Source organism: Leucopleurus acutus (assembly GCF_964270905.1).
Source record: "Leucopleurus acutus genome assembly, chromosome: 15".
In the NCBI taxonomy this organism is placed as follows: Eukaryota; Metazoa; Chordata; class Mammalia; order Artiodactyla; family Delphinidae; genus Leucopleurus; species Leucopleurus acutus.
This window is the reverse complement of record NC_139157.1, coordinates 16,117,140-16,177,749: the sequence shown is the minus strand read 5'-3', so window position 1 is coordinate 16,177,749 and position 60,610 is coordinate 16,117,140. Positions and strand designations below refer to the sequence as shown.

The window sequence follows — 60,610 nt, the reverse complement described above, 5'->3', positions numbered from 1 at the left end:
GAAAAACCAAAATACGACTGTGTCAGGTGACTTCTCTTGGGTCACCAAGTAACAGCTACGAGGAGAGTCCACATTTGTTTTGTGACTTTGCGTTCTGGTATGACAGAAACATGAACATTTTCAAACTGAAAAAACTTGGCCTTTTCCCCTGGGGCAGGGGAGAGGGAGTGGGACCCTGACCTTGGCAGCTCCCCACAGAACCCTCAAGTTTCAACAGGGCTCCTCTTCTGAGCAGACTTCTGAAAGGCTATGTGTGGGACAGGAGCGCTGTTTTTACACAAAATTAACTGAAAGAATTCACCTACTTCAGAGGCTCCCCCCCCCCCCCTCCTTGAGACTTTAAAATAACTTCATTTCCTCATAAAATTTCCAAATAAGGGAGAACACGGGGGTGGGAGGCCGCTCTCCGCAGCCTCAGGTCACAACCCTCCCCCTTCAGCTGTGTCGGCCCTTGAGCTGCACCACTGCCAGCAGCTACTTTTTCCTTTCTATTTTTAAGACCTGAAAGTATGAACAATTTCATCTTAGTTTTCTTCCTCAATCTTGACTGGAAGTCACAAACAGCACAGATGATTAGTGACACTTTGAAAATCTTCCCAGGTCTCCTGAGCTCTGACAACGGTCAGTGTGGCATGCTGCTCTGTGCTCAGTGTCAAGGCTGTGGAGGTGGGTTCGGGACCTGACAGAACAGCAGGAAAGGAGGGGAGGGACACCTCACAAGTGGAACAACGGGGATCAGATCAGGTCTTCTAGAATCAGCCAATCCAGAGGGAGGGGCTCTGGGCCAAAAAGGCTGTAACCTCTGGCTGGAAGAGCCCCTAAGGAAAAAAATAAATGAGAAACAGAAGAATGAGAAAATGAGAGGGATAAGAGCTGTAGAGAAACAGCAGCTCACGTGGGCACTGTGTTTTCTAGTTACAAGTGCCTGCTGGTATGTCACCTTTGGAAAATCCCAAAGTCCCTGGGACATGGAAAGAGTTCCTCACGTTGCAGGTGACAAGACTGAGGGAAAGAGAAGTTTTGATGCTGTACCCAGGATCCCACAGCTAATGGATGGGAGAGACTAGGCTCCCAAGGGCGTCCCAATTCCTGCCAGAGGGTGCAGTCCAGGGCTGCTTGGTGGCCACAGAGCAGGGCCAGCCCTCATTCAACACACGACACTGACCCCCAAGTCCGTTCCTGGGTCGCCTTTGCCAGCTCCAGGGAAACCTACCACAGACACCCATCAGAAGTCACCCACCATGCTGAGGAGAAAGTTCTAAACAGGGTCCACGCTGAAGTTTTCTGGTTCAGCTCAGATCTAGAGGCCCTCAGGGAAGCTGTCAGAGTTTGAAGAATTCACAGAGAGGCAAAGACTTCAGCCCGTGAGATTTGTGGTTTGCGTCTGGTCTGTTTTTTTTAACGGAATTATAATTTTTTTAAATTGTGGCAAAGTGGTCATAATATAAAATTTACCGTTTTAACGATTTTTAAGAGTGCATTTCAGCGGCATTAAGCAACCATCACCACCATCCATCTCCAGAGCTTTTTCATCTTCCAAAATGGAAAGTTTCTCCCCATTAAACACTAAGTCCCCACCCCCTCCCTTAACCCCTGGCAAGCACGGTTCTACTTTGTGTCTTTATGAATTTGACCTCTCCGGGTACTTCATATAAGTGGAATCATACAGTATTTGTCCTTCTGTGACTGGCTTCTCTCATTTGTCATAATGTCCTCAAGGTTCATCCATGTTGTAGCAGGTGTCAGAATTTCCTTCCTTTCTAAGGCAGGAAATAATAATACTCCATTGTGCGTATATAGCACATTGTGTTTATCCATCCATCCATCCACTCAAGCAACCCAAGTGGCACCTCGGCTGCTGCCACGCTTTGGCTGTCGTTAATAGTGTAGCTGTGAGCCTGGGTGGACTGGCTTGGTCTTTGTTTTCCCCTCAAACTTGTCTCCTGCTCTTGTGTGCTGTCGTAGGTTACTTCAGGCATACACACAAGTATTTACAGTCCTGATCCCAGGGCAACTCTGAAGCAAAGTTTAAAACAAAACCCTCTACTAAATGCCACTCCCAGACGCAAGAGGGAGGGGATATGGGGATATAAGTATACGTATAGCTGATTCACTTTGTGATACAGCAGAAACTAACACAACATTGTAAAGCAATCATAGTCCAATAAAAATGTTAAAAAAAAAAAAATTCCACTCTAGGGCTTCCCTGGTGGCGCAGTGGTTGAGAGTCCGCCTGCCGATGCAGGGGACATGGTTCGTGCCCTGGTCCGGGAAGATCCCACATGCCGCGGAGCGGCTGGGCCTGTGAGCCATGGCCGCTGAGCCTGCGCCTCCGGAGCCTGTGCTCCGCAACAGGAGAGGCCACAACAGTGAGAGGTCTGCGTACCACAAAAAAAAAAAAAAAAATGCCACTCCCAACCTATTCATGTGCCAGGTGTTGGCACTCCCATCTTGGCAATGTCTGGCCCTGGAGAAGAGGTCATATCTTAGGGTTCATGGCCAAGCATTCTAATGGCTCCAGGGAACTGGCCAAAATTACATTCACTGCCATCAGGTGAAGACTTATTTCCATGTCCTCACAGGTCTTCTTGAAGCCCACAGGGTCATCTTCTAGAGGAGACGGCATTTGGGGCCACTGCCAAACGTTCCTGATCTGCCAGGAAACTAGACACCTGCCAAAAAGCATCTAGTCTAGGAGATACTTTCAGGAGCACGGAGACAGGTTTCAGATGTGCTTGAGAGCTCTAGTTCTTCTGAGTTCATAAAATTAAAACATCTTCAAAGACCACAGCAAGAGTTTTTACTTAAACGGAAGAGTTTCCTCTCATTAATCTTTCTCCCACAAAAGCCCTCTTTTTAAAAATAATAACAGAAAGCTTCTGAGAATTTTTTTATGTGCTAGACATGGTGCTCACACTTGACAAATTCTCATTCAGTCCTATGACAACCCTTCAAGGGAGGTACACAAAAGCCCTCTTGACATTAACTACAATTTTGCTAGAATGAGCAAGGTTTCACCCAAAGGAGGTTAAAGATGCTTACCTAGTTGGTTTCTGCTGAGCCCTCAAAGTAATTGAAGGAGATGATATTGCTAGGACGCCACGCATCCAAGAACTGCCCCCCCTTCCCCGTGTGCTCTGTCTCTCTCCTCCCACCCCTGGACCCAAGTCTGACAGCATTCTGTCACACTGAAGGATGGCCAGGGGACATGCACTCACCAGCAGGGCGTGTCGAGGGCCCTCACAGTGGATGCTATGCTCCCCTCAGCAGCGGTCACACGCTGTCCTCCCTGCTGGCCAGGCGTCCCCGAGGCCCGGGGAGCCACTTCAGGCCAAAACTCCACTTCCTTTCACCAGAGTCATGTTCAGCTGCAAAGGTAGTTTTGCTTTGCACTTAAAAAAAAAAAAAAAAAGGAAAGGAAAGGAAGAGAGCAATCAGATGAGGGAGGGAGATAAAGCCTGCGCCTCAGCATGAGTCACTGAATCAAAGTTCAACAACCACATGCAAAACACGCTCTGTGAGGGCAGGGCTGGCCGCAGACAAAAGCATGAGCTCTCTGGCCTCCGACAGTGGACACAGCTGCTCCCACTCAGGCCCCCAGAGGAGAAGAGCATCTGAACCTAGATGCTCCTTAGGAGGCTGGGTGCTCACAACTTCACAAACAAAACTACAGCATGGGGCTTCCCTGGTGGCGCAGTGGTTGAGAGTCCGCCTGTCGATGCAGGGGACACGGGTTCGTGCCCCGGTCCGGGAGGATCCCACGTGCCACGGAGCGGCTGGGCCCATGAGCCATGGCCGCTGAGCCTGCGCATCCGGAGCCTGTGCTCCGCAACGGGAGAGGCCACAGCAGTGAGAGGCCCGCGTACCACAAAACAAAAAAACAAACAAACAAAAAATACAGAATGCAGGAGCCAAGAGGGGGTAGGGCAGGGAGAGAACAGACATGGCTGTGGAGACTCGGTGCAAGGGGGTGTGGGCAACTGCCTGCCATCACAGGGGTCCCAGGCAGGTCACAAAATCCTTCCAGCTCGAGGATCAGGGCACTGGCCTCTGTTGGGGATTATATGACCGTGGGCTCCCCTCTCTGCAGCCCTGTATGGGGTGTGCAGCTGCTTCTCTCTCACTGTGGCAGGAGGAGCCTAACCCTGGACACCGTGACCCCAGCGTCCTGCAGCCCAGCTTGCTGCAGCCTCAACAGGTACAGGCAACAGACCTCGAGCTCTGTGGTTATCTCCTGCGTTGGAGGATGCCCATCAGGGGTCAGAATAAGAGGAAGGAACACAATCAAATCCCAGAGCAGCCCACCTGCCAGCAAGTGACAACACCCCTAAAGTGACTTGTCCAGAAATGCACAGTCAGCCAGATGGTCAAGCTGAGTTTAGATCCTGGGAGTTGGTGCCGAGGAAATAAAGTCACAAGTTACCAGACCTTTGCTGCTTTTCTTTATTTATTCCCCGTCTGTCTCCCACGGAAGATTGGACGCAGTCTGGAATATTAAAGCACCTATAGAATGGATCATCTAAATTAAAAAAAGTACAATCAGAGGAGGGGAGGGATAAATTAGGAGTTTGGGACTAACATCAACACACCACTATATATAAAATAGATAAGCAACAAGGACCTATTGTATAGCACAGGGAATATACTCAATATTTTGTAATAACCTGTAAGGGAAAAGAATCTGTATATATATATATATATATATATATATATATATATATATATATATATATGACTGAATCACCTCGTTGAACACCTGAAACTAACACAACATTGTAAATCAACTATACTCCAATTTTTTTAAATGATGAAAATTCATAAAATTAATAAAAAATAAAAGTACAACCAGAAATCATTCAAAGAAAAAAAGAACATGTACTAGAACCTGGATGAAAATAGTTACCTCATTTGAACACTAATCATAGCTTTGAAATTTGGGGCACAATGGATTTTCTAAAATAAACTGCCATGTGTCCAGCCCCTGCAGTATATTTGTTAACGTTCCATCAAAGTTTCCTAATCCCACAATAGCTCTACGCATAGGAATTATTATTCCCATTTTTGAGATGAGGTCATCAGGGTTGAGGAAGGGTAACTGAACTGCCCAAGTTCACTCAGTAAGTGGCTGAGTCAGGATTGAAACCCAGGGCCATCAGGCTTCAAAATACTCTTTTCTTTTCTTTTTTTTAATTTAGGCTGCGCCAGGTCTTAGTTGCGGAATCTTCATCGCGGCATGTTTAGTTGCCGCATGAGGGATCTTTAGTGGGGGCATGCGGACTTAGTTGCCACATGTATGTGGTATCTAGTTCCCAGACGAGGGATCGAACCCTGGCCCCCTGCATTGGGAGCGCAGATTCTTACCCACTGGACCACGAGGGAAATCCCCAAAATACACTCTTTACATGGTCACGTGTAGCCTCTCAGCTCCCACCCCCTAGTAAAGCACGCACAGTTTTCAAGAGAAGTAAATATTTTCCTGGTACTAAATTTTAGGAGCAATCAAAGTCCTTATGTTAAGTAACATATCAGACAATACCTTCAGCTCGAGTCCTGTACAAGAGGCGCGGGCCATCAAATGCCCCTTCTTCACTGGAAGCCTCCGTCAAAGCGGAATCGTCACACCTCAACTCAGGAGAGGGTTTCTGTGGGGAGATGACCTAACGTTGTCCAAGAGCCTTGTTCTCTGTCTAGCCAAATAAAGCTATCGAACTCAGAGCCACACACTGCAGAGGGGCTCCTTGGACCATCTCTCCCAAATACCGGATTCTGAGCCACAATATTTTTACGTACAGGATAGAAACCCGTCAAGGAAGGAATTCTCTGCGGAGATTGTCAAGTGCCACCATGCTATGAACTTAATAAAAGATGAACCTGGGCGGTGAACCTTATGAATCCTGATCTGTGTCAACCCCAGGCGAGTGGCACCTCTGCACAGGACAGGCACCACAGTGGCCAGCAGCTAACAGTTTCGCCAAAAAGATGCTTGAATCTGCTCAACTATCAGACAAGTAAGTATTTGGCAGACATCCTAGAGTTCTGTGTCTGAAATCTTGGAGATGTTATGTAGACCAGAAAAATTATTACTTAGCTGGCTTCCTGAGAAAAGAGCCACCATCTGGTGACTTTAAATAACATAATCTGATTTAAAGAAATCTCACCTTGATTCCTCTACAGCTGAAATGACTTAGCTGCCACCACTCTGAGAAGCCAAAAGATTTGCACCACTGTTTAGGTTATTTCTCCCCAGTTGTAACTTGCCAGAGGTTACAATTTTAGGTACTGTATCACTCACCCCAGACTAGACTCTGTCTACCGTAGACTGAAAAGAGGACAGCAGCTTCCCACTTGCAGAGGTAACTGGGTCAATGTCTACATGTCTCTAAAGCTATTAGACTTGGAGAACAGTGGCACACTTCCTTCTTCTGCTCTGTTTAAGATTGGCACTGAGTCTGACCTGAGGCTATTTTTTCTGCGCTCTGGCCCTCGTTGTAAGAGACAGAGGTCTGTACTTTCAGGAAGCAGCCTGGAGGTGTTGAGACAGCGTTCCTAAATGTGGGGTACAGACCCTCCCCAGAGAGGAACACATGAACGCGCGGGCAGACGGCATGGGCTCTTTCAGGACCCTGGGAGCCTGCGGATGGACCCAGGGCAGGACCCCTGGCTTGGCTACCTCCCGTCTATGTATAGCATCAGTGAGCACCAAGAACAGTCTTTTATTGTATGATCTGTTTTCTCTGTGAGCTGAAACAGGGTGCAGCTGTTTGTAGCTAGGGCGCGCAAAGGCTCAGCCCTGCTGGAGGTCACCCAGCTTCCTCCCCAGAGACTGCGCTGCTGGCAGCGCGTGGGAGTTCTTGTTTCTCTGTCACCCCACGAACATTTGAGCCTGTGAGACGTTTTGCTTCTTGCCAACCTGATGTGTGAGAAATGGTATGTCACGTCTCATGGTTATTTTAACTTTTATTTCCCCGACTACTAGTGAACTTGAGGATTTTTTCATATGTTCACGGAGAGTACAGTTTTCTTCTTTTTTCCCTCTATTGCCCATTTTCCTACCGCGTAGTCTTTTCCTTATTAATTGGTATTAACCTTCATATATTCTTCCTACTAATCCTTTATCTTTTGTATATGTATATCTTTTGCAGCCTTCAGCTCCCAGTCAAATGCTTGTCTTTTTAGCTTTGTTGATGATGTTTTGGGGCCTGCAGATGTTTCTCCTTTCATGTAGTCAAATCTACTGGCTTTTCCTTCATCATCTGTGCTTTTTGAATCTTGTTTAAGAAATCTTTCCCTATCCTGAGATTGTAAAGATATTTTCCTAGATTTTCTCTAAAGTTGTAAGTTTCTATTTTTCATAATCAGATCTTTTATTATGATCTGGATTTTTTTTTTTTTTTTTTTTTTACAAATTGTATGAGAAAAGGCCTAAGCTTATCAGGATAGGCAGTTTGGTGTCATGAACCTGAAGTCGGGCTGCCCTGTCACTTACTAGCTGTGTGACCTTGAGCAAATTATTTAACCTCCCTGTGCCTCCATTTCCTCATGTGTAAAATGGGGATAATAATTACACCTATCTCACAAGGATATCGTGATAATTAAATTAATTAATGCACATAGAGTGCTTAGAACAGTGCTTGGCATAGAGTAAGTGCTTAATAGTTAGATGTTATTATTATGAGCACAAATTTTAATGAAGATAGGATTACCAGAACTTATGATGGCCAAGTCTAGCACCCAGGGAACACTGCAAAACTGTCAGAGGGCTACAGAGACAAGTAGAACAACCCTCTGGGTCATCAACAGGGAAGTGCACGTCCACTAACCACACAGAAGCAAGTGGGGAAGCTGCTGTCATTGTTCTATCACTTAGCCAATAATCTAACCTCAGTTGTTATTGGCTTAGCCCAATAATCTCATTTAAAACAATTGTGCATTTAAAACAATTTTTGTTATTAAATAAAATCTATGTGTCACTTTCTTTGAGTTCTACCTGAGATGTTACCATAAACAAGTGCAGGGATCAAGGCAATAAAAACATTGCTTAAAAAAAAAAATTGCTAAATTCATTTCACTTTCATTTCACACCACGCACCGGGCTGAGAACATAAACACCAACAAAACAAAGTTTCTGCCCCCTGAGTGACATGATTGTCAACAAAGAATGACAGAGACACTGTAAATGTTAGTGTGAAGCAGCGTTAGACTAAAGCAACCTCGGCACCACTGATGTCATGGGCTGGATAATTCTTTGCGGTGGGTGCTGCCCTGTGCGGGGTAGGACGTTCATCTGGCCTCTACCCACTAGATTCCAGCGGCGCAACCTTCCATATGGTGACAACCAAAAACGGGCCCAGACATTGTCAAGTGTCCCCTGGGGGTAAAATCGCCCCTGATTCAGAAGTGCTGGGCAAGAGGTTCCATCAACGAGGAAGTACTGACTGCACGAGGGGCGGAGGAGGCCTCGTGGAGGAGAGGGTGGCTTGGGTGACTTTGAAGGATAGGCCAGAGTGTCCCGAGAGAAGGCTGGGTTCTCTGGGATATTCCAGATGGAGGGAAATCTAGGCAGAGGCTCAGAGGGACAGGAAGCATGCCCAGCTCCCTGGGGCTGAGGCTCGGGCCAAAGGGGAAACAACTCAGCTCAGGAAAAACTTACGCTTTTTTTTTTTTTTTTAGGAAGCATTTTCATTTTTTAAAATACAATTAACTGAATCATTAATATGTTCTTTCACACATGGGTTGTTTTGTCGTGATTTCCATTTCTGGGCCATCATGAAGCTACCAGGTTGGGAAAACAGAGGGTATCAGAGTACTCGAAGTTATCAAGGGAAGAGCCTGGGGCTTCCCTGGTGGCGCAGTGGTTGAGAGTCCGCCTGCCGATGCAGGGGACACGGGTTCGTGCCCCAGTCCGGGAAGATCCCACATGCCGCGGAGCGGCTGGGCCCGTGAGCCATGGCCGCTGAGCCTGCGCATCCGGAGCCTGTGCTCCGCAACGGGAGAGGTCACAACAGTGAGAGGCCCACGTACCGCAAAAAAAAAGAGAAGAGCCTGGCCTTTCAAAGGTCATCTAATCTTTGAAGCATCTCAGACCTTCTTACCAACCAGAAGTAAGAAAAGTACCGGTTTTCCAGGGCACTGTCCAACTGACTCTATTCTTTCTCCAACCTTGGCTACCGAATTTGTTGCCCTATTGTTTAGTGTCTGAGTCGCTGACTGAGGGCTCGAATGCCTTTGTGTTTGGTCCTGGAGACAGTCTCTACTTAGATCGTGAGATTGCATCTATGTAATTATAATAAGTTGGCATTTTGGAAAAGCTCCCTAAAGCTACTGCAACCACACCTACAGTTTCAGTTGACTCTGGGGACCCCACATTTTCTGGAGTCTGTAGTTGTCTCACAAAAAGCCTTGAGGGAAATATGAGATGGTCTAACACTCTAGCCATTGCAAGGAAGAGAGACCGTGAATCAAAAGGTGTGAGGTCTGTGGGAAACAGGTGGAGGAACCCAGGTTAAGGGCGTAGAATGAGTGACAATACATGTGTTCAGATAAAGCACTACTCTGGGTCTAATGACAGCAGATGTAAGTGGTCACATTTGAACACCTGCAACACATTCTACGTCTAGAAACTTGGGCTCTAAGGCTCAGCTCCATATTCTCTTAACAGCATCTTTTCTGGCCTCTGGCCAAAGTGCTACAGAGGCTTTTCTTGAACTTTGCAACACCTCACTCCTTGCAGTGGGTTGAATCGTGCCCCCCAAAAAGATATGTTCAAGTCCTCACCTCCAACATCTGTGAATGTGACTTTACTTGGACATAGGGTCTTTGCAGATGTAATCAAGCTAAGGTGCTGTTGCACCGGATGAGGGTGGCCACCACATCCAATGACTAGTGTCTTTATAAGAGAAAAGATCTGGATACAGAGACACAGAAGAGCTGCAGGGAGGAAGGCCAGGTGAAGAGAAGCAGAGATTGGAGTGATGCAGCTGTAAGCACCAGAAGCTAGGAAGAGGCAAGTCAAGATTCTTCCCTAGATCTTTCAAAGGGAGCAGGGCCCTGCTGACATTTTGACTTTGGACTTCTAGCCTCCAGAACTGTGAGAATCAACCTCTGTTGTTTTAAGCCACCCAGTTGGTGGTAATATGTAATGGCAGCCCTAGGAAACGAATACACCCCTTAACCTCCAAAACGCCTTCCCTCAGGGCTCTTAGCCGTGGTACCGCTGACTAAGCTAAGCACACTCCTCCTGTGTAGCGGACAGAGTTGAGTCCTTGCGCCCAAGGGCTGCTTGGCCGGCCGAGAAGCGGCTGTCTGCACGTGATGCACACGGCCTGTGCCTACACATGCTGGGGGTGTGCAGCGAGAAGACATCTAAGACAAGCCCGAAGATCAAGCAGGTTTTACGGGGATGCCTGTCACATTCTTTCCCATAAGCACACGCTAGGGGAAAAGGCCATGAATGTGTGTCTCTGGTTTATTTTCAGAGAATGAATAGTAGATAATTATCAACATGATAATGAAACACCACTTATGATAAAGTTAAAAACACATTACTGGGCTTCCCCGGTGGCGCAGTGGTTGAGAGTCCACCTGCCGATGCAGGGGACACAGGTTCGTGCCCCGGTCCGGGGGGATCCCACATGCCGCAGAGCGGCTGGGCCCGTGAGCCATGGCCGCTGAGCCTGTGCGTCCGGAGCCTGTGCTCCACAACGGGAGAGGCCACAACAGTGAGAGGCCCGCTTACCACAAATAAACCACATTACTGCCATCTGCTGAGATCGCAGAATCTGTGGGCTGGTTTCCCACTAAGGTGAGGCACTCTCCTGCGTGTCAGATGTGCAGAGATGAATCTGACGAGGTGCCTGTTCTCAGGACGGTTCCAGGCTAGCCCTACACACACATCCCACCGACGCAGTACGAAGAGAGCAGCCCTCAGCCAGGGGGTCTCCATTCCGACCCTACACCATATCAAAGTTTTACTAAAAGCATGTCCATCTACCACCATTCCAAAGATATTTGAATTGTTTTCCAAAATGCTCAATGAGTGATTATGTCGCCAAGATTGTATGAGTTTTACAAATTTTATTGGGCGGCCCATTCCACGTTCTGCACCAACTTGGATATCAAACGCAGAAGGTGTCAGCGTATATACATCGTCTCCCCTGGGAAGCCTGCTTTGATGTAAATCTGCATTGGGGGCTCTGTGTCAATAGATGACAAATGGATCATATGCAGTGCCATCTGAGGAATCTGGTGCCAACCCTTGAGTAACTATACACGACTCCCAGAGTAACTTTCTCAACTATCCCAGTGCCGCTTCCTTTGTTAGGAATATGTTCTGCTTTTCCACTGCCTGGCAAATCAAGTCCAAGGTGCCCAGTTTTGCATTCAGCTCACTCCCTTCCCTAATCTCCTCCCGCCTTTCCACGCTCTCTGCTTCACAGTCCTCTGCTTTAGTCAGACCAGCATATTACTCTCCCTCCACCTCTCGCCTTTTGACTTGTTTTCTGACTTGGAATCTCAAGTTCTCTCCACCAGATCACACTGCCTGGAGGAAACAAAATTAAACAAAATTTTTCTCTTTTTCAGGAACCAGAGGTCATTGTGGTTTTTTTCTAGATTCACAACAACAAAGAGGCACTTTTCTAACTTCCCATTTTATGGAAGCTCTCTTGCTCGTAAGTTACCATATTTTTGATTCTTTCTGTATCTTGAGCATCCTAGTGTCCTAGGTAAAATAAATAATAGCAATACAACCTTGTAATTGCACATAAAACATCTCTCATAAACTCTGCCCATCTGCCCATTCAATGCACAAGGAATAGGAGAGGAAGCAAAGATAAAATTAAACCTAATTAGCAGTCCTGGGTGGGTAAGGTAGGGTAAGAGCAAAGAGTGTCCCATTAGAAGGAATAATTGAGGTTACTTGCTTTTTAAAAAGGGCAATTTTAAAAATTAAGGGGATCTCCATATTCTATCATTTAACAACAGGAAGCACAAGCTTCTCTAAAATTTCCCATCAAAACATGGTTTCATAGCAACAGCTACTGAAAGGTAAGTCTTCTGTGATTTCGATTTTACTATCTATAATGCATTCTTTGTGACTCGATCTAGGTGGGTAAGAAATGTCAAATTCAAGATTAAAAATTTTTTATGATGAGTGGAAAACATAGGTGTGAAATATATCTTTCAGTAATAAAAAGCAAGCAATTTACTAAAAGACGTTTGTGAAAGTATGGACCTATTTAAAGTTTCTCTTCTTTTAGCCTTTAATAGTTCCGATCAAAATCTTTGAAAATTCAACGGGTAAGGCAGATCAAACCTGAAAGTTTACAGCAAAGTTACAAGGAATGAGCAATTTTGTCCCAAAATAACTATTTTTTTCCTCTTAAAGATAAAAATATATACCTATAGCTCACTTTTTTTTTTTTTTTAAGCAAAAGTAAGATACTACTGGAGCCTGGTTTTAAGAGTTCACCTAAAACCTAGAGAAGCAAAACAGAAGAAGCAGGAAACATGGTCACTTTACCCTACTTGTCAGTAATACTAACATAGCACCACAGCTGCCCTGTATCTAGTCAAGGAGATTTGATGGACACTGTAATTAGAGGTCATCACCATTAAAAACACTTTCTGATTAATAGGACTCAGTGTTTCCATACATACAACTTTGTTAAAACTAGAGTCTTTCATACCTAAGATATCAGCTATTGCAATTAAGGATAGTTTTTCCTTGAAACAATAGGTTCAGAAATTTTTACTACTTTTATTCTTCCCACTGAACCTATTGAATTCAAGTTTTAGTTATCAGTAAGTTTTTTCTTCTCATGACTCCTGTCACAGTCAGCAATCATTTCTCTCTTGCTCATTCATCTTTCAAACCACATTTTAGAATCTTCTGCGTGGACAATATTTATTTTTCTATATTCAGGGTGACAGTTTCTTATGTAATGTCATTACAGTTTTCTTCTATTGGTGGCTAAGGGTTATGTATACTAGCGGAGAGCCGTCTGCTCTTAGCAGTGTGGTGGGCTGGATATTCTGAACTGTAACCATTCACATTCCCCTCTCCCTACACATGCCAGATAAATCCACATGTAAGATAAATCCAGATAAGTTCCAGCAGTCGTGCTTTAAATGCATTGATGAGATTGTAAGACAGTTGGGGAAACTCCTCAAGATCAAAAATATATGAACAAAATGGTAAGCAAACCACCAGCCCTCAATGTAGAGCTTTGGGGACTAACAGCCTCAGGCCACAGTGATGAAAGGCATTGATGAAGACTAGACTTTTGGCTTGAAAGAAAGTTCAGAAACTGAATCTAAGATTTTCACATGAAGCCAGGAGATTAGAAGAGAAGGACTAGGCTAGGAAAAAAAAAAAAATCTTTAGGCATCTTCCCAGCTCTGCAATGATGGAGATGGGGATAGATCCTAATAATAGACTTATCTTCCCTAATATTTTGTAAACTCTCACTATATTCTGTGGTTCAAAAGTACACTATGTATGCCCATGGAAATAGTAAGCCAAGAAATTAAAATGGCCCCAAGTGATAACATCACCTGGAGCCTAAAAAATAAACAGAAATCTTCTCTGGAGAAAAGCATCCTCAATTTAGATACCTTGGGAGTCCCAAATTATGTATCCCCCATTGAAAAAAACATCAGAAACACAAAATAATCCACTATGCACAAGTCAGCAGGAAAAAACTAGATTCAAATTCTCAAAAAATGTAGATATTGGAATTGTCAAAAACACAATATTAAGTAACCATGGAAACAAAACAGAATGGAAATAAATAAGCAAGTAAAATGTAAAATAACCATACAGGCTCTTCTCACCTTCTGAGGTGGCCCACGCTCTGTCCGTGGAGTGTTTCTCTCTAAATAAATCCGCTTCTTACCTATCAAAATAAATAAGTAAAAATAAGCATACAAATTTGAAAAAGAATTAAATGGGACTTCTAAAAATGAATCACTGAAATCAAAAATTCATTGGATGGATTAAATAGCCGATTATGTTTATAGGAAGAAAGAAAGAATCAGTGACCTGGAATATAGACCTGAAGAAATTATTCAGAAAACACCATATGGAAAATAAGAGTTAAGATTCAAAGAACCGAATGAGAAGGTTTAACAAAAAACTGATTGGAATTGCAAAAGGAAAGAATAGAATGAATAGAGGAGAGGCAATATTATGGTAGAGAAGTTTCCAGAATGGTGAAAAGTATGAAGCCATCAAACATAGAAATTATATACAAAGAATGATAAATAAAATAAATCCACACCTAGACACATCATAGTGAAACTCTAGAATACCAAAGACAAAGAAAAACCTTTAAAAGCTGCCAGAGCCTTTTCAACAAATCATGCTAGAGTGAGTGGATATCCATAAAAGAACCTCAACCTAAGTATTACCTCTTACTCAAAAGTTAACTCAAGGGCTTCCCTGGTGGCGCAATGGTTGAGAGTCTGCCAATGCAGGGGACACAGGTTCGTGCCCTGGTCTGGGAAGATCCCACATGCCGCGGAGCGGCTGGACCCGTGAGCCATGGCTGCTGGGCCTGCGCGTCCGGAGCCTGTGCTCCACAACGGGAGAGGCCACAACAGTGAGAGGCCCGCATACCGCAAAAAAAAATTAACTCAAAATGGATCACAGACTTCAATTTTAAAACTACAAAGCTTTTAGAAAAAGAAAAGTAGGAGAAAAACTTCAGGATCCAGGGCTAGACAATTCTTATTCTTGACACCAAAAGCACGGTCCACAAAAGGAAAAACTGATAAACTGAACTTGAATAAAACGAAAATCTTTTGTCCTACAAAGACCCTGTTAACAGGATGAAAAAAACAAGCAAGACGCTGCGAGAAAGTATTTGCAAACAACATACCCAACAAAGACCTAGTATCTAGAATATACAAAGAACTCTCAAAGTAAAAAAATCCAATTAGAAATTGGCAAAAAACCATGAAGAGACATTGCACCAAAGGGGATATATGAAGATGACAAAATGAGTACATGAAAAGATGTTCAACCTCGTTAGCAATTAGGGTAATGCAAATTTAAACCACAGTGAGATGTCATTATACATCTACCAGATGGCTAAAATAAAACATAGTGGAAAAAAAAAAAAAAACATAGTGAAAATACCAAATAGGCAATGATGCAGAGAAACTGGATCACCCATACCCTGGAAATGTAAAATGGTATGACCACTCTGGCAAACAGTTTAGCAGTTTGTAAACATTTATGCAAGCAATTACTGTATGTTCAGCAATTGCACTCCTGGGCATTTACCCAAAAGAAATGAAGATTCCTGTTCACACAAAAATCAATAGCAGCTTTATCCATTATAGCTCCAAACGGTGAATAACCCACTGTCCTTCAGTGGGTGAATGGTTAAACTGTGGTACATCCATACCAGGAAACACTACTGGCCATAAAAACAAATTAACTATTTTTTTATCATCTTTATTGGGGTATAATTGCTTTACAATGGTGTGTTAGTTTCTGCTTTATAACAAAGTGAATCAGTTATACATATACATATGTTCCCATATCTCTTCCCTCTTGCGTCTCCCTCCCTCCCACCCTCCCTATCCCACCCCTCCAGGCGGTCACAAAGCACCGAGTTGATCTCCCTGTGCTATGTGACTGCTTCCCACTAGCTATCTACCTTACGTTTGGTAGTGTATATATGTCCATGTCTCTCTCTCGCTTTGTCACAGCTCACCCTTCCCCCTCCCCATATCCTCAAGTCCGTTCTCTAGTAGGTCTGTGGCTTTACTCCTGTCTTACCCCTAGGTTCTTCATGACATTTTTTTTCCTTAAATTCCATGCAACAACCTGTAAGAATCTCTGGAGAATTAGGCTGAATGACAAAGAAGCCAATCTCAGACGGATACACACTATGTAATTCCATTTATATAAAATTCTTGACATGACAAAATTACAGAAATTGAAAACAGATTAATTGGTTGCCAGAGGTTAAGGAGGTACTAGGAGAGGCAGGGCAGTGGGTGTGGCTATAAAAGGGCAACTGGAGGGACCCTTGTAGTAATGGGAATATTCTGCATCTTCACTGTGTCAGTGTCGATATCCTGGTTGTGATATTGTACTACAGTTTTTTTGGTTTGTTTGTTTGTTTGTTTTTTGGCTGTGTTGTGCGGCATGTGGGATCTTAGCTCCCCAACCAGGGATCGAACCTGTGCCCCCTGCAGTGGAATCACGGAGTCTTAACGACTGGACTGTCGGGGAAGTCCGTGTGCTACACTTTTACAAGATGTTACCACTGGGAGAAACTGAGTGAAGGGTACAAGCATCTGTTTATTTCTTATAATTGCATGTGAATCTACAACATGAAAAGTTTAATTAATAACAACAAATATAACAATGTTAAAGCATTTCTTTAGAAATGGTTGAATATGCTTCTTAAATGTGATTATAGACCACTATAATTGTTGACATTCTTTTTAGAAGTTGTGAAATGTTACAACTTATGCTTATGTAGATGCAATCTTCTCAGTGCAGTTCAATAAAGACTATTTATACTAAATATAACAACAACAACAACAGCAACAAAAGCAACCAGAAAGAAAAGACACATTACCTCCAAAGTAATGACATTAGGAATAATAATGGGCGTCTCCACAGCAATAACGAAAGATAGTAGAACATCTTCAAAGTGGTGAGAAAAAAATAGCTGTCCACTTAAAATTGTGTATGTAGTAAATCAACTTTAAAGAACATAGGTGAACTAAAAACATTTTTGATAAGCAGAAACTAAGGGTTCACCATCAACAGACTGTCACTGAAGAATATCAAATGTTGTGTTTCAGAAGGAAGGAAAATTACATCCTATGTGGAAGATCTGAGATGCAAGAATAGTGAGTAAAGAAATGATTAACACATGGGTAAATCTAACAACTACCTATATAAAAAAAGTAATAACAATGTCTAATTGCTAAGGTTAAAAATCACAAGCTTAGACTAAAATACTGGAGGATTATGGCACAAAAGTTGGAAGAGGGGTGATTGAAACTTAAAGATTTCTAAGATCTTCAATTAGAGAGGAAGGTGAAGATATTACCATTACATTTTAAGTATGGATTGTAAATTCAAAAGCAATTTCCCAAAACAAAGATGAGGGGAAGGAGGGTAGATTTTATGTATTTATTTATTTTATTTACTTTTGGCTGCTTCGGGTCTTCGTTGCTGCACGTGGGCTTTCTCTAGTTGCGGCAAGCAGTGTGTACGCTTCATTGTGGTGCGCAGGCTTCTCATTGCAGTGGCTTCTCTTGTTGCGGAGCACAGGCTCTAGACGCACGGGCTTCAGTAGTTGTGGCTCGTGGGCTCTAGAGCGCAGCCTCAGTAGTTGTGACACACGGGCTTAGTTGCTCCGCGGCATGTGGGATCTTTCCGGACCGGGGCTCGAACCCATGTCCCCTGCATTGGCAGGCAGATTCTTAACCACTGCGCCACCAGGAAGTCCCTAGATTTTCTTTTTTTTAATGTTTTAAATTAATCCAAAGGAAAATGAAGGGAAAGCAAAAACAAACAAAAAAAGCACAAAATAAGGTGATAGGAATAAATCTAAATATATCAGTAAATAATCAGGACTAAACTCATCAGTTAAAGTTAAGATTAGATTAAATATAATCCAATTTGCTATATGCTGTTTCTGGGACACACTAAAACATCAGGACCAAGTAAGACAAAATTAAAAGGGAAGTAAAAAATCTACTAGGTGTACTGTGAGCACCTTTATGTTAATAAATTTAAAACTTCAATGAAAATGACAAATTCACAGAAAGATGTAGTAACAAAAATGACTGAACTTTTTTTTAATTTTTTTATACAGCAGGTTATTAGTTATCTATTTTATACATATTAGTGTATATATGTCAATTCCAATCTGACTAAAGTCTTGAGAGAAGTAGAAAGGCTAACAATTCTATAATCATTGAAATCTAATCATTAGTTAAATTTTCTCACAAAAGAAATACAAATGTCAGACAATTTTATAGGCACCCTCTATCCAATATTCAAGGAAGATATTTAAATCTTTCTCTTCTATTTCAATAGAAAAAAAAAGAGAACAGTCACTAAGTTATTCTATAACATGGACATCAAATCCAGACAAGAGCAACACAAAAACGGAAGATTATAGGCCAATTTTATCACGGTACTAGAAATTTTAGCCAGCAAGCACTATAAGAACACCACTATCATTTATTGTCCACATAAAAGACCCAAGAGGACTTCCCTGGTGGTCCAGTGGTTAAGACTCCATGCTTCCAATGCAGGGGGTGGGTGCAGGTTCCCTCCCTGGTCAGGGAACTAAGATCCCACATGCCACAAAACATGGCCAAAAAAACAAGAAAACCCTATAAATTTTAAATATAAGACTTTTCGCAAAATGACTGGATATAAGAGGAGTAGTCAAAAATATAACTTCTTAGGTCAGGAAAAAGAAAAAAAATGTTTTAAGGTATCATTTGTAATAGAACATAAAAGATAAAGAAGCTAGGACATACCTGGTGGCACAGTGGTTAAGAATCCACCTGCCAACGTAGGGGAGATGGGTTCGAGCGCTGGTCCGGGAAGATCCCACATGCTGCGGAGCAACTAAGCCCATGCGCCACAACTACTGAGCCTGCGCTCTAGAGCCCGTGAGCCACAACTATTGAAGCCCACGCTCCGCAACAAAGAGAAGCCACTGCAATGAGAAGCCCGCGCACCGCATGGAAGAAAAGCCCCCACTCGCCGCAACTAGAGAAAGCCCGCGCGCAGCAACGAAGACCCAACACAGCCAAAAATAAATAGATAAATACATAAAAAAATAAATACATAAATAAACAAGATAAATAACATTACTCTTCTAAAAAAAAAAAGGATAAAGAGGCTAGGAGTAAATCTAACAAAAGATGCTCAAAAGCTTTAAAAGAAAACTTCTAAGAACTAAATGGAGGGGTATGCTATCTTTATGAATAGGAAGATTATGAAGACGTTGTTTCCACAAACTAATCTACTGTTTGATTGCAAATTCAGCTGAAGTCCCAACAGAATTTTTTCGGAAACCTAACAAGTTTGTTCCAAAATTGCACAGAAAAAAAGAGCCACGGTATTCCTAATGAAACAGATGGCGGGGTGGGGGGGTTACTGAAATATCAAGACTTCCTATAAAGCCACAGAAATGTAGATGTTTAGTATCAGTGCTGGAATAAACAATGAACCAATGGAGTAGAGAGCCCATGAAGCAAAACCCACATAAATATAGAAACTTATATGACAGATTAATGGGGAATAGATGAACCACTCATAACAGATTTTGGACAGTTGGTTACATCCCTAAGTGGAAAAGAAAAAGTGAATCTGAATTCCTATTATCACACCATACACATATACACATACAATTTAATATGGATTAAAGTCAAATGTAAAAAAGAAAGCTTTATAACCTTTAGAATATGGGGGAATATCTTTATTAAGGACTTCTTAAACAAAATACAAAAAAGCACAAAACACACAGGGAAAGGCTAATAAATTTGACATTAAACTTAAAAATTTCTGTCTAAAATGCATAACCTAATTTCAATCAAACATCAAGACTTAACTTACAGTTTACAGAAAGTAGAGAGGATGGAGGACACCATGAAGATACCGTCGAATAATTCCAGAATGTGGAATATTCTACAAAGCAACTGGCCTGAACTCTTCAAAAAGTCAATGTCATAAAAAAATTTTAAAAAACATGTGGTTGGGGTGGATGGATGGGTAGGAAACTCTTTTAGATTAAGAGAATAAAATGACAAAACAACATGCAGTTCATGAAGCTTGGTTGAGTCTGGGTTTAAAAACAAACCAACATATAAAAATGACATCCTTGGGACAATGGGAGAAATTTGAGTTTATACTATATATTACATATTATGAGATTAATTTTTTTCAGTGTAATAATAGTATTGTGGTGATATAGGACACTTGCTTTTTAGAAAATGCATGGTGAAATACTGAAAGGTGAAATATCATGTTTTCAATTTACTTTCAAATTGTTCAACAACAAAATGTTACTGTTTAATTTGGATGGAATATATATGGATGTTCATTATGTTTCTGTGTTGCTACACATGTATGAAACTTTTCATATTAAAAACTTGAGGGAAAAAAGTTGGGGGGAATTTACAACTTGTGCCCTCCCAAGGGCATCAATCAGTGAAAAAATAACCACAAACTGAGAGAAAGTGTTTACAACATATAACAGTAAAAATGGACTAGTATCCACAATCTATTTTTTTAACTCCTTAAGAAAAAGGCAGCAACGTAATATAAAATGGGCAAAAGACAGGAAATAAGCTTTTCACAGAGAGCAATCAGGAATGAATATAATATACGTGAAAAGCAGCTCAACCTTGTTAGAATTTAGGAAACGCACATTCAAACAATGAGACTCCCAGTCTGGCCAAAATGGAGTAACAGGGGCAGAATTTCCCTTCCCCATATTAAACAACGGAACACCCATACAAAATACGTACAATAAAGTTTTTCAGACATGGGACAACTGTGCAGGACAGTGACTCTTGAGAGGAGAACAAACAGGGAAAGTCCTACCATTGCCCAAGCTTAATGCGGGCAGAGCCTGGGCGCTTCCCTGGGTAGAGCATTTAGGGGAGCCAAGGCAAAATCTGTAGCGTAGAGTATTGGAGAGAGGAGCTACAGAGCGAGGATTCCAGACCTGCAGAGAGTTCCCCTGAGGCTTCGGCTCATCAGTGTGCACTTCAGAAAACTACCCCAAGGTGGGAAAGAACCAGAAAAGAATAAGTGGTAAAATTCAAGTTCATATGGGGCTCAGAATGGTTCTCGCTCTCAATAGACAGAGTGGAGAAATCTCATAGTAAACCACGCGTAAGGAAGATTATTCAGAAGGGTATTATCTCAGTAGTGAGCCAAATTAGCCTAGATTAAAGGCTGTTCTGGTCCTATCTCATTAAGTATAAAAGCAAGCTATGAAATGATCAAATTATTTCTGAATAACTATGTCCCAGAACAAAACTCAACATATTAAAAGGAATACAAAAAGCTCCAGCACCCAACAGTGTAAAATCCAAAAATTATCAGGCGTGCAAAGAAGGAAATTACAACCCAATAATGAGGGGAAAAAATCCATCAATAGCAACAGACAAGAAATGACAGATGACAGAATGGTCAAGTATATTGAAACAGTAATGTTCAGTCAGATGTTCCAAAAAAGAGAGGAAAGCAGGAGTCTGGAAGGAGAGACATGGAAGATATAAAAAAGACCCAAATGGAACTTCTAAAGATTAAAAATATAATGTATGAGGTAAAAAGTACACTGGACGGGATTAACAAGAGATTAGATACTTCAGGAGAAAACATTAATGAACTTGAGGACATAGCAATGGAAACCAATCTGGAACACAGAAAAATAAATAAATAAATAAAAAGACAAAGAAAAATAAAACAAAACAGAGCACCAGAGTGCTAAGAGACAGTTTTCAAGTAGCCTAACATACAATTAGAGTCCCACAGGGTAAGAAAAAGGTAAGAAAAAGACAGGTAAGAAAAGGTAAGAAAAGGTAAGACAGGTAAAAGAAAAAGACAGGTAAAAAAAAAGACAGGTAAAAGAAAAAGACAGGTAAAAAAAGGTAAGAAAAAGACAGTTTTCAAGTAGCCTAACATACAATTAGAGTCCCACAGGGTAAGAAAAAAATAAATGAAAAAGCCTCCAAAATTCCAAATTTGATGAAAACCATAAATCTACAGGTAAAGAGCCCCAGCAGAAGAAACATGAAGGGGGAAAAAAAAACTACACCAAGCACATCATAATCAAAGTGCTTAACAGCAGTGATCAAGAAAAACCTTAAAAGCAACTAAAGAAAAAGAGGGGCTTCCCTGGTGGTGCAGTGGTTGAGAATCTGCCTGCGAATGCAGGGGACACGGGTTCGAGCCCTGGTCTGGGAAGATCCCACATGCCGCGGAGCAACTAGGCCCGTGAGCCACAACTACTGAGCCTGTGCGTCTGGAGCCTGTGCTGTGCAACAAGAGAGGCCGCAATAGTGAGAGGCGCGCGCACCGTGATGAAGAGTGGCCCCCGCCTGCCACAACTAGAGAAAGCCCTCACACAGAAACAAAGACCCAACACAGTCAAAAATAAATTAAAAAAAAAAAAAAGTTTAATACAGAAGAACAAATATAAGAGTAATAGAAGTCTTCTTGCTGGAAACTACAATAATATACCACCTAACAGCCACTGGATTGGCAAAATTAAAAAGTCTGAAATTAAGAAGTATTAGAAATGCTATGAAACAAAGGTAGTTCATATAGTGCTGGTAGGGATATGACTGGTACAGCCACTGCAGAATATAACTTGGCATTATCTTATAAAGATGAAGATATCCAGGGGCTTCCCTGGTGGCGCAGTGGTTGGGAGTCCGCCTGCCGATGCAGGGGACATGGGTTCGTGCCCCGGTCCGGGAGGGTCCCGCATGCTGCAGAGCGGCTGGGCCCGTGGGCCATGGCCGCTGGGCCTGCGCGTCCGGAGCCTGTGCTCCGCAGCAGGAGAGGCCACAGTGGTGAGAGGCCCACGTATCGCAAAAAAAAAAAAAAAAAAAAAAAATGAAGATATCCATATCACATGACCAAGCAAATCACTCCTAGATAAAGAATGTTCATAGCAGCATTGTTTGCAATAGCAGAAACAAAAACAAACCCCAAACATCCATAAACAGAAGAATGGATAAATTATGGTCTATTCATATAACATAGCAATAAAAATGAATGACTGGGCTTCCCTGGTGGCGCAGTGGTTGGGAGTCCGCCTGCTGATGCAGCGGACACGGGTTCTGTGCCCCGGTCCGGGAAGATCCCACATGCCGCGGAGCAGCTGGGCCCGTGAGCCATGGCCGCTGAGCCTGCGCGTCCGGAGCCTGTGCTCCGCAACGGGAGAGGCCACAACAGTGAGAGGCCCACGTACCGCAAAAAAAAAAAAAAAAGAATGACTTTCCAAAAACACTAAGCTGAAAAAAGCAAGTCACAGAAGTAAACATACTTTATACCACTTATATAAAATTCAAAAACATACAAAACTTAACATTTCATTTAAGGATACGTACATACGTTGTAAAACTGTAATAACAAGCAAGAGAATGACAAACACAAAATACAGAGTAATAATTATTTGAGAAGGAGAGGGTACTTTTAAAATGCCAGTAATATTCATTTCCTAAGCTGGCCAATGGGTACACGGCAGATATTATTCTTTATATCTATATATACACATTTGTGTATTTTTGTAGGCATGAGATACTTCATTAAAAATAAAGACTGAAAAATATGAAAGACTTTAAAAATGAAGACTACTATTTATGTATAACAATAAAATTAGTGTAAAAAAGTATACAAAGAAAATGTTCAATTCTTTATTTCTTTCAGTGCCCCGTACAATCAGTATTAATCTAAAAGGGCTATAATCCTACTGTGAAAAAAAAATAACAGGCAGTGTCTTTAACTGCTTTGACACAAAATCTGAACGTCTGGTACTCGAAATTATACAAGAGCAAATATGTTAGCCACTCATGTCTGATTCTTCAACTTTCATCTGTACTTAGATTTTTCTTTATCTTTGGATTTCTTGGGACTCCTGCTTCGTTCTCTCTTTTTACTCCTTTCTCTTTCATAGGGATCTGTCTGGTATTTGGATTTGTGACTATTACTATAGTGGCCATCCCTTTCTCGAGATCGGCTACGACTTCGGTTTTGAGGTCGGTCTCTCTTTTCACTCTTTTGCTTCTCCCAACAACTTTCTTCTTCTTCATAGTGACCAAAGCCCATTTCCCTGTAGATATCCTGTCAAAGGAATAAAGTGAATCAGTAAAATAATCATTTTGTACACACTATCAACGAAACTTAGACAAGTCCTCCATTAGCAAGCAGTTTTTACAGCTCAAATTTGAACGCTACCACTAAGGCCAAGAATCTTGTAAGTTAAAACGCAAAAATAATTCAGAAAAAGACTTAACCATTTTCTCATCGATCTCATTATTCTGTACTTACTACTTCAGCTGAACTGAAAGATCAGATCCAAAAACAAGGAACTGAAATAGCCCAATTGAAATAAGAAGTCTTTAGGGTGAAATGGCAATACCAAGAATTCTGGTTATGTGTGGTCACATTTCCACCTCCCCCTCTCCACTCCCCAAAAATGTGGTTCCATCACTGATCTGCAATGAAACTACTAAAATCCCGATAAGAATCCTATAAAGAAGACATCATTTAAATAACATAGCCAGAAGATGTTTTAGACAGATCAATAGAAGAGAAAACAGATTCTGAATACTTGGGTCTGAGCAATTATTTTTAAAGTATTTTTTCGTGACAGCTCCTCTCTAAATCTCTAAATAAATTTTCTGGTTTAGACTAAGCTGATAAATGTTTTTATTAAAATCATTATTGACATATTTCTTTAAAATGAGTTAAGAAACACTGAAATAATTCATTGCCCCAAAGAGAACAAAGTGGGTACATTTAGTTCTATTCTCAATAACTAAGGAGCAGTAGTAACGTTTCCATATACAAAAAAGGGCTAGTTACAACACAATTCTATCTCCGCTGTGTCTTATCCCTGATGAAAATGAGTACCTCCACAAGTGGCTGAAATCTAAAGACACCAGAGCCAATGCTCTTCTAAGAATAGTTCATAAAATTCAACTTTCTTAAAAGATTTCTCAAAGGAAAGGCAAAATTCTAAGGACTGAACTCCCATGTGCCCAACTCTATCACCTTAGACATTATAATAGTAGATGTAAATATCAAGGTTTAAAACCCAAGTGGTGAAAACCCACGGTTAAGGACTGGGTTTTAAGCAAATGATTCACAATGATTCCATATACCATCTAGATACTGTACATTACGCCTGGCATAGAGATTGCAGTATGTGAAAACAGACCTAACATGATTGTCACATTCCACAGTGTTTGTGGAATACCTCACTATAAACTGATTCATGATTTCCCACACAATACCAATAGTTCTTGTCATTCTATAAGAGTCCTGGAGGTAGAAAATGAGTAGGTAGTTCAGCTTAACCTTTTATCAACTATTTTCGAGCAAAATGTGACATCCCTAGATAAAAGAATTTTTTGTGCTTCCTGTAACATACACAAAATGTAAATATCTATGTACTATTCTGACTGTACACCTAGTACTTATTTCTGTACTGGTTGAGGCAAGAAACTTTTTAAATGGAGAGACTGTTTTAGCTGATGTATAATCCTATAAAGTCTTCAGCACATTATTATGCAAACAGGCACTTAAATGCTTTGAGTGTTTAAAATAAGAGAGAGAGAGAGAAAAGATTGTGCAGTATTTAATTCTTTGAAAAATTGACTAAGCTGAAAATCTGAAATGGACTGAAACCTTAAAAACCTCTCCTACTTGGCACAGTTTTCAAAGCTACACAAGCTTTGAAGTCGGGCAGCTCCAGGTTCAAATGGTCTTTGCCATTTAGACGTGTCAAACAAGAAATGCTCTTGAGGTTAGATTTATCAGTGAAGGTTTCATAGAGAAGTTATAACGGACTTGAGATGAGCCTCAAAGGATGAGTGGGTTAGGGCTTGGAATGGCTTCAAGAAGGCTAATGCAAGGAGTGTTAAGTGAAAACTGAAAAGCAAGGAAGAATGAGTACTGTATGTATGAAGGAGAAAAGTTTAGGCAGCTGGATGAAGCCATATTAGAACAGATCTAAGTATGTGCCTGCACAGTGCTAAGTGCTTTTGGAGTACAGTATTATCCTCCTTCCAGATATAAGGAAACTGAGACTCAGGAGATCCCCATAGGTTGGAGATAATTATTTCATTGATCAGTAACTCTACATATAAAATTGAAAAGGAGGTGGTATAGAGTAATGAAAAAAATAATACCACATCCAACTGAATTAAAATAAATGTTAAACTTCCAGTCCTCCCACTAAACTATAAGGCCCATGGGCTCGTGGGGTCAGGATCTTCATATCTAAGGTGAGGGAAACAAATCACATGAGCTCTAAGTCCTTTCCAGTATGGACTTTTAAAAATTCTATTTGTTTTATACATTTAAGACATAAGACAAGATGATTAAACCAACAAGCAGCTGAAAAAAAGAAAGAAAGAAAGAAAAAGAACACCATAAAATGTTCAATTTAAGGCACTCAACTTAACCGAGCCAATAATTTCACGTTTAGTAGTCAAAAAATTAAAAAATCAACCAAAAACTGTCCTTGCTGAGGTCTCTGGGAGTAAATCAGAGGTTCAGTTACATCTAAATCACTAAAATAATATTAAAAGATGAAAATGACAACAAAAACAGAGTCCCAAATTATAAGAACACTGAACACCTATGAAAACCACAGAGGAGGACAGGCAAGTAGTCTGAGTACCTCTCAGCCAGGCAGCCCACGGCCGAGTACTCATTTCCTGTAACCCCAGTAAAACTCAAACCTCAAGAACACAGTAACCAGCTCTGGAATTAAGACATGTGGTGGAAAAATTAAACAGAGATTTCGAATTGAACAGTAAGGCTGTCATTCAATAAAAAACAAAGCCCTTGAAGAAGTAAGTTAAAACATTCTTAGGAAACTAAGCTCACCAAGCAAAACACCACCGAACAGGAAAATTTGAGCTATACCTGAAAATTCCCTAGCACTGAAAATTCCCTTTAATGATTATGTTTTTGAGATTAAAATCAAAAGGATAAAAAGCAGAATAACAGAAAAAACTGGGCCCACTGAAATCTTAAAAATGGATGCTATTTCATTAGTTAGAAGAGAAAATTAGTACAGCTATATTATTAAATCAAAGTACAAAATCAGAAACAATTGCTTTAATACACTTCGAAGGGAGAGATAAAGTTAGAATATTATTGCAGAAAGAGAAAGACATTTGCTACCGCTGCTGTAAAGTTTTAAGTAATCAAACAGCAAGATAAAAAAGATGCACAAAAAGGCAGGGGTGTAAGGGTGGGAACCACAGACATAAAATGCAGCCAGTCTTTGGAGTTTTTAAAGATGTCTGATTATCTCAAACACACCAATGTGTATTTCGGGCCTAAATTCATCGAGGAATCCATGGACAAGCGCAGGATGAGCAGCTGTAGCTATAAGCAACACATGGTGGGTGGGGGGATTAAGGAGTTTTAGCGGAAAACCTGCTAAATACTCACAGAAGTGTGACACAGCCACCATTAAAAAAGATGCTGGGGTGATCTTCGGCCACATTAATAGAGTATAAAAACTAAGAGGGAGATGTTCCTATTGGATGACACTGGAATATTATACTATGAGACAAATTATATTAGAATTAACAACTGGAGTTAGGAAGGAAAACTGCTGACAGGAATATATTCCAGGTAAGAAGATTTAGAAAAGAAACTGACAGAAATATATTCCAAGTAAGAGGAACAGCAGTAAGGGTACAAGTCCGAATTTAAATTGTGGTTCCATTACTTATTAGCTGTGAAAAACCACTGGCAAGTGGCTGAACCTCTTTATTCTTTACTTTCTTTTCTGTGAATGGAGACAATAGTATCCACCTCGCATTATAAGGACACAGAGACGTTACTATTACTGATTCATGTGAGGATTACTTGAAGGATTGACAAGGATGTAACTTAAAAACTGAGGGCAGGGGGCTTCCCTGGTGCCGCAGTGGTTGAGAGTCCGCCTGCCGATGCAGGGGACACGGGTTCGTGCCCCGGTCGGGGAAGATCCCACATGCCGCAGAGCGGCTGCGCCCGTGAGCCATGGCCGCTGAGCCTGCGCGTCCGGAGCCTGTGCTCCCCAACGAGAGAGGCCACAACGGTGAGAGGCCCGCGTACCGCAAAAAAAACAACAACAAAAAAAAACAAATGGAGGGCAGGGCATAAATGATGGGAATCTTTAAGTAGTAAAAGGTTTATGGAAAGAAGAGAGATTAGATCTCTGCTGGATGACAGCAAGGAGTAGGAAGATCGGCTGTCTAGAAAATAGGGTGCTAAAAATATATATAAAAAATGTGGGGCTTCCCTGGTGGCGCAGTGGTTAAGAATCCGCCTGCCAATGCAGGGGATAAGGGTTCGAGCCCTGGTCCGGGAAGATCCCACATGCCGCGGAGCAACTAAGTCCGTGCGCCACAACTGCTGAGCCTGCATTCTAGAGCCCACGAGCCACAACTACTGAGCCTGCGTGCTGCAACTACTAAAGCCTGCACGCCTAGAGCCCATGCTCCGCAACACGAGAAGCCACCGCAATGAGAAGCCCACACACCGCAACGAAGAGTAGCCCCACCTCGCCGCAACGAGAGAAAGCCCGCACGCAGCAACGAAGATTCAACGCAGCCAAAAATAAATTAATTTAAAAAAATGCATTTGCTGACAATTTTTAAAATGAAGAATAAACCATAAAACACATAAAATGGTTACCTCTGGGGAAAGAAGAAAAGGGGGAAAGGACAGGGATGGAAGCTAGGTTTTCTATACGTACCATTTTGTAGATTTTACTTTGGAAACATACAATTATTATTATTTTTTTTTTTGCGTTACGCGGGCCTCTCACTGTTGTGGCCTCTCCCGGTGCGGAGCACAGGCTCTGGACGCGCAGGCTCAGCGGCCATGGCTCACGGGCCCAGCTGCTAAGCAGCATGTGGGATCCTCCGGGACCGGGGCACGAACCCGTGTCCCGTGCATTGGCAGGCGGACCCTCAACCACTGCGCCACCAGGGAAGCCCCAATACAATTAGTTTTTTAAATTACAAAACAAAAGAAAAAATTTTAAGCTATCCTTAAACATCAAAAAGAACAAGTTAATTTAAATATGAATCCAGTTAATGGCCTTACCAGAGAAATTATTCCAAGTGATTTAAAACACAATGATTTGACTGTAAAAATAACAGTAACAGCCAGTGTAGAAAATGTTTGCACACACATTTTTTTTCTTTTTCACTTAATCGTAACGTGCCTGGACAATAAATATTATCTCGATTTCACAGAGGAGGAAACTGTGGCTCAAAAAACTTAAATAATTTGATGAGGTCGCATCAATGATTAGCAACGTAGAAATCTAAACCCAGCTTTTCTGACAGCAAATCCTTTACTTTGCCAATCACACTACATCTCTCCATCTCAGCGTCTTTGCTTAACATTCTCACAGTCTTGAGTCCCCTCTGCCAACTGAAAGCCTCCTCGTCTACCAGGGCCCAGGTTGAAATGCCCTTACATGGCAAAAACCATAGCAAGGGAATATAACGTAATCTGCTTTTCAATTAACTGAGAGTCAAAATGCAGGCTGGAAATGATTCCTTCTCTTTATAATTAATTTTCTCTGGGGAATTTTTATTATCATTGTCTTAGAAAAAGTATTGCTCAAGAAAGCTTTGGGGATGATCAAGCTAATTATTAGTGCTGCTTTTATTTCATATATACCATATGGAAGGGCATAAACGTTTTTCAGGTCCTAAAACCTCAAGACCTCTAAGTGCTGTACATAACACTTGGTGATAAATTAACATGATACATTATAAGAACTTTTTTACCATAACCACACTTGTTTTTGGTGGGAATAAGTGAGTGTCCACAGGTATGAAAATCACTCTTGCTTCACAATGTGGAACTATATGATATATTAAGTTATTTCAAAAACAATCTTTTATAATCTGTTATACATATTCTTGAAAATTAAAGTTCATTACCCTAGTGAAACCATTCTACATCTTAAGAGTTAGGAACACATCCATCCCTGTTCAGGACTATACCCTTATCTCCTAAATTAAGATGTAATTTACAAAGGGATGAAATATTTATTTCTCTACAGCTAAGTCTGAACATCAGTAAGTACCTGATTTGTATTTTTGACTGGCATATAGTCCTCATCTTCTTTTTCTTCGGAGCAGTGGCGGGTTTTCTTCTTGTGTTTTTTACTTGTGTGTGAGTAACCTGACTTTGAGTCTTCTGCCTGCTCATCTAGTATAAGATCATATTTTGCACTGCAGCAGCTAGTTAAGGACAAACATGAGAACTGACACCGGTAATACATCAAAACATAAGAATCTGGTAAACAAAGTAGGCCATGAGGTTAAAGGTAACTTTTTAAAGCAAGAAACATCTCAGAAGCATAGAGTATATTTCTAAAACAAAACTAATTGATATTTTACTTCATTACAGAGTCAGGAAAAATGGAAAGAACACCTGTCTTTAACAAACGGTTATAAATTGGTAAGTGGGCCAAAAATATAGAGAGTAAAAAAACAAAATGAAAAATATAAGTAGCATAAAAAATAAGGAAGCATATTTGTCAATAATGAAAAACTTAAACTTAGAAAATGAGGCACATTTTTAACTAGAAAAAATTAAGACATTATAAACCCCAATGCCAGAGAAGCTGTATAGATGAAAAATACACTCATGTGACTCTTCTGTTGAGCATAAATTAGTTCAGTCCTATAGGAGAAAATTTAGCAATGCATATCAATAGTTATCATGTTTAAATTCAAATAAGAATTTATAAAATAACAGTAAGTTAAATGAACATAAGCACAGCTGTCCCTCATTATCCACAGGGATTTGCTCCAGGATCCCGAGGATACCAAAAGCTGCAGATGCTCAAGTCCTTTATATAAATGGCATAGTGTTTGCATATAACCTACGCACATCCTCTTTTATACTTCAAATCATCTCATTACTTAAAAACCTAACACAATGTAAATGCTATGTAAACAGTTGTAAATACAACATAAATGCTAGTAAATAGCTGCCTGCACAGCAAATTGAAGTTTCGCTTTCTGGAACTTTCTGGAATACTTTTCCTGAATATTTTCCATCTACAGTTGGAAATCCATGGATGCAGAACCTGCAGATACAGAGGGCTGACTGTATACATAACAGAATTTTTTTTTTAGGATTATTTTTAATACAGAAATTAAGAACAATAAACAGCCTAGTAATAAAGATATACTTAAATACATCAGGGTATTTCAACTGATATATTACTATAAAGGAAGTTATTAACAATGACAAATGAATGCTATTAAATAACCTGGAATGGTGTTTATAAAAAATTAAAAGTGGAAAAAGCTTGAAGCAAAAACTGTATATACCACACAGTGATTATAACTTTATAAAGCTTTTTAAAAGATCAAGGCTTGAGAGGAACAAGGAGAAATAAAAAGTATCATTTGCCTAGGTGGTAGAATTATGAGTGAATCATTTTTAAATTTCACATAAATGTTATAAAAATTGTAATCATGTTTTAATTCAGAAATAAGTGTTTAATATACTATAATGTCTTAGAATAAGAGAAAATGTAAGACTATTAGAACCTCTTCTAAAAAGAATCTTAAACTCTAAAACAGATCCTGAGGAAGGCTGACAAGGACTAGAACAGTGGTTTTCAAAAGAAAGGCTAGGAGGAAGCCCAAAGCGCAGAGCTATTTCAGTGGTGTGCGGGACTAGAGTAACAGTAGACACACTTCCCTCAGGACTAGGGCTTCACCAGGCTACAGCTCTATGCTTCCTCAGCGATGTCTCTCATTCAGTAGGAAAACACTGCAACTTCTGGCTTTTCACAAGACGGCTAATGACAGCAGATCAGCCTGTACCATCCTATTATTACTCCATTATCTCCAACTTCTTTTCTCCTTTATACCATGTCGCAATGTTTCCATAGTACCTTCTGGATGGTCTCCTTCTCCAGATACAAATTCAATAGTCATTGCCTATGATTTCACCTCAGTGTTTGCTCTACACATGCTGCTCTCTGTCCAAAGTGCTTCAGAGGGGGCTTCCCTGGTGGTGCAGTGGTTAAGAATTTGCCTGCCAATGCAGGGGACACGGGTTTGAGCCCTGGTCTGGGAAGATTCCACATGCTGCGGAGCAACTAAGCCCGTGTGCCACAACTACTGAGCCCATGTGCCACAACCACTGAAGCCTGCGCGCCTAGAGCCCGTGCTCCACAACAAGAGAAGCCACCGCAATGAGAAGCCCGCGCACCGCAACAAAGAGTAGCCCCCACTCGCCGCAACTAGAGAAAGCCTGCGCACAGCAACGAAGACCCAACGCAGACAAAACTAAATAAATAAATAAATATTTAAAATAATAATTATTCAAAAAAAGTGCTTCAGAGTGTTTCAAACTACTGATCGTAATCCATCAATGAGGTGTAAAATCCAGTTAGTGGGTCACCAAAAGCCAGCATTTTAAAATAACATAGACTAGAAAATAGAGTACACGGCATCTAATGAAAATATTATTTTATAACACTGTTGTTTCAATTATGTGTGTGTGTGTGTGTGTGTGTGTGTGTGAGAGAATGATTATATACTTGGACTGTACTGAGTCAAGATGTAAACTGTATTTAATGGATCACAGATAAAGAAAATATTGATAGTATCCCACCTCAGCCCTCCTCTCCCCCCATATTCAAGCTGTAGCTTTAATGTCACTAAGAGTATTACTTGAGGATCCTCTGACCCCTTACCTCTATTATGAGTCCCATATCCCACAAATGCACTTCTCTGCAACACTCTAGACGTATTTAATTAATGGTGATTATTTAATGTCTGTTCTTAATGTCTTTAAGGTCCAGGGGCTACATTTCATTGCGAAACTTCACTGGGCATGTAACAGATGCCAAATAAGTATCGGCTGATTACTTGTAATACCACCAAGACACTTGTTGTATCTCTTCCTTCCTTGCTCATCCACTATCTTCTACTCACCACTACAATCAAGACTTCTAGAAGATGTCAAATCTCTCCAAAATCCTACTTTGTGATCTCCCTGTCCTCTTTTCCCCAATTACTTCCCTGAGGTCTAGTGCAGCCAAGTTAAACTTCTCTCTTCTACTTCTATTTTTGAATCTTCTTATTAATGGTTTAACAGCACCTTCTCTCTCATGACCTATAAAGTACATCCCATGTCTTTCTAATTGGCTTATCTGTACTTAGATTATCATCAGAATCCCCTTTCTTCACCATGGTAATAATGTATGTGAAAATATATACCTATGTGCTACATATGAAGACATATGTTCTGTCCCTCTATAACTGTACCTATAATTTGTAGATTACAAATGACTTGCTAAAATGAAACCTATCAACTACCAGGAATGTAAAGATCATCCTACTGGGTCAGATTCATGAATTCCTTTCTCTTGTTCAGTATGCTGTTTGTGAATAATGAATAGTGGTTTGCACCAGGACATGCCTGTCTTCTCCACCAACTTCAAAAGGTTAAAAGCAGCACTGTTCAATACTAGCCATGGGTAGTGGTTTAAATTTAAATTAATTAAAATTAAACAAGTTTTAAAATCCAGTTCCTCAGTCCATTTCACAAGCTCGATAACCACATGTGGTTAGCAGCCATACTGGACAGTGGAGTTACAGCACATTTCTATCACTGCAGGAAGTCCCGTTAGACAGCACTGGCCTAGAGACTGATTCTCAAACACACCGAGTTCCTTTCTTAACTCTCAGTAGTCTATAATCTTGAATTTAAAACACTTTAATACTAGGTATCCTTCCTTTTCAGCCTGAACACCCGCTATGCGGGGAAGATGCCTCCTCCTACTTCATACTCCACAGCTGACCTTCCTTTCATTTGTCCTACACATTTCCCTTCTTCCAGCTGCAGTTTCTAGTGGTTGGCCTCAATTTAATTTCAAAGATTTGGTGAATAAGTCTCAAGTGTATTCCATCCACACCTTTTATGATTCTAAGATTTCAATCATACCCCCTCTAATGTCCACGTTTTCAGACCAATCTTAGTTTACTGTTTGGTTTGTCTGTATGTGAAAGCCTCTTTTCATGCTGATTATGTCAGTATACTCCAGACTTTATCCAACTCTAACTCCTTACAATGCTTTGTGCATTAGACAGCCAATACAATAAAAAATATTTAACAGGTCAACCTGATATTCATCTTTCCTGATGAATACTTGGGGAAAAAATGTCTATATAGTATGGGCAAAGAGAATCCCTAAAACACCAACAGAAACTAGGAAACAAAGAAACTACTTACGAGAAAGAATCACAAAAGAAATAACCTTTGCCATGTATGGAGTGATAGATTTATAATGAGAATATCAATGAACAAACTAAAATGACATAATATAAGAAGTATGTTTCATTGCTTCTTATTTGTCTCAGCCTAAAACTTGAAAGAATCTATAAACTAAAGGGTCAAGTCAATGGATTTCTTTTTAATCCTATAAAAGTCAACTCTTGTACACAATAGGAGCCCAATAAATATTTGTTGCTAGACTGACAATGTATTATGCAGAAAGAAGCAATCTAATAACATAAAAGAACAACAGGATTTTGTTATCTACATATTCACCAACTCCAAAGAAGTTAAACATATAAGAAGGGTTAACACAAAGGGTTTAGCTTAGCTATAACAAAGAAATTTCTGACTATGAGAAATTTAAAACATTAAGATTATATACAGAAAATACAACTCTTACCTGCAGATCTTCTGAGAATAAGAGATAACCTTAACCTAGGTGTAGGGAGGTAAAAGAATTAAGCTCAAAACTTCTTTCAACCTTAACGTTCGCCATACAATAGAGAATATACTGAAAAAGCAAGGTACACAATGTAAAATGGTGAAAAGAGATAACAATAAACTAAGTGATTTCTTCACAAACCATCTGGATTCAGGAACTTGTCTTCTATAGCCTTTTTATAAGGTACCACACTCAACTCTCCAGACTGGATGGTCAATACGTATTGACCAACTGGTTCTTGTGAAGGATACTCCTGTTTGGGCTTTACTTTATCTTTCAGAACCAAATTACATGGTTTATCCTGTTCCTTTTCATACTCCTTGAAATCACTCTTGGTGTACTTCCCACCTATTTATTTAAAAAAAGAAGAAACAACCTAGTAATAAAATCACCTGATTCATCAAGAACAATAATTATTTTATAAGAGGTATAATATATAAGAACTATTTATAAGTGGCATATATATCACGGGATAGAAAAAGGCTGAGAAAAACAAAAGAATCATAGTAATTCATTCTCCACCACTCTTTTAACTGAAATCAGATATCCATTTTGCTAGGTAGCCAGATGCTGCCCCCTAATGACATACATGAATATTACAACACCAAACTTCCAAATCCTAAATTACGCAGTGAATACAATCACTGGAAAATAATTCAGGGTTCAAGTAGAGTCATTAAGTCTATGAGAACATTAGGCCCAAAGGAAATTGAGAGCTTGGGACCTGCGTCTGAGATCTGAGAGGCTTATAAGCATCAAAGACAAGATGAATCTATGTGGCAATTCCAGAAGCTCTGTAAAGGAAAAGGGCCAGTAGGCAAAGTTTCATATAAATGTGAAACAGACAACTGTAAGAGTTAAAATACTGGTAACTGTAACAAACAGGCATCATTTCATCACTGAAAAATATGTGCCATGTGCCTGCCATTAGAAGTCTCACTATGGATGAAGCAGTTATGGTATATAGTAGAAGGAGCAGCAGATCAAAGTGAGAAGTTCTGGATTCAAATATTGACTCCAGTGGGAGGTCCTAGGTAGGACACTTCAATTCTCTGAAAGTCATTCTCTTCATTTAGGAACTGAAAATAATATCAACATTTCACAATGCTGTTGGAATCATTAAACAAGGCTATAAGGAAAAGTACTTAGCACTGTGAACGGTACACAAGATATGTTCAATTTTTTAAAATGTGAATCCATAATATACAGAATTATCTCAGGAACTTCCCTGGTGGCACAGTGGTTAAGAATCCACCTGCCGGGGCTTCCCTGGTGGCACAGTGGTTGAGAGTCCGCCTGCCGATGCAGGGGACGCGGGTTTGTGCCCCGGTCCGGGAAGATCCCACATGCCGTGGAACGGCTGGGCCCGTGAGCCATGGCTGCTGAGCCTGCGCGTCCGGAGCCTGTGCTCCGCAACGGGAGAGGCCACAACCGTGAGAGGCCCGCGTACCGCAACAAACAAACAAACAAACAAACAAAAGAATCCACCTGCCGGGCTTCCCTCGTGGTGCAGTGGTTAAGAATCCGCCTGCCAATGCAGGGGGCACGGGTTCAAGCCCTGTCTGGGAAGTTTCCACATGGTGCGGAGCAACTAAGCCCGTGCTCCTCAACTAGAGCCTGCGCTCTAGAGCCTGCGAGCCACAACTACTGAGCCCGCGTGCCACAGCTACTGAAGCCCGTGCGCCTAGAGCCCATGCTCAACATGAGAAGCCACTGCAATGAGAAGCCCACGCACCGCATCAATGAGTAGCCCCCGCTCGCCACAACTAGAGAAAAGCCCGCGCGCAACAAGACCCAATGCAGCCAAAAATAAATAAATAAAGTTATAAAAAATAAATAAATAAAAACACTGCATCAGCAATCAAAAACCCGTAGTATTTCAGTATACACAGATTCAACCTTAAGTTTGTTATGGTACCACTAGCAGAAATTTGACATATATATGCATATGTGGGATATGTCATTATGTGTAGGGATAGGACCTAGTACACAGAAGATCTTTTAATTTTGTACCATATGACAACTAAAACAAACAAACTTTATAAAAAAGAATTTTTTTTTTAAATTTATTTGTTTTTGGCTACGTTGGGTCTTTGTTGACGTGCATGGGCTTTCTCTAGTTGTAGCGAGCGGGAGCTACTCTTTGTTGCAGTGCGCGGGCTTCTCAGCGCGGTGGTTTCTCTTGTTGCGGAGCACGGGCTCTAGGCACGCCGGCTTCAGTAGTTGTGGCACACGGGCTTAGCTGCTCCGCAGCATGTGGGATCTTCCCAGACCACGGCTCAAAGCCATGTCCCCTGCACTGGCAGGTGGATTCTTAACCTCTGCGCCCCAGGAAAGCCCCAGAAAAAAGAATTTTTAAGAGTTTTGCATCTAGAAGAGCCAAATCACCAAATGATAATTACTTTGGAAACATGTTATGTCTGCAATGGGTAATTATAAGTAATTTATAATACAGTCAAGCAAAAAATATATTCATCATCAGTTTAAAATACACATATACATCAGATAGAGAAGGACAAATATCATATGATATCACTTATATGTGGAATCTAAAAAAATAGTACAAATGAACTTGTTTACAAAATAGAAATAGAGTTACAGATGCAGAAAACAATCTTATGGTTAACAGGGGGATGGGGGAGTGAGATAAATGGGGAGACTGGGTTTGACATATACACACTACAATACATAAAATAGATAACTAGTAAGGACCTACTATATAGCACAGGGAACACTACTCAATACTCTGTAATGACCTACATGGGAAAAGAATCTAAAGAAGAGTAGATATATGTATATGTATAACTGAATCACTTTGCTGTGCACCTGAAACTAACACAACATTGTAAATCAATTATACTTCAGTAAAAATTTAAAAATTTTTAAAAATACAAATATACACACTCACACACACATACCCCCATCTTATATACTAGATAGCAGCTAGGGAAAATCAAATAGCAGGAGTTACATCACTGAACATTTCTAATTAACAGCACTGTCAAAAGAGGTACACACACACACACGATGCAAAGCAGAACAGAAACAAAGGAAGATGAACCAACATACCTTTTCCTTTCCATTTAACCTTTGCAACAGACTGGCTAAAGTCCACATGTATTCTTCTGTCATCTATAAGTACATTGTCCATTTTGAAGAACGCTTTCTCACAATCTTCTTCCTGATAGTAATTATAAAAACTCAAGCATAAATCTTTATGGAAAAGATTTCTGCAGCTAGAACAAATATTGAAAATACAAAAAGTTTCTTGTTACTAAAACTAAAATTTGAATATTTACTATGCACCAAATGCTGTTAAATGCTTTGCATCTATTATCTCAATTAACTCTGATAACAACCCTATGAGGTACTACCTATTATTACCTCCATTTTGTCAAAGAGAAAACAGAGGTTTAGAGAGGTACAGAAGTTGCTAAAGGGCACACAGTTGGCAAGGGCAAGAGCCAGGATTTGAACCGAGGCAGTCTGATTGCAGTGCACATACATATACTTACCAACTGTGTTATACAAATCCATAATCCCTTTTACTCAAGACCCAAAAATATCCTGAAAACTGTTTTTATAAATTTGGTGTTAAAATCCATGTGACAGCAAAACCTAATGGAATGATAAACCTTAACTTATTCTACTTAGTATGAATATTCATTTGTTTTCACAGCAGAAGTATTTCTGTGATTACGGAATGCTGACCCAGAAGTGTGCCACGTAATCCAGAGATATGTGTGTTGCACGCGCACACACACACACACACACAAACACGCAGTATTACATTTCTAAATTCTGAAAAAGTCTGAAATGGGAACAGCTATTCCCAAGGATTTTGGATAATGGATTGTGGGCCTATGATACCAAGGCCTATGTTACATAAGAATCCTTGCCAGTAACTTTGCAAGCCCTACATCCCCATTTCTGACATCTGAAGACTAGAAATGACACATTTGAATCCAACACTGATCAATTTTCTCCTAGGTCCCTGGAAACTTATTTTTTGGTCTGTTCACAGCTCAACTAGAAACAATCCAAAGAGAAGCAGATAAAAGAACTAGTTATAATCATTTATTTACAATGTATGTCAAGAATTTAATGGAATATAAACTCCAAGGGACAAAACTTTATTCATCTTTGAATCTACATCATTTAGACCATCATCTGGCACATGGTAGGCAATCAGTGCATGTTTGATAAATCTGACTGATGACCCCTAGGCAGGCATAATTCCATCACTGTGCCATTTCCCCAAAGAGAAAGTTCTCAGATACTTTTTTTCAGGAGGATAGTATTTGCAAATACTCAATTTACTTATACCTAAACAATAGTTAAGGAATCTCTTCAAAATTTAGATTAAACACAACATTGTAAATCAACTACACTTCAATTAAAAATTATAAAAAACACATATGGAAATGCATGCAAAGGACAAAAATATCCAAGAAAATCTTTAAGAAGAACAAAGTTGGAGGACTCACACTACCAGATATCAAGACATTATAAAGCTATAGTAATTCACACAATTTGAGAGTGGTGCAAGGACAGACAAATAGACCAGTGCAACAGTGCAGCATCCAGAAACAGACTTTACACATGTGGACACCTGATTCATAACAAAGTCGGTACTGAAAAGCTATGCGAATGGGTCAACCTTTTTAACGAATTTTGCTGGGTCACCTGGCTATCTTATGCAAGAAAAATGAAACTTAACACGAAACACATAATATACAAAAATCAAATTTCAGATCTAAATGGGAAAGATAATTTCGCAACAAAGCTTCTAAAGATAGAATAGAGAATATTTTCATGACTTCAGGTAGGCAAACATCTTTAAAAATAGGCAATAAGGAAGAAAAGCTGACAAACTGAACTAAAAATTAGAAATTTCTGCTTATCAAAAGATACCATTAAGAAAAGGAAAAAGGCAATCCACTGAGCAGCAGATACTTGCAACACATACAACCAAAAAAAGAGTTTGTACCCAGGAAGTACAAAGAATTCTTACAAATCAATAAAAAGGCACAAACACCCAATCCCAAAGTGGCCAAGTCTTGAACAGGTACTTCATTTTTATAAAGGACGTTTAAATGGCAATAAGCATATGAAAAGGGGCTCAATCAGGAAAATGCAAAATAAAACCACAATAAGATACCACTACACATCCACCAGAGTGGATAACATTTAAAAGACAGACCATACCTAGAGTTGGTAAAGCTACAGAATAATAGGGACTCCCATACATTGCTAGTGGAAGTGAAAATTAGGATAATCCCTTTGGAAAGCTGACTGGAATTATCTCCTGAAGCTACACCTACCCTATGACACAGCAATTCCCTCTTGGATATATACCCAACAAAAATGCATACACTTGTACACTGAAAGACATGACAGAATGGTTTAGAGCAGCGCCATTCATAGTAGCCAAAACTGGGAAAGACCCAAACGTCCATCAACAGCAGACTGGAAATCTAAATAATGTTATATACACGCAATGAAATACCATATGGCAACGAAAATTTACATACACACAATAAAATACTATATGTCAGTGAAAATTTACATGCACACATAAAATACCGTATTTCCAATGAAAATTAACAAAAAAGTTAAAAGCTACATGCAGTAACGAACAAATCTCACAAATGTTAGTTTAGCACTGAGTAAAAGAAGCTAGACAGCAAAAACACACATTGTGTTTACACTGATATCAAGTTTAAAATTAGACAAAATCTATGATATCAGAAGTAGCAGCAATGGGGAAGTCTGTGGAAGGGGACACAGGTGGGGCCTCTGGGATCTGGTAATCTTTTTTCTGCTGGCGTTTTATTCCTTGACCTGGGTGGTGATTTACATGGGTGTATTAACTGTGATTAATTCATCAAGCTGTTCACTCATGAGCTGCACGTTTTCGGCATGTATTTCATTCCTCAGTTTTAAACACATTTTGATCAGATTATCCAAAGCATAGAGAACTTGCATAACATGCAAAAAAGACTCAGCAATGGACACTTACAAAGAGGCTACCGCTCATGAGAATCATGAAGCAGAATAATATAGCTTAATCTAATTTTCAAGAAAAGAGAAAGGCTACAAAAGATTCATCTCAGGGACTCCCCCGGTGGCACAGTGGTTAAGAATATGCCTGCCAATGCAAGGGACACGGGTTTGATCCCTGGTCCGGGAAGATCCCACATGCCACGGAGCAACTAAGCCTGTGCGCCACAACTACTGAACCCGTGTGCCACAACTACTGAAGCCCACGTGCCTAGAGCCCGTGCTCCGCAACAAAAGAAGCCACTGCAATGAGAAGCCCGCGCACCACAATGAAGAGTAGCCCCCGCTCGCCGCAACTAGAGAAAGCCCGTGCTCAGCAACGAAAACCCAACGCAGCCAAAAATAAATAAAAGATTCATCTCAAAAACTGAAATGTTGAATCATGATAAAGAATCCATAGATTCTAGCGCTTCCCTGGTGGCGCAGTGGTTGAGAGTCCGCCTGCCGATGCAGGGGACACAGGTTCGTGCCCCGGTCCGGGAAGATCCCACATGCCGCAGAGCGGCTGGGTCCGTGAGCCATGGCCGCTGGGCCTGCGCATCCGGAGCCTGTGCTCCGCAACGGGAGAGGCCACAACAGTGAGAGGCCCGCGTACCGGAAAAAAAAAGAATCCATAGATTCTAGAACCACTCTATGCTCTACAGTTGACCTGAACTATGTATTCATGGCAAATGGGATATGTGCAGAAGATATTAGTCAATCTGCCATAAACAAAATGAAATTATGTTTGTAAGCAAATAAACAATATAATCTATGCTCAGTGATGGAATAACACTGTCAAGTTGATAAAAAGTATTCATAGCAAACTAAAGGTAGAAATCTCCTTTCTGCTGACACCAATGTACCTTGTAAATATTATTTCTGGTACACCTGACCCAGTGTTCTAGGTATAATGTGTTATGTGTCTGTCTTCCTCAACCCTCCATTATTCATCTTGTACCCCTAGGGCCTACTGCAGTGCCTGAAATATAAAAGGTGTTCGACAAGTACTCTGGAATAACTATAACTAAGAATGAGCTACTATTGGACATACTTCAGTCCAAAGCTGCAAAAAGAAATAACGTAGCCTAGCAAAATGGCTAAACACATTGGGAACAGCATCAGACATATCTAAGTTCAAATCCTAAGAGCAAATACAAGCTTTTTTTTGTTTTGTTTTGTTTTGTTTTTGCGGTACGCGGACCTCTCACTGTTGTGGCCTCTCCCGTTGCGGAGCACAGGCTCTGGACGCGCAGGCTCAGCGGCCATGGCTCACGGGCCCAGCCGCTCCACGGCAGGATCTTGCCGGACCGGGGCACGAACCTGTGTCCCCTGCATCAGCAGGCGGACTCTCAACCACTGCGCCACCAGGGAAGCCCAAGCTTTTGTATTTATTTATCAGATGAAGAAAAGTGCAAAGAAGAAATAGAATTAATACAAATGTTCCTAGTCACTGTATAAGTCACATTTAAATTTGATGGTTTTTTTAAAAAGAATTACACTAAATTTATGAGTATTAACAACATTTTAAATCTGAACAATTTTATAAATATGGGTGGTAGTTAATATTTGTTACATAAAATGTTAATTGAGTTATTAACTATTTCTTTGAAAATAAAACAGCAGGACAGAAGGCTATGACATTCACTAGGTACATGATTTTAAACAAGTCACGCTACCACTGTGTGTCTCAGTTTACTTATTTGGAGAAGGAGGACAGTACCTATCTCAGAGTTGTGAGGATTAAATGCAGGTCAAATAGCATAATGCTTGCTTAAAGAAAATTACTTGAGTAACATAAGCTATCATTCCTATTATAGATCTAGAAAGTACCCATCTAACCTAATACTCAAGCTTTACTTATAAGGAAGATAATGCCTAGAAAGAAGAATTCTAAATAAACTGCCAAATATCATAGAACAGCTGGTCAGTGATAGAGCTGAAATTAATATCTAGATCATAACACCCAGATTGGTTCTATTACTCGATTATTATATCTACCTAAATAGCACTGAAAAATTATTTATTGAATGCAAAGAACTTTACCTAAAACTTTAAAATTTTAAAGATACATTCATGTAGGTTGAAACTGAACCTAAAGTAAAGATACATATATTAACATTGATAGATGTTAAATTTATCCCCTATTTGAATATAACAAAGTTATTTTTCTTGGGTGCCTAAAGAAAGGGCAAACTAATTTTCTAATCTTAGAGACTAGAAAAAGTTCTATACATTTTCACACTTTAATATCATAGAACAAAAAAAATACATATTTAATATATCTATATTATGACCTACTTTTTCAAATTCAATAAAAGCATAACACAGGGATTCTCCAGTCTTCCAATCCCGGATAACTTCACAACTGAAAAATAGTTTGGAAAAAAGTGACTTTAAAGGAAAAGCATTCACTCTTACTCTTCAAAAGTAAAAAACAAAATAAGCCAAAGTTAAATTCACAGAACTATGTTTCTCCAAATCTCTTCAATAATAACTATTTTTTTTTAAATAGTTCACCAGTCTAGAAACTAAATTATCTAGATTCTACTGTAAATGCCCTATCTAAGCCTACAATCTTACATTCCCAAAACAGTGAAGGAAGAATAAGATAAAAATATTTAGTTTTCCTTTGGCAAAGGGAAATTACTGCTAAAAATCCTTTTAAATCGTAATTTATTTGTAGTCCAAATACAGATGAACTACAGATTATCTAATGCAGAATAATGCACACACATTCATACATATATATATGTTTAGTAAACTTACGATTTGGGGGTTTTGAATTTTAATATAAACCAAGCTCAAATGTAATCGCATAAGTCTAGCTATTATACAGAACTAATCCATCTTAACCAAATGAAAGGGCCAATAAGATGGAATTTAAAGCAACTGGCTTAATCCTTTTTCCTCATGTATCTCAAGCCTCATTTTAAACACATGAAATGAAACAGGGATATAAAACATTATGAGAGAAAGGAAAAGTAATCACATTATAGCATACGGTTCAGCTGCTACAATATTTAAGTATACATTAAAATGTAAATATTGAACAAAGATCTAACCAAAATTATGATACAACTAAAGTTGTAGGCAGGGAGAATGAAGAGGGCAGGATAGAAATAGACGTGAATCCTCATCTTCCTTAGCAAGAAGTTAGAACATAATGTCTCCAATTTAAAAATAAGAAGTAGCAGTATAGGAAATATTTTTATAAAGATGATATATTATAAGTGAGTAGAGGAATAAAGTCAGGTAGTCTTTTATAGAAAGATTTTTCTTTCAATAGGAAGAATAAAGAATGGCTTCATAGAAGAAAAAACATGAAATGAAAGGAAATTCTAAACTTAAAATAATATTTTTTAATCAATTATAAAATATTCCCCTTTCTCACAGAAACACTAGTTTCATAAACTTTTGCATTAATAATACAAGGAAAATTAACCAAAAGAAAAATTTTAGAAAACTTAGATTCAAATTAATTTTGACATAGGTTGCTGGTAATTCTAGGGAGAATTTAAATGAGATAGATATTTAAAATATTAAAGAAGAATACTACAGAACTAGACTTAAACTGTTCCATTCACTTCCTGTTTTAGAGTTGAAAATGTGCTGGGAGTGAGAGAATCATTCAATGTATAATGCATACACACACATTACAATATATATACACACATATATCTACGCATACACATTTACATACATGTTTTTCTTCCCTACTGTCCAACAGACTCATCTGTAAAACTCACCAGTATAAAATTCACTTTGAGTTCACAGACTCATCAAAAATGTTATTAGAAAACTACTAACTAATATCTAGTTTTTCTAAATCTTTCACTAATTCTAGAGACTACCTTCTTATTGGCCCAAATCTTGAGAATATTATCTCCAGATCTTCATCTGTGGTCACTGGATTCAATTTACACACAAAGAGCACATTTTCTGGAGGTTTAATATCTGCATCAGGTAGGTCTCCCACCTAAATGACAAATAAACAAGAATATAAATCAACTCCTTTATTTAATTCACATTCTAAATATCCCATATTTAGCCCACAATGCTGATTCCCTGAAATATCTAAATTTACATTATAAACTACAGGCTCAGGAAAAGAAATCTTAATAGATTTCAAAATTCAAAACTCCATGCTTCCTGGCAGTAACAATATTAATAGCCAAAATATCTACCAGACCCCTACTTTGTGTGAAGACCATGTTTGGCACTTCATATACATTACTGCCAATTCTTAAAACAACCATGCAATTTCCATTTTACTTTTCCATGAGTAAAAATTCAAAAAGGTTAAATAACTAACTTGCTCAGGGTCACACAGTTGTAAGCAACAGAGTTGGGATTTGAACCCAGGTCTACCTGGCTTCAAAGTCCCAATTTTATCTCCACTTTTTCTTTCTTCAAGTATTTAATATATTTTTGAAAGAACTTATGTAAAGTATATCTAAGTTATGAAGCATGAAAATAAAAACACCCATGATGCCACCAACTAGCTTGAGAACTAAAATGTCCCCTGATCCCATTATCTCTCTGCCTCTCTCACCACGAATGAGCTTTTTGGTTTTCCTTTCTGGCCATTCCCTTACAGATCTTTATAGAGTTCTGACACATAAGTATATACCCCTAAGTAACATATTGTTTAGTTTTACTTGTTTTTAAACTTTTGCAAAGTTTATGTCATGCTGAATCTAGCCTTCGGCAATAAGTAATGCCCAATTCTTCTCCACATTATTGCTCAGTATGGAACACCAACAATTCCTGGAGAGTGTTTCTAGCTTTTTAATCTCACCCTCACTATCATCTTCTACTTCAGTCAAACCAAAGTCAACTTCATGGTCAACTACTGTGCTGAGCCGAGCCTACCACTTCCTACTAAAGAACTAGAGAGGGTGACAGTAAGAGAAAACCATGATATAATGATATGATATAATGATGGTGTTGTTTTCCTTGTGGGAAAAGTATGTTGACCATGAGCCTTTAGATGGGGAAACAATATACCTTCATACATATATTCAAAAACTCTCAGAGATGATTTCAGGTAAGATTACTATATAAAGTGTTTCCTCTTGGATAAACACATTAAAAAAAAGAGAGAGAAATCTTGGAAATCATAAACAGTAAGAAGCAACTGAGCCAGTAAGATCTGCTCAGTGTCTCTGAAGTCTATCAAAAGATAGCAATAACCTATGCCCAATAAGCAGCATTACAACATATATGGGGAAGAGCAAATCAGTAAAAATCCCAAAAGGCACCTATAATGGCAGAAATACATCTAATGGAAGCACAAATGAGAAAAAAAGTTAATGAGTTAAAAAAGAACTCGTTATACTACTTAGTCAAAGATAACTTTAAAATACTACAAGGAAATTTAAAATATTCATAAGCTATGAAGGTCAAAACAATATTGCAAAACACTAGCTGAATTACCATTACATTATACACAAATAAAGCGAAACTGATGTTCTTAGAAAATAGAGGAAACTTGTTAATTGTGAGAACTGAAAGGACACAGGATCACCTAATGGAACAGCTAAAACCCAAAACACTGACAACACCAAGCGCTAACAAGGATGTAGAACAACAGGAAGTCTCATTCTTGCTGGTGTGAATGCAAAATGGTAATTCAATCTGGAAGAGAATTTGGTCGTTTCTTACAAAGCTAAACCATACAATCCAGCAATTGTGCTCCTAGGTATTTACTCAAATGAGTTAAAAATTATGTCCACACTAAATTCTACACACAAAGGTTTACAGCAGCTTTATTCATATTTGCCAAAACTTGGAAGCAACCAAGATATTTAATATGTGAATGGATAAACAAACTGTGGTAGACCCATATGAAATATTATGTAACTATCAAGAGAAATGAGCTATCAAGCCATGAAAAGACATGGAGGAACCTTAAGTATACGCTGCTAAGTGAAAGAAGCCAATCTGAAAACGCTACACACTGTATGATTCCAATTATATGACATTCTGGAAAAGGCAAAACTATGCAGACAGCAAAAAAAGATACTGGTTGTCAGGAGTTAGGAGGATGAACAGGTGGAACACAGAAGACTTTCAAGGCAGTGAAACTATTCTGTACAATACATGGCATTTGTCAACACAGAGTGAATCCTAATGTAAATTATGGATTTTAGTTAATAATAATTTATCAATATTGGCTCACCAATTGTAACAAATGTACCACACTAATGGAAGATGCTAATTAAAAAGGTAAACTGTTGGGGAGGGTGAAGGGAGTATATAGGAACTCTCTGTACTTCTTGTTCAATTTTTCTGTAAATCTAAAACTACTCTATAAAATAAATTCTATGTATTAAAAAAAAACAAGAAAAGGAATCCACAAGTCCATATAGATAATGAATATATGATAAGTAGAGATAATAAAGGAGTGCTCTTCCTTACAAAAGAAGGCAGGCTGACAAGTGTGGAAAAAAGGGCAGAGTTGGGAAATCACCACTTTGCACCCATCAGAGTCAAGATTGGTTCAAGCAATAGTCACGGATGGCTAAGAAATCCAGAGGGACAGTTTGACAAGGAATAAGATATCTGAAGGTCTCGAAGTGCCTTTCTACAGATGGCTTATTAGTTGCAAGGGGAAAACAGAAACTATGCAGTGGAGTCCCCAGACAATGGATTACCTTGACCAAGTGATCAAAACGAACACTTTCCAATGAGAGGCAGATGGATATTATCCACCTCCAGATGTGACATCTGAGAAGGATACAATGTCACCTATGTAGTACTCTGGCTATGGGTGTATAACCTGAATCTTAATCACAAGGCAACAGCAGATAAACCTAAATTGAAGAATATTCTACAAAATAAATGACCTGTATTCTTCAAAAACGTTAATGTAATGAAAAATAAGGCAAGTTAAGGAATTCTTCCAGATTAAAGAGATTAGAGCAACATGACAACTAAATGCAACAGATGATTGATCATGAGCTGGATTCTAGACTGGCAGGAAAAAAAAAGCTATGAAGGATATTACTGAAGTAACTGACAAAACTGGAAGGTAGACTGTAATTTCTATCAATTTTAAATTTCATGATTTTGATATCTATACTGTGAATATGTAGGATAATATTGTTGCTCTTAGGAAATACACACTAATCAAAGAGAAAAGATATCTGCACCGCAATTTCAAATGGTCCCCCCAAAACAGTATGTGCGTATGTGCATGTATAATCAGAGACAGAGAGGGAGAGGAGAGAGAGAGAGAAAATGAACGATCAAAGCAGATGTGGCAAAATGTTAAAAATGGGTGAATCTGGGTAAAAGGTATATAGAAGTTGTCTGCGTTATTTGTAATTTTTCTGTAAATTTGAAATTATCTAAAAATAAAAAGTTTAAAGAATATGTCAACTCCTCTTATTCTGGCATAAACTTTTTCTATACTTTGTTGATGAAAGCTCTGATGACAAGCTAATGTTCTTTCCCTTATAAATCACTTACTCTTGCTGCCCAGGTGCTCGAAGGATTTTTCTTTTAAGCCCAGTCATTATCTTAGAATTTGTCTTGGTGTTGGCTATTCTGGGTCAATATTCTCAGATAACACAGTGTGCTCATTAAACTGTATATTTTTATTTTTTTTCAATTCAGTAAAGTTTTCTTGAATTATAATCTTTAGTATTTGTTCCTTCAGACTAGTGATGCTAATACGAATTTTAAAACATAATGAACCTGAAAGCTCTACTATATAAAATAATGATAGTAATAAAAACTTAATTATTATCCATCCCTTCCAATATTATTGATGACCTACTACGTGAAAGGTATACCTATTCCACAAAAATAAGAAATGGAAAAAATGCCTAGTAGGTCAACTAATCATGTACTGAATAACTGTTCCCCAAATGACTTCATATTGCTAGTAATACAAAAAAGAGTATACTTTACAGTGTTCAATTTCTGCCCAGGTTTTATCCTGTACTTGGTATTTTACTATTTAATCTCAATACTTGAGACGTACAAAGAATTATTCTCTAATATACTTAAAACTCAGTCCAAGAAACTCTTTAAAAATGAGATGAGTATAAACAACTGAAACCCAATTAATATTTGTAAGCTGGATATCCACTTCCCATTTTTTTAAAAAGGCACTTAGCACTATATTAATAGTGGAATCAAATCTGTTTACTTTCATACGTGTTATTATGTCATACAAAATTTAATCCAGAAAAAAACTCTTAGCTAAATATTTTAAAGACTATCAAAAAGTCAGAAATAAACTCACAATGAGTATGTATTAAATATACTGCTGAAAAACTATTCGAACAAAGTAATTATCTTACCATTTCTAGTAGAATAGCTTGAGTTTTGGCCTCTTTTTCTGCCTTTATTTCTTCTACTTCTTCAGCCGATCTTCCTTTGAAATCATCAATTTCTTCATCTGCTCCTATTCGACCACTCTGTAAGGCAGAAGTTACTCATATATATATTTAAAGAATAGAAAAATCTAAGAAACATGAGAGACATTATGCTTTATTCTTAGTTCCATCAAATGTGTTAGAACATATGTTTCACAAGTGTGAAACAAACTTACAAACCTCTGAAAATTGATTTAGATGAATTCAATAATACTAGCCAGACTAGGCATCTAATTTATTTTAAAATCAAAATAAACATTTATATAGGAACTACCTGGTATCCAACTAAGTGCTGAATACAGAAGATAAATGATCTTAGAAATTAAGCATTAAATCCCAACTATAAAGATAAATTCAGCTTTGAGGAAGCCTCATATGCAGAAATTTTTACCTCAAAAGATTTGAGGGAAAAAGTCTCCATTATGCCACAGAAATTTCTGGGTTCTAGCCTGGCTCAAAAGTATCCCCAGTTGAAAAGTTCCTTCACAAGCTGATAATTTAATTTAGCCTTAAAGCTACACTCCTATCTAGAGTTAAGAGATAAGAGAAATATTTCCCCAAGGTATTCATATAAGCTTCCAGAGCTAAGGAAAGAATATTAGGGAAATAAAAAGATAGGTAGAAAAATGAGTATCTCCCTGGAAGAGAAAAAAGAACTCTAAACTTGTCCTAGATTACTGATCAAGCAAGATAATCATTCTGAAGAAATAAGTTTTAATAAGGTAAAAAGCAAATTTTATGCAAAACATTAATATGTATATACATTCAATCACAAGAAGACTCTACTTACATCTAGTTGTTCCCTCGTAGGTTCTGGTGATCGATCAGGAATTAACAGATCAGGAGGATCATCAAATGGATCATCTAAAATCACTGTATGATTTATCCTTACAAAATAAATCCAAGTCAAATGTTACATTTATGTCATTTCAGAATCCATGTTTTACTTTTTATAAAAATTATAACAAATATCTTAAGTATCTCTAACACCAAAAAAAACCATAAGCTCTTAAATTTTATTGCACAAGGATATTACTAGTGTATACTTTCACAATTAGTGTTACTGTTTTTGATTGTTTGATATTATATATTATATTTATTACTCTGCATTATGCTAAGATGTAATATAAATGACTAAATCCTAGTAATTTTGTCATAGCTCTCAATAATCTGCATTTTTTAAAAGCTAAAGGATTAATAATTCCTCCCAACATAAGCATTTATAATTAGTACAAGTATTTTTTTAAATAAAGGTCTTCTCTATTATAAAGATTCTTATAGTCACACATTTTAGAATTATCCAAAAACCAGTCCTATGTATGCCATCCCCATTACCTGTCAAACATCACATATAAAACATTCTAGTACATTTCAACAGTAAACTATAACCATACCTGATATCTTGATATGGTACAAAGTCCTTATCAACAAAGGTCTCATTAATTTTCTTAATTATGTCCATGCCTTCTGTCACTTCACCAAACACTGTATGAACACCATCAAGGTAATCTAGATTATCTCCTGTTGTAATAAGAAACTATATAGAAAGACATAGAATAAACACAAATATATATAATTCAAACTGAAATCAGTTACAAAAGACTACATTAATTGCATGAATTCTCACCTACTTGTCACTACTACTAAGTATAAGGCACAAAGCTTAAACATAAAATATCAATAAATACAGATGCTCTGATTGTTTAAAATACTTGAACAAACCAAATCTCAGTTTTTTCACATGTAAACTGTGAGGGAAAAAAAACCATCTACTCCAACGGGGCTGTTGTGACAATGAATGAAAGGTGCTCAACATGACCTGTTTTGAAATAAGTAATCAATACTGAAAGGAAACGGGCCACACTGTGAACAGTGATATTCCAGGAATGGTGGGATTGTAGGCAATGTTATTTTCATCTTTGTGCTTTTCTGTATTTTCTAAATTCCTCCCAATGGACATGCTTTACTTTTAAAAGGACAAAATAATAAGGATTTTTTTAACATAAGAAAAAATAGTGTCATTTTTTTCTTTTAACAAATATCTTTGATTGAAATTCTCTCATTACTAGATATTTACAAAGATAATTTTGTGGGTTCCCTAGAGCAAAACTCATCTCCTCACCCATTTCCTTACCTGAGATCCATGCTGATCACTGCCATTGTTCACCATGGACACAGTGCCCTTCTTCTTGTGCTTAATTCTTGGCACTTTTTCAGCATCGAAAAAGCTTGCTTGATCGCCATATAGTTGACTAAAAATACATACAATAAGGTTATAAAATATAAGTATACTCAACATGAAATATAAAACTACTAGGGTTACATATAGGGCGCTAGGGTTAACATATAAGGTTACCATTTGTTTTTGGTTTTTTTCGGCGGTGCGCATGGCTTGCGGGATGGAACCCATGCCCCCTGCACTGGAAGGGCAGTCTTAACCACTGGACCGCCAGGGAAGTCCCAGGTTACCATTTCTTTATAGAAATGTCACTATGATTCAAAATATTCCTTTTATTTGCTATAGACATTTATGGAACTTGGGAAAAATCTATATATAGAGAGAGATTTTTTTTTTTTTTGGCGGTACGCAGGCCTCTCACTGTTGTGGCCTCTCCCGTTGCAGAGCACAGGCTCCGGACGCGCAGGCTCAGCAGGCATGGCTCACGGGCCCAGCTGCTCCGCAGCATGTGGGATCTTCCCGGACCGGGGCACGAACCCGCGTCCCCTCCATCAGCAGGCGGACTCTCAACCACTGCGCCACCAGGAAAGCCCGAGGCAATTCTATTTTTACTCATTTGAAAATAAGAGAACTTACCCAAAAACTGACTCTCCTCCACGGCCAGTCCCTGTAGGATCACCAGTTTGTATGATAAAATCCCTCTATAATATATAGGATACTTTGTTAATTCAGAGAGCTTGCTAGATAGTTCCAATAACAAAGAACATGACTAATATCCACCAACTCACCTGTACATTGTGAATAAGGCAATAATTGTAATATTTTATTTTGCACAACTTCAGGAAATTCAAGCAAGCTGAAAGAAAGTAAATAGTAAATTTATCACAGTAGTTCACAAATATATTTTTAACCAAGTAAAAGCACAGTTAGTATAGTTTAATTTCTAAGTTACCATACAAAAACTTCCCCAAATGGTCAAATGTCCAAAGCCACTGAAAAAGGTAGTAATCCTAGAAAAAGGCAATATGTTTTAAATTATCATTTTATTCTCTTTTTCTTTGGATTTCTTGGGCATCTGAACTGTATAGAAAACTGAAACTTATCTGGGATAAGCAATCATTTGTTGATGAATTGATTTTGTAAGGGAAAGAAAAACTGAAGAGGACACTATGACTGCAAAGGATCTAGCAGAGTATCTGAAAATGGGTACAGATTTCAGAGATTAGAGAAAACAAAATATCTGGGACCATTTTTTTCACAATGATTAAATAGCCCTTCACAAAAATCCATATACTTATCATGTACCATATTTTTTAAATAAATTCACTCATTTATCCAATAAACACTGACTGAGAATCTTCTAAGTACCTGTCACTGTTGTTAGGTCAAATGCCATTAAATCTCGATCTCTGCCCTTAACAAGTTTACAGTCTAGTTGTAGAGAAACATGCTAACAACTTCTCAAGGCACTAAGCTAGAAACCAAACAGTCAGAAAGACATATGAGGTGGTCCCTGCCCTCAAGGAGCTTATACTAAACTAGGGTCCTTTCACCTGAACACAAATAGTTACAATAGTGGGCACACCTGATAATACCATCTGTGCACTTAAATGGTACAAAGTTTAAAAGTGCTTTTAAATATGCCACACAAGTTGAAAAGAGATTGTTTCTGGCTGGGGAAATGAGAAGACCTCCTGGAGGCTTAAGGGAGCATTAAAAGAACTGGATTGGCAGAGAGTAGAGAGTGGGCATTTCAAGCTGGGAAGACATGAAATACCCTGGAAGTGGGAATTTAAATGTTTTGGGGAGGGTCCAGGAGACCAGTCTAACTTCTATAACTTCTCCAGTGACACAGAGGAATAGAGGATTAAAAAGCTGGAGAGGTAAGATGGAGCCAAGTTATTGGAGGTTCTTGAATATCAGGCTTTTGATCATTTTTCTAGAAAAAAAATGTATTCCTGGAGTTACTGTTAAACATATAGGAGTAGTCCTTTAACTAGAAAACAAAAATAATGAATCTAAGTAGTGATCAACAATGGTTGCCAAAATCTTTAGGTGAAAAGCTAATGGGAACACTATAACAGATATTATCAGGTAGACAGGCCTGAACCACTAACCAATTTTAACATCACAAAAAGATCCAACCAGACATCAAGTGCCTCCTGAATGTGATGCAGCTGGAAGTACAGACTACCTGATATGAAATATTCTTGCCAAAAACATTAAACCTGAATCTGATCAAGGCTCTGGATCTAAGTAGCAATTCATGAGAAATAGAAGGGATAGAAGAATATATTAAAAGATACAACAGGGATAAAATCAGTCAAATCCAAAATGAGAAAAATCTATCAATGACCCAGATTCTTTCTCAAAAATTTTTCAGGGAAAAAAGGGGGGCGGGGGGAACTTACAGATTAAAAGATATTTAAGAGATGTATCAACCAATATTAATATATGGACCTTCTTACAAGACTAGACTAAACACACTCTTATCATACAATCCAGCAATCATGTTCCTTTGCATTTACCCAACGCATCTGGAAACAGGTCTATGCAAAAACTTGCACACGGATGTTTATAGCAGCTTTATTCATAACTGCCAAAATTTGGAAGTAATCAAGATGTCCTTCGGTAAGTGAATGGATAAATAATCTGTGGTACAACCAGACAATGAAATATTATTCAAGGCAAAAAGAATTGAGATATCAAGCCATGACAAGACGGGGGAACCTAAAATGCATTACTCAGCGAAAGAAGTCAATCTGAAAAGGCTACATACTGTATGGTTCCATCTGTGTAACATTCTGGAAAAAGCAAAACTATGGACACAATAAAAGATAAGTGGTTGCCAGGAGATGCGGGGGAGGGGAATGAACAGGCAGAGCACAGAGGATTTTTAGGGCAGTGAAATTACTCTGCATGATACTGTAATGGTGGATACATGTCACTATACATTTGTCCAAAGCCACAGAATGCACACCACCACGAGTGTACCCTAACATAAATAATGGACTTTGGGTGATAATGATGTGTCAATACAGGTTCATCAAATGTACCACTGTAGTAACAAATGTAAAGTATGTACAATGTTACATGGTAGAAACATTACAAATGTATTACAAATGTACCATTCTGGTGGGAGGTACGACAACGGCAGAGGCCTGTGCACTGGGTGTAGGAGGAATATGGGAAATCTCTGTACCTTCACCTCAGTTTTGCTATGAACCTTAAAGTGCTTTAAAAAAAATAAAGTCTTAATTTTAAAATGGGGTGGGGGAGAACCTACAGATTAAAAGATATTTAAGAGAGACTTCCCTGGCGGTCCAGTGGTTAAGGCTCTGCGCTTCCAATGCAGGGGGTGCGGGTTCCATCCCTGGCAGGGGAACTAAGATCCCCCAAGCCGAGGGGTGCGGCAAAAAAAAAAAAAAAAAAAAAATTTAAATGTCCAGTGGAGTGGGGCTATAGATGAAACATTTCACAACTGTTAAACAGAAGCTGATCATCAGCACATGAGGGTTCATTTACATGATTCTACTTCTGTGTATGTTTCAAGTTTTCTATAATAAAAAGGTTTAAAAAAAAAGAAAAAGAGGGCTTCCCTTGTGGTGCAGTGGTTGAGAGTCCGCCTGCCGATGCAGGGGACACGGGTTCGTGCCCCGGTCCGGGAAGATCCCACATGCCGCGGAGCGGCTGGGCCCGTGAGCCATGCCCGCTGAGCCTGCGCGTCCGGAGCCTGCGCGTCCACAACGGGAGAGGCCACAACAGTGAGAGGCCCGCGTACCGCAAAAAAAAAAAAGAAAAAAAAAGAAAAAGAAGGGAGAGAAGGAGGTAGGAAAAAAGAAAAATAAGTCTGGATATACTTACTATAAATTGATAAGTAGTTACATATAGAAGTGGATACCCAATCACCTGCTTACAAATATATACAAATAGGGTGGACTTATGTTTTTAGTGTCCCAAGCTATCTTTGCAGAAACATTGCTTGTCCATTTTGTCCGTGTTAATTAGGTGAGATAACCCTACCTCCCCTTTAGTCTCTCATAGTTTTACGGAAAAAGGCCCACAAACTTGCCAGGTGCTGCTCCACATGGAGAGTGTCAAACTCAAAGGAAAGCAAATCCAAGAGATGAAAAATACAATTCCCTATAAAATCCTGTGTACCCCCTGGTCCTGCCATCGTTAAAGCTTACCCCAGTAACATGAGGCAATCAACTGTTTTCTTTAAGCCAGTTTGTGTTGAGTTTCTATCACTTGCACAAAGAATCCTAATACAACACATATATTTGCATTACTCAATATAATGAACCTTTGGTGTATGCCCTCAAAGTGTCAGGCACTGCAGTAGGTGCTCAGGATATAGAGATAATTAAGACACAGTCCCTATTCTCTTAGAGTTTACATTCTTGAGAGGAGCCCAGGACTTGCAAATTAATTCCAGGAAAATAGGTAAATGTATAACAAAATATGTACTGTGATTTATAAAAGACCTGAGACAGAACACAAGAAACCAATCGAACTCTACTTAGGGACACTGGAGAGTTTCACAGAAGAGATCATGCTTGATCTGAAAGTTGAATAATAAGCAGGAACTTTGCCAAAAGGACAACAGCGGAGAGAAATGTGGGGTAGAGGCAACAGTATGAGAAAGGCATAGAGGTATGGCTGAGTGTTGAGGGGTGGCGATAAGTGAGCGTGGGATAAAGTGCAGCACGTCAGAAGGCACTCATGGTACCATATTGCAGCTTGTTTCATCTTCTTTCATAGACTGCATTCCATGGGGGCAGGACCCTGCTTGTAACTAAACTCTCCTGGTCTCTAGCTTCTCCCCACTCTGAAACATTCTCCACACTGCTACTTATTATCGTCCTAAAACAAGAAGTTTGCCATGCCTCCATCCTGCTCTTAATCCCTTCAAAGACTCTGGGCTCAAGGCTATTCACGACCTGACCTAACCTAAAAACGTATACAACCAGACTCGCAGTCGGCCATTCCACTGTCAAGACACGCGGATCCATTGCTATTTCCATTAAATTTCAAGCAAACAAGAAAACCCTCGCTCCCACTCATTTTTCAAAGAGCTAGTTCAAGGGCTCTGAATTCTTTGCTAGCTTTGCTTCTCCCCGCCCCCTGCCAAAATTACACCCTCCTCTGGTTTCCATGGCAACTTACACATTCTTCCACTACAACGCTTAAGAAATTAAACGGGTTGCGGCGCCTATTTCCACCAATGGAAAATTAGACCCTCAAGGGTAAGAGGCCCATTCTACGGCTTGGCACAAAGTCTCGCATAGTGGACGATCAATGAGTGTTTGCTAAGGTTGGGTGCACACCTCTGGACAGCCCTTCCTCCAACCACGAGGGATGCCCACACTCACGGCTCCAAGCCCATCCTCCCTGCTTTCATCAGGATATACTGATTACACACCAAGGAATACTGCTTGCGTTCCTCTGACTAGTGAAAAGCAGTAAAGCCACAAAAGCTATGGGCATTGTATATGCTGCATTACACACACACACACACACGCATTTAATAACCACAGGCACCCGCCACCCGGACCCAGCACCAGATGCGGAGAAGGACTGCTCCTCAAAAAAACTTTTCAACCAAGGCCCGCTAATAAAACAGCGCAGTCGCGGGCACCAACAGCCCAGAAGCTCCAACCAGTCCACGGGGACCTGGCAGAAAAGGCAAAGTGGGGAAGGCAGATAGCGGCCCGGCGGAGAGGTGAGCGGGGCCCGGGCCTCACCGCGCGGCCGCTCCTCCGTGTACAAGTCGATGACGACATCGCCCAAGGTGGTCTCCAGCAGAACAGCCATGGCGCCCGCTCCTCCTCTACAACAAGCCCCAGGGGTGACAGGCTCAGCCCGACGTCAACTACGCCAGGCGTCACCCTCGGCGCGACGCCTTTTACGTCATCCATCCGGCGACAACGCCCCCTTCCGGGAGGCTCCTTTGGGCGGATCTGGTCGGTGCCCCGCCTCCCCCGGCTGTAGGGCGGTGCCCTGGGTCCTGCCCATGGCGCGGCCCTTTTGAAAATCGTTCTTAGCCCTTGGCGACTGGCGCGGAAACCTGTCACTCAAAGGGGCTTCTGTGAAGGATTTGTGACCCTTTGTGCTCCATCTCAAGAATGGGGCGCTCTTGCACTGTTAGTGGGAATGTAAACTGATACAGCCACTACGGAGAACACTATGGAGGTTTCTTAAAAAACTAAAACTAGAGTTACCACACCACCCAGCAATACCACTCCTGGGCATATACCCTGAGAAAACCATAATTCAAAGAGAGTCATGTACCACAATGTTCATTGCAGCACAATTTACAATAGCCAGGACATGGAAGCAACCTAAGTGTCCATCAACAGATGAATGGATAGAGAAGATGTGGCACATACATACAATGGAATATTAGTCATAAAAAGGAACGAAATGGAGTTATGTGTAGTGAAGTGGATGGACCTAGAGTCTGTCATACACAGTGAAGTAAGTCAGAAAGAGAAAAACAAATACCGTATGCTAACACATATATATGGAATCTAAAAAAAAAAAAAAAGGTTCTGAAGAACCTAGGGGCAGGACAGGAATAACGACTCAGACGTAGCGAATGGATTTGAGGACACAGGGAGGGGGAAGGGTAAGCTGGGACGAAGTGAGAGAGCGGCATGGACATATAGACACTACCAAATGTAAAATAGATCAATAGTGGGAAGCAGCCACAAAGCACAGGGAGATCAGCTTGGTGCTTTGTGTTCCCCTAGAGGGGTGGGATAGTGAGGGTGGCAGGGAGGGAGACGCAAGAGGGAGGGGATATGGGGATATATGTATATGTATAGCTGATTTGCTTTGTTATACAGCAGCAACTAACACAACAATGTAAAGCAATTATACTCCAATAAAGATGTTAAAAAAAAATAAAGAATGGGGCGGACCTTTCTTTAATGCTCCTCAGGCCCTCCCTTCATCGCAGTGTGGGCGGGGGCGGGGAGGGGGACCGCGGCGCCACCTTCCCCTGACCTGTTGGGACAACCACTCGGAGTTTCCTAGTTGGTCTCTTTTTATCTCCCAGAATCAGAAACTTTAGGCCTTAAAGGCAGAATTTGCTACCCAGAAAGATGGTTAACAGGCAGTTCTTTCCTGGCTAATTGCGTCTAGGGAAAAGACTATACCTGTTACAGCAGCAGATGGTGGGTGGGTCCTTAGTGCAACAAGCTAAAGATGGTAGGCTTCAGCCTGTATCTCTGCTGGTTTTATCAATAATCTTGATGAAATAAGAGAAAACAATTTTAAGGCAAGACAGAGAAGTTCAAGATCAATGATTGTAATAGTGTAACTCTAAATGTAAGAAGAAGCACCAATAGGGAACATTTCCTGGACCATAACGGACTAGTAAGACAGGTGGTCTAGAGGCTTTGGGCTACTGTTAACAGGGTCTAGTACAGTCATAGCACATTGAGCGGCCTATCAGTGAAATCCTCGCTTGACCTGGAAATGAGCATTCCTAGCACCCCGGGATAGATTGGTCATGAAATGCCTCGCAAAACTTGGTTGAAATTAAGACCTAAAGGGAAGGGATTGTAAAATTAAAAAATGTTGCCCACCATCCAGTTCTACAAGAATCAAGTCATCGGCCACTGCAGTCACTGGCCTCTAATACACCTTGAAAGGAATTCAGAGCGAAGGTCAGGATGAGACACTTTGTGCTCTGGGAAAACTAACAGAACTGGCCCTCGGTTAGATATTTTCAGGAGAAAATTTCATGAACCCGGTTTCTTGCATCTTCTCACACTTAGAAAAGCACTAGAACCATTAACTAAGATATTTGTTTCTCTCGAATAGCAGTAACCTACTAAGGTGATGGATTTCATGTACCCCTTCACCAAAATCACATATATACTGGCCTCCGCCTTTACCTCTTCAGAACAGTTCTCAGAGCTCTCTGAGAGACTATCTCCCAGGTTATAATCCTCAGGTTGGCTCAAATAAAATTTTCCATTTCTTTCATAGGTTGACTATTAATTAATATTTTCATCGACACTCTAACTTAGAAGACTTATGAAACTACTTTTGTCTTCCTTTGAGGGTTTCCATGAAAAGTTTATTCCCCAAACTCTCCTGGTCAAGCTGATCACTCTTTTTCATGCCATTTTATACACACTTATAACCTCCAATAACTTCATTTCTGACTAAAAACCAAAGTTTCTATAGTCTACAAGGCCTTACATGACATTCTGCCACCCCTCTTCCTGTCTTCACTCTTAGTCCCATGAGGTCACACTAGCCTTTGCTATTATTTGAACACTATGGGGGAGGGGAGGGAGTGAGGGGCTCTGCCTGAGGCCCTTTGCATTGCTGTCCCATCTGGTTGGAACCCTCTTTCTCCAGCTATTTGCATAGCTCTCTTTCACCTCCTTTAGGTCCCTTGCTCATATGTCACCTCTCAGTGAGCCCTTCCCTGACCACTATAATTAAAGCTAACCTAGGACTTCCCTGATGGTCCAGTGGTTAAGCCTCTGCACTTCCACTGCAGGGGGCATGGGTTCGATCCCTGATCGGGGAAGCTAAGATCCCACATGCCTCGTGGTGCAGCCAAAAAAAAAAAGTTAACCCCACATACATACACTTTTACTTCTCTACATAGTGCTTTTTACCATCTAACATGCTAGTTAGGAATTTGTTTATATTTGTATGTTGTTATTAGAATGTCAACTCCAGAGGGAGAGCCAATTTTGTCTGTTTTGTTTACTGCTTTATCCTTAGTGCCTATGACAGCCTGCCACATAATAGGTGAATAATTATTTACTGATGAATGAGTATTGGCGATTAATTAAACAAATGCAAATTAAAATAACAATGCAATTGTTGATGGAAATGTAAAATAGTACGGCCACTTTGGAAGACAGTTTGGCATTTTCTTACACAGCAAAACATTACCTTACCATGAATTCAAGCCATCACTCACCTAGGTATTTACCCAAATAAGTTGAGTCTTATGTCCACACAAAAACCTGCACACAAATGTTTATAGCAGCTTAATTCATACCTGCCAAAGTTCAGGAGCAACTGAGACATTTTTTTAATAGATGAATGAATAAACAAACGTTTAACAAGCTGGAATAAACAGCCATGCAATAGAATATTATTTAAAGATCCAAAGAAATGAGCTAGCAAGCCATGAAAAGACATGGCAGACCTTAAATACATATTGGTAAGTGAAAGAAGCCAGTGTGAAAAAGCTACATACTGTGTAATTCCAACTATATGACAACTATTCCTTTTCTGATAAAGGAAAATTATGTAAACAGTAGAAAGAGCGTGGTTGCCAGGTTTCTGGCAGAATGAGGGAGAGATGAGTAGTTGAAACACAGGCATTTTTAGGGCAGTGAAACTATTTTGTATGATGCTATAATGGTGGCTATTATGTATTTGCCAAACCCTGAATAACCGTATGACACAAAGAGTGAACCCTATTATAAACTATGGACTTTAGT

General features: G+C 39.6%; 1 protein-coding gene across 1 annotated transcript; it reads right to left on the bottom strand.

Moving 5' to 3' along the window:
- Positions 1-23,054: 23,054 nt before the first annotated feature.
- Positions 23,055-56,973, bottom strand: PPIL4 (peptidylprolyl isomerase like 4). The gene is made up of 13 exons (XM_082855524.1): positions 56,873-56,973; positions 51,914-51,981; positions 51,762-51,826; positions 51,081-51,198; positions 50,341-50,483; positions 49,737-49,833; positions 48,872-48,988; positions 44,411-44,535; positions 42,858-42,924; positions 37,584-37,695; positions 34,766-34,862; positions 29,850-29,997; positions 23,055-23,854 (listed from the first exon to the last, which is right to left on the bottom strand). Exons 1-13 carry the CDS (start codon positions 56,940-56,942, stop codon positions 23,603-23,605), a joined length of 1,479 nt encoding a protein of 492 aa, XP_082711650.1. The 5' UTR covers positions 56,943-56,973; the 3' UTR covers positions 23,055-23,602.
- Between the last annotated feature and the right edge of the window lie 3,637 nt (positions 56,974-60,610).

Bases quoted from the DNA above. Each gene is read 5' to 3' on its own strand.
- PPIL4 (XM_082855524.1), bottom strand. From the start codon at position 56,942: ATGGCTGTTCTGCTGGAGACCACCTTGGGCGATGTCGTCATCGACTTG. The intron at 42,925-44,410 runs GTAGTCTCTAGA...ACTATTTTTCAG, and splicing joins AGATTTGGGCCAATAAGAAG to TTGTGAAGTTATCCGGGATT. The intron at 37,696-42,857 runs GTAGGTCATAAT...AATTACTATCAG, and splicing joins CTTTTATTGAATTTGAAAAA to GAAGAAGATTGTGAGAAAGC.